Raw genomic sequence first — 72,089 nt, 5'->3', positions numbered from 1 at the left:
CGTTAAGAAGAATTTATTGCAAGCTGGTTTATTTCCAGGTTGTGCTGAAGATTGCGATCTCTGTGTACTCCGACCCAATGATTGTTTGAAGTTGAAGAACGGCATTCAACGGCTGATGGATGATCGTACAATTCTATTTGAAAGGGTTCCTAAGGTGGACAACTCTATTGAAGAGGTATCTGTGATTGCTAGGTCCAAAGCTCCAGTGAAGATTACCGCTACTAGAGTGCCTGTGAAGATTACCGCTGAGCCCAAAGTGGCTCCCCTGATTATTACCGCACCTGGCCCCGTGCCATATTCCTCCAGCAAAGCTATTCCGTGGAACTATGGAGGCGACGTTTACATCCATGGCATAAAGCAAGTTGGTAGTTCTGCTAATCCTAATGATATTGTGGGGACTAGTAAAGTTACTCGAAGTGGAAGGATCTACTCCCCAGAAATCTCACCTCCCGCTCCCGAAATTCGAGGAAAAAGACCAGTCAATCCTCCTCAGTCAGAGACATCGGTCGAAGTTACTTCTGAAGATGTTGCCAAACAGGAAATGGAAGAGATGCTGAAAATCATCCGTAAGAGCGATTTTGATGTAGTGGAACAATTGGGGCATACTCCGTCTAAAATCTCAATGTTGTCCTTGTTATTATCCTCTGAATCCCATGCCAATGCATTGATGAAATTCTTGAAGACCGCTCATGTGCCTCAAGAAACATCCGTCGATCAATTCGAACATTATGTTGCTAATTTGACTGTTGACAATGGCCTAGGCTTTTCCGATGCTGACCTGACGCCAGCAGGAAAGAATCACAATAAAGCTCTGCATATCTCCATCGAGTGTGAGGGGATCACCCTGGCTCACGTGTTGATCGACAACGGCTCTTCCTTGAATGTGCTCCCGAAAGCTGTACTCGATAAATTTGACTACAAAGGCATTGAACTGAAACCTAGTGATGTTGTGGTGCGTGCTTACGATGGTGCGAAGAGTGTTGTCTATGGTGAAGTGGTTCTCCCTATCAAGATAGGACCTCAAGTCTTCAACACTACCTTTCACGTGATGGACATTCGTCCCGCCTACTCCTGCTTGTTGGGGCGCCCTTGGATCCATGGGGCAGGTGCGGTAGCTTCGTCGCTTCATCAAAAGCTGAAGTATCCAATAGCAGGCATGGTTGTCACTGTATGTGGAGAAGAAGAGTATATTGTCAGTAGTGTGCAAGCCTTCAAATACGTCGAGATGGATGGTGAATTCTTTGAGACTCCTTCTCAGTCATTTGAAGTGGTTCCTCCACCCAGTCCTGTCCTTAAGCCAACTCCCCTTGTGCCCAAGGTTGTTCGTGCTCCCCCTGTCATGATCTCTCTGAAAGATGCTCAAGCCGCGATTGAAAATGGTGATCGTGCTGGTTGGGGTCAACTGATCAATGTACCGTACAAGTCTGATAAAGCTGGCCTGGGGTTTAACTCTGGAAAGATAGTCAAAAATCAGATTAATGCTATGGAAGATGCTGATAGTGATTGCGACTTGGATAGCTGGATTTTCCCAACAATTGGTGACGGACTCAACAATTGGAAGACTGAAGACATTATCCCGATTTCCTTTAGTCAGGAGTAATTGTTATTGTTTATTCTAGAATTGCAAATTTTAATTTTCTTTTACAATCAAACTTCTTAAAGCATTGTGTCTATGCCCGAGGCACAATGGCTAATTTGTTAGGGGTTTGTCATTTTCATAAGCATATTCATATTCAATAGATCAATGGACTTTTTGCATTCAAATATTGCGCTCTTTATCTTTCCTGTCATTTTTCAAACAAGCTATGTTTCTTGCACACACTCACGTAACAATTTGCCGATCCATATCCACTCTGGATCCTGTTGGTAATGACTCTGCTACTGTTCATTATGACTTTGAAAATCCGATCTACCAAGCCGAGGATGGAAGCGAGGAAGATTGTGAAGTCCCTGGAGAACTTGCCCGACTACTGCAAGAAGAAAAGACTATACAGCCGCATGAGGAATCAATTGAAATTGTAAATCTGGGTACTGAAATAAACAAGAAAGAAGTCAGAGGTTTCTTGGGGCACTCGAATTACATTGCCCGATTCATTCCACACTTGACTGCTACCTGCAAACCCATCTTCAAATTACTGAGACAAAATCAAGAGATGGTATGGAATGATGAATGCCAAGAAGCTTATGACAAAATCAGGAAATATCGCCAAGAACCTCCAGTTCCGATGCCACCAGTTGAAGGAAGACCTTTAATTACGTATTTGACCGTGTTAGAAAATTCAATGAGGTGTGTTGGGGCAACATGACGAGTCTGGTCGAAAAGAGCATGCCATATACTGCCTTAGCAAAAGGTACCGACTGTGAAACAAGATACTCACAGCCCGAGAAAGCTTGCTGTGCTTTGGCCTGGGCTGCTCGCCGACTAAGACAGTATATGTTGAATCATACCACCTTATTGACTTCTAAGATGGATTCTATCAAATACCTATTTGAGAAACCTGCTGTCTCCTGAAAGAGTTATCACTGACAATGGTACTAATTTGAACAACAAGATGATTACTGAACTCTGCACGCAGTTCAAAATAAAACACCATAACTCTTCTCCGTACCGGCCAAAGATGAACGGCGCCGTGGGGACTGCTAACAATATCAAGAAGGTCATGCAAGAAATGACAGTAACATACAAAGACTGGCATGAGATGTTACCCTTTACTCTTTACGGTTATCGCACTTCAGTGCGCACTACGACATCCGTTTCTCTTTAGTCTATGGAATGGAAGCCATCTTACTAGTGGAAGTTCAGATTCCCTCTCTAAGAATCATGAAAGAGGCGGGCTTAGATGAAGATGAATGGATTCAGACTCGACTCGATCAGATAAATCTGATTGATGAGAAGAGACTTGCGGCTGTTTGTCATGGGCAGATATATCAGAAATGCATGACCCAGGCATTTAACAAAAGAGTTAAGAGACAGGTGTACCAACTTGGCGACTTGGTGATCAAGCGTATCATTCTACCACAAGGTGATCCCAGAGGCAAATGGACTCCCACATACGAAGGGCCATTTGTGGTTAAGAAGGTATTCTCTGGTGGAGCCATGATACTCGCTACAATGGATGGTGAAGACTTCCCACATCCCGTGAACGCGGACATAGTTAAAAAATACTACGCATAAAAGAGACCCGCTAGATCGACATATCTAGGCAAAAGTAAGGGCATCCCGGCGAACCAAAAGGGTTCGGGCAAAAATTAGGGATATATAAAAAAAATGTACACCCGGCAAGTCGAAAACCTAGAAAAGGCGTCTTGGGCAAAAAAGGGTATCCTGGTGGACTGAAAACCTGAAAAGGCGGTCCAGGCAAAAATTAGGGATTAAAGCGTATGACTATGTCCCGTTCTCAGTCAACTTTCATCCAAGTTCGAGGGACTGACCAAGCCAATCACTTCTATCCGACAGCAAGGGATGAGATGCTCGAAGACATAATGACAGTAGTAGGCTTAAAATCAATAGGACTTCTTCCACATAGCTTTCTCTTTGTTTTCGACAATTTCCTCTTACTAGGATTTCTGTCTCCTTGTACACAAATTGCCTGTTTATAGGCCTCCTTTCAAAATCAATACAACCCTCTTTCAAAAAAAAAGATGCTTTTGTTTTTACTTTTCTGTTTTGGTTGCGTAAATGTCCATTGATTTAATTTGAATTAATATGTGCATTTGAATATGATAAATGTTTACCAAAATACATGCATAGAATAGCAATAGCAATTACTACCCGACTTCAGGATCGAGGAGAAGGTCTAACCATGCTTCCAATGAATCCGCTACCAATTCTATTCCCCCAGCAAGTCTGTTATTCCTCAGAAGAAATTAGCAGTATTCCCCGGCACAGCCAGTTACTCCCCAACAGAGGTCGGCATCATCAGACAGATTGATCATCTCATCCATCCTCAGCCAAGATCTGTGGAATATTTCTACCATCAGACAGAATCAAGAACCCCCTGCCGAGAAAGGGTCATCGTTACAAATATCTCCAATCAGTAGAGGGGGATTTATTTTCCCCAGTAGAGTCCCCAAGCAGAACTTCTCATACGCATAACTCATTCATTACATCATTTCACAGCATACGCATGCATACAACATTCGCATTTATTTTAGCATAACACGAAACATCTCATACATCATGACATAGCATGAAGCTAACTTTTCTTTGCAGGTTATTTATCCTCCTGATATAGTCAAAATAAAAGGTTCATTCAGACAGACACCTTTATCAATCACATTCAAGATTCAGATACATATTTCAAATACAGTTCATGGGAACATTCATTCTGACAACACTTCGATATCCTCCTAACGATGGCATCTTTAAGCCCATCCCAGACATTTATTGCAAGTACAACATATACAGGTTATCAGATACAGCCTAACGTACGGTTCATTCTGATTCAACCCAACATATGACTTCTTCAGCAACTCCAATGCGGTCTAACGTACGACCCATTTGGACCTTCAAATCCTCAGATGCTGCCTAGCGTACGGTACATTCAGGGGTGTAGTCTAGCGTACGACTACTTTCTTTTTCAGATGCAGCCTAACGGACGGCTCATTCTACAACTCGGATACGATCTAACGTACGATCCATTCTGAACTTCAACAACCCCAACGCGGTCTAACGTACGACCCGTTTGGATCTTACAACCCTCAGATGCTACCTAACGTACGGTACATTTCTGAAGTGTAGTCTGGCGTACGACTACCGCTTTCATCATCAGATGCGGCCTAACAGACGACTCATTCTGCGACGGTCTAACGTACGACCCGTTCGGATGTCCATCCCCTCAGATGCTACCTAACATACGGTACATTTCTGAAGTGTAGTCTAACGTACGACTACCCCTTTCGTCATCAGATTCAGCCTAACGTACGGCTCATTCTGCAACTCAGATACGATCTAGCGTATGGTCCATTCTGACCCTTTATCCCCAACAACATATGACACACTCCGACTCCCCAGCGAAGTCGGCAGCCTAATGGATGACTCATTATACGGTCTAACGTACGACCCAGTGTGGCACCCATGTCTTCAAATTGGCCTAATATACGGCGCGATCTGAAGCTTTCGTCATCAAACCTCCCGGATGGCATCTTTAAGCCCATCTCCATCAAGACCAACTGTCGATTCTCAAGTGCAAATTTTTGGGGCATTCTAGTGTTCAATAATCTTCCACCTCCAGACCACGAATGGCATACACGCCATCCTAACTCTCTCGGTTCAAGAATATTGAACAGGGGCAGCTGTCATACCCCAAAAATTACCCATCATTTTTCCTAAAAAAAAAAAATAAAATAAAAAAAATTAATTAAATAATTAAAATAAATAAATAAATAAAATATAACAAATTATTTTGGACTTGGGTCTCCCTCATTCCAAGCCCATTACCCACGAAATTAGTCTATAAATACTGAAGTTTCAGTAGGGGAGTGACACTTGGAGTTTACACTGGGAGATTTACTGGAGAAAGAAGGAAGAGAAGCAAAACACTCTGAGGTTTCCTTGGAACAAAACCTTGAGGAAAAAGAAAGAGAGAGAACAGAGAAGGACGGATAGAAACTTTGGCATAGGAACCCTGCCTACCCGGAGAATTCAGAGTAAAGAAACCCTGAAGGCAGCCCATCTGCACCGAAGCCATCGCCGTCCAATTCCCGCTGCCTAACTTATTCCGATACTACAAGTGGTCAATCCCTTCAACCTTGAATTGGCAAACAGGTTTGCGTATCTCTATTGTTTATACTTTCAATTGGCCATATCTACATATATAATGCATCATGATTAAATGTTGATATATAATTTGCTTTCGTATGGGAATTTAAATATGCCTGAATACCCTGAATGTTTGACCATGTTATTCCTGTGATAAAATGCCATAAAATTCAAAGTTCCTAACATGGGGCTGTTTTCAAATTCAAAATTCGTGGCCTTCGCTAGGCGAGGCAGAGGCGAACGAGACAGTACCTGATTCTTCTAGTCTGTTTTTTTATGTTTTTATCATAGCCATGCATTATTTATCCTATCCTATTTATTGTTGTGATATTTCTCCGGTGTAATCTTCGATTGCACCCTGATTTGGTGTTCTGACATGTTTCTTTTTTTTGAGTTTCGTAAAGGTTCACATATCCCAGGAAAAGGTTATTGGCTAGGTATTCCACTTTATTTGTGGGATACCCTTGTGGAGTTTCACCCTAAATTAATTTTTTAATGTATTAATTTCTAATGTATTAATTTTTTAATATATTATTTTTAATAATTTTAATGTGGAGTTTCATCCTAATTATATAATTAATTGTAAAACTTTGCCTTTGAATAAGTGATCTTGGATCTCTCTTTGTTGCCTTACGATTACGATATTACGGTCATGTCCCGCGAACGTGGGGATACCCTTAGCAAAGACCCTTCGGTTAAATCATCATAAAATAAATTATAGTCCCTCGGATGTTGCCTTCGAATATACAACTTTGTCCCTCGATGACCCTCCGATGTTGCCTACGGTTAAATGATGATAGTCCCTTCGAATGCTAAGGTATCCTCATAACGGTTGCCTTCAATGACCAATCGATGACCCTACAATGACCCTTTTACATCCAAAGGATAAAACTACTTATTTCTCAATAATAAGGACAGTTTTACCCTCATAAGGATCGGAAATGCCCGTAAAGACCTTGGGTCGGTATAACTCTTAATTGCTGGCTCACAACTTAAAACATTTTTTTTGCACCTCACACCTTTCAAAATGCCTTTAGAAAATCACCACTTGGTATACATTCATACTAGAATCATTACCAAGTTATATTTTTCTAAACAATTTTCAAAACTAAAACGGGATAACCACTTTGTATACATTCATACAAGAATCATTACAAAGTTAAATTCTCTTTTCAAAACAATTTTCCAAACAATTCACAAACACTTTTTTAGACAAAAATAATATAAGTGATCGAGCAATTAAGAGCCCATGGATAACCATGGATACAAAGGGTGCTAACACCTTCCCTTTGTATAATGTACCTCCCGAACCCAAAATCTAAATTAAGGTCTTTCCTGTTCTTTTCCACCTTTCCTTATTGGATAAAAGAAAAGTCGGTGGCGACTCTTGCTAACCGCGACATTGCGATAAAAAACAAAAAAAGTCCAGTTCACCGTATGACAGTTGCGTTTTAGATCGCCCTTCTCCTTCACCTACTAAGGTCTCTGAGTCTCCCAACCCTTATAGGGGGAACACACAAGCCTGTACTTTTTGACCGATACAATGATGCCCACCGTGGGGGCCCAATAAAAATAACCCGGACCATACCATCTTCTTCATCATCACCCTACATGTTGTTATAATCCACTCATAAACGTAACCACTTTCAGCCATGGTCAACATGAGATCTCCATCCCTTACGTCGGAAGGTACCAACGGCAGCGGTGATGCATACACCTTGGTGGAGATGTGTGTCTTCATGGACAAATTACACTGTCATAACCAGACACTAGAGGATGACATCCATAACATCAGACAACACCAACAAGAGTCTAACCCCTCGTTGGAGATGGAACTGTTGAACACCTAGTTACTCTTAGACGATATATGAGGGTGTCTATCCCCGAGGGCTTCATACCTCTCTCCTTGGCCAAGTTTGATGGGTGCAGCGATTCCTACGGTCAATTCGCCTCCATCAATACACAAATGACCATCATAGGAGCATTTGACTCTCTGGAGTGCAAGTTACTATCTAGCATTTTTAGGAACGTCGCCCTTCTATGGTATGTGGGTTTACCCCATACCTCCATCAACAACTATTAGGAACGGGCAAAGAAGCTAGTACCCAAATTTGTTGTCGGCCGCCACATGAAGATGTCCACAACCAACCTGTTTAACATACACCATGGTTCATCAGAATCACTTTTGGACTATCTCATCCACTTTAAGGAAGCCACCATCAAGGTCATCCCACAAAATTAAGAGATGTTTGTGGGGGCGTTCCAAAATGGACTCAAGATGAAACACTTTAACGAGACCTTTGTCGAGAAGTGCTCACAAGAGAATAATGTTACATAAAGCGCGAGGAGAGCAACGCTGAAAAGAAGTCTCACAATGTCAAGGAGCGTGTTCCCAATGTTGATGGCTCACATCACCAGAGGAAGCGCAGTTATTCCTTGACCATAAAGATAATATTACGTTCAAAATGGTATGTAAGGCGGCATACAACTTCATGCCCATGAATACTCGTCGTGAGCAGATCTGTCGTGAGTTTCTCTACCTGCAAACATCCCTACGCCACCTGCTCCTAAGGCAGATATGAAAGGTTATGAATCGGGAAGGTGGTGCAAGTTTCACAGAGACAAGGGACACCATACTAAAGATTGCTACCAACTCAAAAAGAAAATCGAGAGACTAAACATGAGGGACACCTCAAGAAATATGTGAAAGGTGACTCCTCCCATTCGTCAGACATGTCAAACCGCAAGAGCGAGATGGTGCTGAATATAACACCCTAACTATAATGCCACAAAATTTTATTATTTGTTTTCTTAATATAATTATGCAATTTATGTGTGTTGTGATGTTATGTTATGTTAAAGGAGATCCTTGAGTGTAGTACACCAACCTTAAAAATTAGAATTTAAGGTGTTGGGGTGTGTGAGCAAAAAGGTAGAGATATGGGGGTGGTGGAAAAAATAGTGGTTTTTACTATTATTTAATTAGAATGATTTATATAAATAATAATAATAATTAATATTTAAATATTTATTTTAATTATTATTATTACAGTGATATATTAACATAAATATTTGATTTGAATTCATTAAAATAAATATTTAGTTTAGATTTAATAAAATAATCGTATTAGATAAAAATAGAAAATTGGTTGTTATAAGGGAATTGGAAGTGAGGAGAGCGGAAGTTGCAGAATACGTGAAAACTTGTTTAAAAGAGAGCTATGAAGAGAAGAGGAAAAGTTAGGAGGATCAAGAAAATCACCATTGTCAATAATTAGAGCTTAATAGTCTAAGGTAAGGGGGATAAAATCCATTCTTATAATGGTGCGTATCCATGAGAGGGTAGTGAGGGGTCCTTCCCTCTTAGGTTTACTCTTTACCATGTTTTTTATTGAAATTATTGGTGGTTTGTAATGTTTGTATAATGAGATGATTAAATTGTGATTGTTATATATAAATCCTTGATTGTTGTATGAACTTGATGTGATGATGCTCTCCGAATTTTCATGTCACGATCATGGAATAAGGGTTTTGGGGATATGAACATGATGAAAAAATTATGGGAAATTATAAAGTGATGATGTGTTAATGTTTGGTGAATGGATTGTTGAAATATGTACATGGTTGATGATGAAAATCCTTGAAAATATTGTGAGGGATGTTTATATGATGGAAATTGGGGTTTGGGATGTGTTGGATTCATTCTATTTTAGTCCTTCCAAACAACATCATTTTTATAAAAAAATGTAAGGTTTTGGTCATAATGTTTGACTCGTGTCACGTTATAAGGTGGAGTTTGGTGTGTTGGTTAGTTGAGAGGGAATACTATAATTTTGATTCAGGAGAAAAACCATTTTAATGGATTTATCAGAGGGTAGAAAGAAGTGTAAAAATATGATGGGTATGAATGAAGTTTGTATTGCTAATTTAATCGTTGTGTCACAAATGATTGGTATGTGTGTTAATAACGTTAGTGGTAGTCCATAAGGGTGGACTACGTATTAGATAAGTGTATTGAGTGATCAATGGTGGACCACGATGTATTATAATATTTACGTGTGTTAGAATGAATCATAACGAAGTTCGTATCGGTAAATTGTTGTGACATGGTGAATCATTTGAATTGTTTGTTCACTTGTGATTGTGATAATCCAGAAGGGTGTATTATGTTGTGCATGGTTGTAGTTGTGTGATCGATTGTGGATCACGATATGAATAATGACAAGTGAGTTAGTTGCATTTTTTGCCATGCCATGCATTCATACATTATTGAGTTGGTGAAGATAATTTAAGTTCAAAGGAGAATGTTAAACTTATCCGGAACTTCGAAGGGAAAGTTTGGTATTCCGAAGGGGGAATCGGATTCATATGATGAACCTTTGATAAACAATTGGTACAACATGCATTGGATCGAGTTATAAAGTCGTTGCATTTTCATTATATTATGTTGTGTTTAATTATGGTGAGAATGTGGATTGTGAATGATTGTGGTGCATTACGCATAAATAATACCCTTAGCATGTTATGCACCTATTAATTATATTAATGTATTTCTCATCCCCTTTTTGTTTGTTGTATCTGTACTCCTTTGCAGTATAGAAAATCAGGTATCTGAGCAGTTGACGGTGCATAATATGTTCCTATCGATCGAGTCTTCTAGTGGAATCACTCTTATATGTAACATCGTGGTTGTTTTATCTATGTGGCTATTTTACCTGTGTGTTTTTCATGTTACGTATCTTTAAATAATAAGGATTATTGTTTTAAACTACTATTGTTTGGATGTTTGGGTGAGGGTTTGGATGTTGAACAAAAATTGTTTTTAATTTCGTTGTAACAATATGATTTATATGAGCTGAAGTAAACTTTCAAACTTCAAATTATATGGATGTGACATCCTACTTGATTTAATTATTTATATTTTATTTATTTATCTGAATCAGGAAGTAGGGTGTTACGAAGTGGTATCAGAGTAAGTTGGTCCGTCCGGCTAGGTGTATATTGTCTTATAAGTTTTTAGTATGTGAATAATGTGTGAACATTATTGATATAAGTTTCTTTTAACCATGTTGTTGATATGTTTAGAATATGGATGGAAGGAATGATGGTTCTATAGTTGTCGCCTTACAAGCAGTGGCTTAAGCTATGTAGAACAACCAATAGGGAGGAAATTATGAGTTTCGCAACTTGAGAAAGTTTCAGAGGAACAACCCGCCTACCTTCAAAGGCATGTATGATCCAGGGGGAGCATAAGCATGGCTTAAGCACATTGAGAATATTTCCAGGGTAATGGTGTGTACTGAGGCAGAAACGTGCAGTTCGGTACACATATGCTGACTGAGGAAGCTGATGATTTGTGGGGTAACACTCGCTAGAGATCGAAAGTTGCGGATAATGAAATTACATGGGTTGTGTTCAAAGGAGAGTTTATGGAGTGTTGTTTTCCATAAGATGTATGTGGTAAGAAAGAGATTGAGTTTCTGGAATTGAAACAAGGGAACTCAACTGTTGCTAAATATGCTGCTAAGTTCGAGGAACTTGTGAAATTATGTCCACACTACAATGATGCAGCTGCACAGGTTTCCAAATGTATCAAGTTTGAGAATGGGTTGCGTCCTGAGATCAAGCAGGGCATCGGGTATCAACAGATTCTTCAGTTTCTTGAACTGGTGAACAGATGCAGAATATATGATGAGGACAATATGGCTCGGTCTGCTCATTATAAAAGTTTGAGTGAGAAAATGGGAAACCAGTTGAATCATGGAAAGTTGCATAATGTTTCAGCGAATAAATGGAAATAGAGAATTTTAGATGGTTGAAGGCCAAGTGTGTGAGGGGCTTCTGCTCCTATCAAGTGCTAGAGGTGTGGTGGTGCAGGACATCACGCCAATGAATGTAAAAGTTATGAAAAGAAATGTTACGTGGGAAGTCTGGACATCTGATCGTTGATTGCAAAAATAATGTGCCTACTTGTTACAATTGTATGGAACCTGGTCACATCATCACCACTTGTCAGAAACCAAATAAAGCCTAGACTAAAGGGAAGGTGTTTGCGTTGACTGGATCTCAGCCTAACAGTTCTGACAGGTTGATTAGAGGTACATGTTATATTCACGATATTCGTTTGATTGCTATTATTGATACGGGTGTAACACACTCGTTTACTTTTTTTAATTGTGTACGAAAAATGGGTCTTATTTTGTCTACTCTGAATAGTGGACTAGTTATTGACACTCCAACTAACGGGTCGTTGACTACTTCTTTGGTATGTCTGAATTGTCCTTTGTCCATCTATGGAAAGGACTTTGGTATTGAATTAATTTTTTTACCGCTGGAAGCTATGAATGTAATTATGGGAATGAACTGGTTGGAGTTCAACCATGTTTATATCAATTGTTACAACAAAAATCTTCGGTTTCTTGCTCCTGAAGATAAACAAGAAGATGACTATATATCTGCTAAATAATTGAAGGAATGGTTGAAAGATGAAGCTAAAGCATTTGCAATATTTGCCTCTCTATCTATGGAGAGTCAGACGATTATTGAATGGTTACAAGTGACGTGTGAATTTCATAGGTGTTTCCAGATGACATGTTTGAATTGTCGCCCAAGAGAGATGTGGAGTTTACTATTGATCTTGTACCTGGTACTAGGTCGATTTCTATGGAACCATATAGAATGTCTACGTTAGAGTTGGGAGAATTGAAGAATCAGTTAGAAGACTTACTTGAAAAGAGATTTATCAGACCAAGTGTATTGTCTTGGGGAGCTCTAGTATTGTTGGTGAAGAAGAAAGATGGTAGTATGTGATTATGTGTTGATTACCAACAATTGGATAAAGTGACGATCAAAAATAAATATCCACTTCCGATAATCGATGACTTAATGGGTCAGCTAGTAGGAGCATGTGTATTTAGCAAAATTGATTTGACGTCAGGTTACCGTCAGATCTGAGTTAAAGACGAGGATATTCAGAAGACGACTTTTAGAACCCGACACAGCCATTAAGAATATTATGTGATGCCTTTCAGAGTGTCTAATGCACAAGGGGTGTTCATGGAATATATGAACCATATTTTTCATTCGTATCTTGATAAGTTTGTTGTAGTCTTTATTGACGACGTACTGATTTACTCTAAGTCGAACGAGGAGCATGCAAAACATTTGAGAGTTATACTTCAGGTACTTAAAGAAAACAAGTTGTTTGCGAAATTGTCGAAGTGTGAGTTCTGGCTACCTGAAGTGAGTTTTCTAGGGCATGTGAATTCTGGTGATTGCATAACAATGGATCTGTCCAAGGTAGATGCAGTACTACAGTGGGAAACTCCTAAATCAGTTATAAAGATCATAAGCTTTTTAGGGTTGACTGGTTACTATCATATGTTTATTGAAAGGTTTTTTAATTTGGCCCTTCTGTTGACTCAATTGACTCGGAAGGATCAGACCTATGTTTGGGATATCCATTATGAAGAAAGCATTAGAGAACTCAAAAAGAAGTTTACTACAACTCTAGTTTTAATTTTACCAATTCCCTTTGAATTGTTTGAGGTATACTATGATGCATCTAAAATGAGTTTAGGCGGTATGTTGATGCAAGATGGTAAGGTGGTGGTGTATGCTTCACGACAACTCAAAGTACACAAGAGGAATTATCCCACTCACAATCTAGAACTAGCAGCAGTGGTATTTGTGTTAAAAATTTGGAGAGATTATCTTTATGGTTTAAGGTTTTAGGTATATAGTGACCATAAGAGTTTAAAATACTTATTTGATCAAAAGGAGCTGAACATGAGGCGGGGGAGGTGGTTGGAATTTTTGAAGGATTATGACTTTGGTTTAAATTATCATTCAGGTAAAGCTAACATTGTGGTTGAAGCTTTAAGTCGAAAGTCTATTCATATGTTGGCATTGATGGTTAGGGAATTTGAGTTAATTGATTAGTTTAGATATATGAGTATGGTTTGTGAAATGACATTGGAAAGTGTGATGTTGGATATGTTAAAAGTAAACAATGAATTCCTTAATGAAATTAGGGAGAATAAAAAATTGGATGTTAAGCCGGTGGATTTATTGCCTTTAGAGAACACAAGTGCATATGGTGATTTTAAGGTAGATGAAAATAAAGTACTGAGGTTTCGAGGTAGAGTATGTGTGCTGACAATCCTAAACTGAAGAAATTGATTCTTAAGGAAAGTCATAGGATTAGTTTGAGTATTTACCCTAGGGATACAAATATGTATCAGGATCTCAAGAAAATATTTTAGTGGTCAGGAATAAAGCGAGATGTAGTGCAGTTTGTGTACGCTTGTCTAACTTGCCAGAAGTCAAAAGTAGAACACCAAAAACCTTCGGGTTTGATGCAACCTTTGGACATTCCAGAGTGGAAGTGGGATAGTATTTCCATGGACTTTGTTAATGGATTACAGAATACTCCTAGAGGGCATGATATTATATGGGTGATTGATAATAGATTGACGAAATCAACACACTTCATCCTAATTAACATCAGTTTCTCTTTACATAAGTTAGTTAAGATTTATATCCTTGTGATAGTGAAGTTACATGAAGTTCCTTTAAGTATAATTTATGACAGAGACCATCAATCTACATCCAGATTTTGGGAAAGTTTGCAAGATGCTTTGGGTACTAAACTGAAGTTGAATTCTGCTTACCATCCTTATACTGATGGGCAGACCGAGAGAACTATTTAGTTATTGAAGGACTTGTTAATGGCCTATATACTCGAGCAATGAGGTACTTGGGATGGTCATATGTCTCTGATCGAGTTTACTTATAATAATAGTAAACTCGATCAGAATGAAAACTATTATTATAAGTAAACTCGATCAGAGACATATGACCATCCCAAGTACCTCATTGCTCGAGTATATAGGCCATTAACAAGTCCTTCAATAACTAAATAGTTCTCTCGGTCTGCCCATCAGTATAAGGATGGTAAGTAGAATTCAACTTCAGTTTAGTACCCAAAGCATCTTGCAAACTTTCCCAAAATCTGGATGTAGATTGATGGTCTCTGTCATAAATTATACTTAAAGGAACTTCATGTAACTTCACTATCACAAGGATATAAATCTTAACTAACTTCTGTAAAGAGAAACTGATGTTAATTAGGATGAAGTGTGTTGATTTCGTCAATCTATTATCAATCACTTATATAATATCATGCCCTCTAGGAGTATTCTGTAATCCATTAACAAAGTCCATGGAAATACTATCCCACTTCCACTCTGGAATGTCCAAAGGTTGCATCAAACCCGAAGGTTTTTGGTGTTCTACTTTTGACTTCTGGCAAGTTAGACAAGCGTACACAAACTGCGCTACATCTCGCTTTATTCCTGACCACTAAAATATTTTCTTGAGATCCTGATACATCTTTGTATCCCTAGGGTAAATACTCAAACTAATCCTATGACTTTCCTTAAGAATCAATTTCTTCAGTTCAGGATTGTCAGCACACATACTCTACCTCGAAACCTCAGTACTTTATTTTCATCTACCTTAAAATCACCATATGCACTTGTGTTCTCTAAAGGCAATAAATCCACCGGCTTAACATCCAATTTTTTATTCTCCCTAATTTCATTAAGGAATTCATTGTTTACTTTTAACATATCCAACATCACACTTTCCAATGTCATTTCACAAACCATACTCATATATCCAAACTAATCAATTAACTCAAATTCCCTAACCATCAATGCCAACATATGAATAGACTTTCGACTTAAAGCTTCAACCACAGGACTTAACTCAAATTCCCTACTCATATATCTTTTGTGAAAATAGCACGGTTGTGGAGGATTTCACAGGACTTAAACGTGAGGATGCTGAAAACCCCTTTTGTTTCTCCTCTTCTACCAAATCTTTCAACTCAGGTGTCGAGGAGCCTGAACCAATATGTGTATTAGAAAAAATTGTAGACAGCTTGGAAAATCTTTCTCATGCTTCTGCAGTTCACTTGCAAGCAAAGTTGGCATCTTCCTCCTTGTAATTAAAACTTGAGTGCCATTTTTGTAAATCATGTATTTTTTGGACAATTATTGATTTGTAATGAATATGACATTGATATAAATGAAAGAAAAAAAATGGTGTTTCTTGTTAGCAAGTCAAAAAAAATATTTCTTTGCATTTTAGAGACCTTATGTATGATGAATTAGTCATATGCTATGTAAATGGTGGACCATGATTGAATAAATGAATGAAATAAACAAAACATGAATGAGGATGTGGAAATTCTTGGATATGAATGAAAAACTTCCGATGTAATGAAGAAATATGAATGAGAATTATGAAAATGAGATGTAGAACCTTGAATGTGAAAAATGGAGAATATAAATGTGAATGAAGAAATATGTATGGAATTCCTTTGAATTATGAATGAATGAGAAAATGAATATGGATGATGACTTAATGTAATGTTTTGTACTTTACATAGGAAATCATTGGGTGAGAACTAAAAATATGCCAATGAAAAATGAATGATCATGGATGAATAATCGTAATAAAAAATGAATAATATTTTATGAGGGAGACAAAATATGGATTGAAATTGGACATGAGAATGAAAGTCATGACATTCCCACTGATTTTGTCAAAACATAACAAACATCTAAAGTCCAAATAGAGAAGTAAAACTCTAATAGTCATGGAATGACAAGTAGTGGCAATATCTAAACAAACAGTGTAGGCGGATAGATTCGTGACCAAATGAAATGGTCATAAGGAGAAAAGAAAATGAATGATTGATGGAAAATTTTCAGGACCAAAATCGGGGTATGACAGTTGCCCCTATTTAAGTATCTTCAACTAGAGAATATGAAGCAGGACACTCTTCATATGATCATGGTTGGAGATAGTTAAATACTAAGACCCGGATTTTGATCCTGAATCCCTATGACATGATGTGATATGATATGATATGATATGATATGATATGCATGGATACATGATTCTTTTTTTTTGTAATTTTTATCTGCTTGGGATATAGTGAACCCTTAACAGGAGATGCCACTAGACAGACCAATCTGTGGGGAATGCTGATGACCCACAGGGAGACAGACAAATGGTAAAAAATAACTTTGCTGGGGAAAACAGTCCTGCTGGAGAATCAGACACACACTGGGGAGTAATCGAAATGGAATTTGATGAGCAGTACTTAGAATACAAGAGATTTCGGTAGTAAGTTCATATATGACCTACTAAACCCGAACAAGGAAAAGAAAAAAATGCTACAACAGGTTCATATATGACCTGGCAATACTGGAATAGAACACAACAAACAGGTTCATATATGACCTGACAATGCTGGAATAGAACACAACAAACAGGTTCATATATGACCTGACAAAGCTGGGGAATATCAAGAAGTTCTGACAGCAGGTTCAGATATGACCTAACAAACTCAAAAGAATTCAAGAAGAGTGTATCAACAGGTTCATATATGACCTGGTAATACTGGAATGAAAGCTCAACATCAGGTTCATATATGACCTAACAACACTGAAACAATCATAGAGAAAGACTCTTCAGAACAGGTTCATATATGACCTGACACTGGAATAAGGCTCAACAACAGGTTCATATATGACCTGACAAATGGATTAAAGCTCAACAACAGGTTCATATATGACCTGACAAATGGATTAAAGTTCAATAACAGGTTCATATATGACCTGAATAGCACTTGAACAACAGGTTCATATATGACCTGATAATGGATTAAAGTTCAATGACAGGTTCATATATGACCTGAATAGCACTTGAACCACAGGTTCATATATGACCTATCAATGGATTAAAGTTCAATAACAGGTTCATATATGACCTGAATAGCACTTGAACAACAGGTTCATATATGACCTGATAATGGATAAAATCTCAACAACAGGTTCATATATGACATGAATAGTATTGAACAACAGGTTCATATATGACCTGACAATGGATAAAAGCTCAACAACAGGTTCATATATGACCTAAATAGTATTGAACAACAGGTTCATATATGACCTGATAATGGAATAAAGTTCAACAACAGGTTCATATATGACCTGAATAGCACTGAACAACAGGTTCATATATGACCTGATAATGGAATAACAACAATTGGACTCTGACCGTAAGCAATGGACTACACCAGCTTTTAACAGATTGGTGCCAATCAACAAGAGGACTTGAAAATGACTGCGAAAACCGGATGTTGGTTCAAAGGCACCAAGGACAAACTGGAATTAGAGGTCAATGGACATAGGATCAATCAACAAGACCTGGATCAATGCAAAATGAGCACGAAGTACATCTCGGCTATGCATGATTTGAATTTTTTTGCATGATATATGAATGATCATGATATGAGAATGCTGACACTTGGCAGACTGGGAGTTTGTAGGGACTGTTTACAGAGATTCTGATTCCTCAACACCAATAACTCATACCCGTGCGATTAACAAGCGCATCCAGAGGAGAATCTATCATGATTGACAATTATAAATAACCAAAGGTCCATCCTTCTAGAGGATTAATAAGTTATATTCCATGGGGACTTTTGTTGGTGATCCAGGAATATTTATCACTACGCCAAAAAGGTTTTTTAACAGCGCATCTTAGACAGCGCTTTTAAAAGAAAGCACTGTCTAAGGTTAAAATAAAAATAAAATACGGAAAATGTTCTAAAAAAATAATGAAAGCGCTTTTAAATATAGACCTTAGTCAGCGCTTTTGAGAAAACGCTGTTTAAAGTCTTTCAATTAAAAAAAAATTAAAACCAAAAGCGCTGTCTAAGGTGGGGGTTTAGAAAGCGCTTTTGGAAAGCGCTGTCTAAGGCATATCTTAGAAAGCGCTTTCCACAAAAGCGCTGTCTAAGGTCTAATTAAAATTAAATTTCAGACTTCTATTTTCGTTCTCAGTTCTTTTTGTTTTCCCTCCAGAGAACCCACACACAAGCCGATTCACCGTCATCCAGCTCTGCCAAAATCAGCAGCACCGCTGCATCTTTCTCGTTCTCTCTCCCTCTTCCTTTAGCTTCCTGTGTCAGGTAAACCTCATACACTCTCTTTCATTTTTTTAATTTCTATTCATTTCTGAATTCCTGTTATCGTAACTCTCTTTCATTTTTTTAATTTCTATTCATTTCTGAATTCCTCATAAACCTCATACAGTTTTTTCACGTGCAACTGATTGTTCTGCTTGAATTGTTTCTCTTGATAGTGTTTCATGTGGTTTTGATGTTTCTTGAGTTAGCTATTCTTTTGGTATATGCTTTGATTTTGCAAACAAGGTGTTTGTTGAAATGTCACAATGAGTTTGGTTGTCTTGGTTTTTAGCTGAACATGTTTCTATTTTTATGACATTCAAGTTTCAACAAGGCTACAAGTTGCTCTGTTTCCTGTACAATTAGATTGAGCCATGATCAATGTTAACATAAATGCTAAACTGGCCTAGAAAGTTGTCTTTGTTTCGCTAATTTTGCTAAGAAAATAATCTCCATCCCCAACATAATACTAATGATGCCAACATTTTTTGTTAAGGGAAACAAGAACACAAGCTGTGGGAATCCTACTACATTAGCTATTGATAGATGATTCCCACAAGAGTGTTCACCAGCTACTTACTCTCACATGTTGATCATTAACCAGTTGTTGATCTTCCCTAAAATCTCTTCCATCCATTTTTTGGGCCTCTTGGTTATGGGGTATGGTTATGGTCTTATGACTTTATTTTTGTTTTTGGGTTGTCTTATTATCTCTTTAACTTCTAAAACCTTCATACAAAGCACAGTTTTGGCAAACTGAGTTAGAGAAAACTGTGTTAGCCCAAAAGCCTTCAATTCCTGGTATCTTTGATTCATTCTTCTTCACTTTCCCTTGACCAAAAAACAAATATAATTTCCTTTTCTCTTCTTGTAAGCTTTAAAACTTAGTTGCCTTGCTACAAAATGTTATCCATTCTAGATAGCGGCCGATCCCAAAATGCCATAGTAGGACATCGGTCATCCTGCTATTATGTTTTTTTATTTTTAAATTAGAATTCAATTTATGTTTATACCATGTACATAAAATCTCAGCAACTGGCCGTAACTGACCAATGAGGAAAGTGAAATCAGAATGGATTTGGAATGCTTTTTTGGTTATAGTCATGTATTTTCGTCTGGATTAATTGTTTGCTTTAATAAGTAGGAAAACCATGGATAAAACATGGATCTGTGCCGATCGAATGACCAAAGAGTACGAGAGTGGGGTTTTGGAATTCGTTAAGTATGCTGTTCAACACGCTGAAAACCCCAGACGAATGCATTGTCCTTGCTTGCGTTGTTGTTATATTGGTAAGGTTGACGCACATGGATTGAAATCGCATTTGCTGAGGCATGGAATTGATCAAAGTTATCAGTGTTGGATATTTCATGGTGAGAAAATTAACGAGAATGTTGAATCGAGTGGAAAAAGTAATACGACCTATGCTTCATACGACAAAGACACAGAAACATACGACTGTGATCGAGTTGAAGAGATTGTAGAAGCACTGGAAGAAGATCTTCATGATTGTCCTGAAATGTTTGAGAGGATGGTAAGCGATGCAGAGAAACCGTTGTACAAAGGTTGCACTAAATTCTCAAGACTTTCTGCGGTATTAAAGTTGTACAACTTAAAGGCGGGCAATGGATGGTCGGATAAAAGTTTCACAGAGTTGTTGGCCCTTATGAGAGAAATGCTACCGGATGATAATGTTCTTCCTAATCGAACCTATGAGGCAAAAAAAATGTTGTGCTCTATTGGCACGAGCTATGATAAGATACATGCTTGTCCTAACGATTGCATTTTGTTTCGTAACGAATATGCAATGTTAACTGAGTGCCCTAAATGCGGTTTGTCTCGATATAAGAAAAGATTATCTCCCGCAAAAGTCTTATGGTATTTTCCGATAATTCTGAGATTTAGGCGCATGTTTCGTAGTGAAACCGATGCAAGACATCTTACTTGGCATGCAGATGAAAGAATTATTGATGGAAAGTATCGGCATCCGGCTGATTCACCACAGTGGTCGAAGATTGATAATGATTATCATGAGTTTGGATCAGAAGCAAGAAACCTTTGATTGGCATTATCTACTGATGGAATGAACCCACATGGTCTTCAAAGTATCTCACATACCACATGGCCTGTGATTCTTATGATTTATAACCTACCTCCGTGGCTATGTATGAAGCGTAAGTACATGATGTTATCTATGTTAATCTCTGGGCCTAAACAACCAGGGAATGACATAGACGTATACTTGACACCTCTGATCGAAGATTTAAAGATTTTGTGGGAGAACGGTGTGGAGGTTTATGATGGATATAGGAAAGAAAGTTTCAATTTGAGGGCGATGTTGTTTGGCACAATTAATGATTTTCCAGCATACGGGAATCTATCTGGGTATAGCATTAAAGGTCAACGTGCGTGTCCTGTTTGTGAAGACGGAACCGATACGATTCGATTGGAACTTTGCCAGAAGAATGTGTTTCTCGGTCATCGTAGATTCTTACATTCTAAACATCACTACCGTGGGTGGAGAAAAGCATTCAATGGAGACACCGAACATCGTAGAGCTCCACCCGCATTGTCAGGTGAACAAGTTTTTGAAAAGGTGAAAGATGTGCGTACTGAGTTTGGCAAGCCTTTTGCACATAAGATTGTGAAAGGTGGGTGGAAGAAAAGGTCGATATTTTTTGAATTGCCATATTGGAAGTCTTTGTACGTGAGACATTTTCTCGATGTTATGCATATTGAAAAAAACGTATTTGAAAGTGTTATCGGTACATTACTCAATATAAAAGGCAAGTCTAAGGATGGCCTTAAAGCAAGGGAGGACATGTTAAAAATGGGAATGAGAACTGAATTAGCACCCGTGAAGAAAGGAAGACGAACATATCTACCACCTGCTGCTTTTACTTTATCTAGAAAGGAGAAAAAAAATTTGTGTAAGTCTCTGAGTGAAGTTAAGGTTCCAGAAGGATACTCATCTGATATCAGAAGACTTGTTTCTATGAAAGACCTCAAGTTGAAGAATTTGAAGACACATGATTGCCATGTTATAATGGAACATTTTCTACCGATAGGTATACGTTCTATTTTGCCAAAAAAAGTAAGAAGTGCCATAACTAAATTGTGTTTTTTCTTTAGGTCAATTTGTAGTAAGGTGATCGATCCCGAGATCTTACCAACACTACAAAAAGAGATTGTAATTACCTTGTGTGAGCTTGAAATGTATTTTCCTCCGTCTTTTTTTGACATAATGGTTCATTTAGTTGTTCATCTTGTGAAAGAGACACAGTTGTGTGGACCAGCTTATATGAGATGGATGTACCCTGCTGAACGGTATATGAAAATATTAAAAGGGTACGTGAAATCCCGAAGTCGACCAGAGGGTTGTATTGTTGAACGATACATTGTTGAAGAAGCTGTTGAGTTTTGTACTGAATATTTGTCTAACGTTCAATCGATTGGACTCCCCAGAGCTCAGATTTTCGACAAAATGGAAGGTAAAAAATTAATTGGGAATAAAATTGTGACAATATCAAGGGATGAACGGGATCAAGTTCATTTGTATGTTCTGCACAATAATAATGAGGTTGAGCCATATGTTGAAATGCACAAGGATGTACTCCGAAGGTTAAATCCGAACAGAAATGAAAATTGGATAGTTATAGAGCACAATCAAATTTGTTCATCATATAAATTGCGATAACAAATTTGTTCATCATATATTAGTTTTATCTGATCAAATTGTATGACTTAATGTGTAGCTGCAGAAGGAGGAAAGTTCAGAAACATCTCTTCCTGCACATGTTTTGTGGAAGGAAGCCCGTGTGGGCAAATCTGGAGTTCCTCAAGAAGAAGTTTTACACGTATACCAGAAATGTGTAAGTATAACATTTTTTCATTAATTGAATAACATTTTTATACACAAATATTTGACAAGTATACGGTATTCATCTGATTTTTCAGGAGGAGCTATCTCAGTCTTTATCTCCCGATGATACTAAGGGCATACTTAGTCGGGCATTAGATGTCCCTGAGTATTCTGGTCGGGTGAGGGGTAAGGGATTTGGAGTCACTTCGACCTCCCTGAGTATTAAAAAAGGAAAGGCTCCTAGTAATCGGGAGCTTCATGCAAGATTGGAAGCCATGCAAGCTGAGCTTGATGCATTGAGGAGAGAAAGAGAGGCTAGCGCCTCAACAGTATACAGAGATGCTTCGGACAAAAACAGTATCAACTGTACCTTTCAGCCGAACATTCCAGAGGTAATTACATATAATTATCTTAAATTGAACTATTTGCTTAAATTATGTATTTGACATATATACACATTAACGATTTCTTGTTATTATTGGTTTTAGGGCATTTCCCATTGTCAGCTGTATTTGTCGTCACCATACTATCGGATGGTTGGCAAGGGAAAAGTGCATAACGTTAGCGGAGTATTACTCCACACTAGAGAGCTCCCTGCTGGATGTTTGAAGGTATCAGTTGATATTGCAGTTGAGCCGAATGCAGCATTACCATATCCTAGCGATGATTCGGATGCAACAACGGTGCACGAAGCAGTAGGTTCGTTTGTTGCATGGCCGACAAACCTCATATGCGTAGGATATGAGGTATGCTTAAAACTTATGTTAACTTTAATGTGTATATTCAAAGTTTAAAATTTATGCTTAAAATTTTACTTACATATTTTCCTTGGTTATGTTAAATAGACTCCCACAAAATCCAAATCAAAAGATAATGCGATTCCACGGCATACCGAGTCCACGGTTTCAAGAAAAGAGGTAATATACAATTATATGACATATATTCATGGAAGTTGTTACATTCTTAATTTGATCTAACTATTTATATGACATGTAGCTTCAAGAAAATGAGGTTAGCAATGCCTCCGCACAACAAAAAAAGGAGGTTAGCAACGCCTCCGCACGGGTAAAAATTTCTGGTGCTAAGAAGACCGTAGCTAGGAAAAAACCTACCACCAAGTATAGGTCGTGCCTCAGGACATTTCTAGAGATGACCGATATACCGACCGGAGGTGTTCGGACTGTACATATGGAGGTAGGGATTTTCGGCTTTGATCACGACCAAATGATTGGTAATGAAGACTTCATGCAAGTTTTTAGTCATGAAGAAATCGGCGTCACCGTTGTCAATACATATATTAGGTAAATCCGGTCTACTTTGTTTTATTAATTAAACAACTTATGTTAATGATGTTTACTTTATGTTAATCCGGTTTACTTTATGTTTCAAAAGAGGTGTTAATGATGTTTTTATATTAGGTTTTTGTATGACAAATTGATGCGCCCCAATGGTTTGGACGTGTCATTCGGATTCTTAGCACCCGCGACCGTCAACTTAGGTTTAATCTTAAGTAGACCGCATACCGTGACGGAGTACGTTCTTCGGATCCTCATGGACAATAAAGATGCGGAGAAGTTGTTTTTTATACCGTTTAATACCGGGTTAGCATTTCATTCTAAATTCATCTATTATAATTATTTTCCAAGTTACCATCTAACATTTGCCTAATCATTACAGTGGACATTGGTTGTTGCTCGCAATCAATCCTATCCGAGAAATTGTGTATTATCTTGACTCGTTAGGAAATGATTGGACAACATACCCGAATATGAAGGTCCTAATTGACACGTAAGTGAGAATGTTCAAAATTTTTCTTAGTTTATGTGAATTGTTCTAATTGCTTCATTTTTATTTTATTAGCGTCCTACAAGCTTTTCGGGCCCAACGAGATATCCAAACCTCAAGGAGGGGCGCCAACTCCATTACATGGATTAAAGTGGCGGTATATTTTTAATTACCACATTTTTTATTATATTAGTGATGACACTTGATAAAACTTAGGATTTATAATCCATTTTTTTTTTTCATATGTAGTGTCCTCAACAACGTAATCAAATAGATTGCGGGTATTTCATGTTGAGGTTTATGCGAGATACTCTTGCTTTGGGCCGATTAATGATTCCCACCGATGTATGTATTTCTAACTTATGAGTTATTTTTATATTTACACATATCTCATATAATTAAATAGTTGGAATTAATTCAAAATATGTTATATTATTATGTAGTACTTTGAGGAATTCAAGTGTGCATTTTATACAAAGGATCAAGTGGACGAAATCAAAGAGGAGTGGTGTCAATTCATGATAGAGCTCAATGTTTTTTCATAAATTTGTGTAATTAATGTGTACATTTGTAGTATATGTAATGACTTGTAAATGTGTACATAAATTTGTATATATTTTGATACATTTAAGACAAAATTGGTTTGAATTGGTATATATATATATATATTTGTTAGCCAAAAATTGGTAGAAAAAAGGCCAAAATGGCATATATAAAATATGATAATTGTCTGTCAAAATCTGGTTGAAAACAGGTAGAAATTCTGGTTTATAAACCTGGAAAAAATGTGGTTTAAAACAAAAGCTTCAAAAAATTTCGTATACCTTAGACAGCGCTTTTGTAAAAAGCGTTGTCTAAGGGGGGGATTAGAAAGCGCTTTAGGCAAAAGCGCTGTCTAAGGGGGGGGCTTAGACAACGCTTTTTGAAAAGCGCTGTCTAAGGTATACCTAAAAAAATTAAAATAGGAGGGTCTTAGAAAGCGCTTTTGGCCAAATTAGACAGCGCTTTTGAAAAGCGCTGTCTAAGGTATACCTAAAAAATTTAAAATAAGAGGGTCTTATAAAGCGCTTTTGGCCAAAGCGCTGTCTAAGGGGGGGGGGGCTTAGACAGCGCTTTTAAGATTTAAAAAAGCGCTGTCTAAACCTTTAGCAGCGGAGGTTTAGACAGCGCTTTAAAGCGCTGTCTAAAGCTAAAAAAAGCGCTGTCTAAGGTCTTGTTTGTTGTAGTGTATGCAACCTTGAGGCTTTCGGGAAAACAAATGATTTTCCTTTGATTTTCACATATGTCAAAGTAATTTTGTTTTTTTTTGGTAAATTTCAAATTCTTTTTCAAGTGTCAAAATTTCATTATTAACAAATAAATGACATTTTGCATAACAAAGAAAAGCATAGATGAACACAACTAACAACGATTGGTAAAACTTGTATTTTATTCAAGAATGGTAGCGCACAAAAGGCGTAGCTCCATAGAGTGTTACAATTTTTTTTTGAAAATGGCAATAAGGAAAGGTCTATGTTGAATTCAGTGACCACTAACATCCCTACTAGATATGATTTCCCAAAACCTTGCTTCTAAGGGGAGTAACTTGGATTGATCTTCCGCCTCAAATTCTTCGGTGTTAATTAGTAACAACTGATGCAGTTTATGCCTTTTTGCCCCTAACTTTTGCCTGGATCGCCCTTTCGGGTTTTCAATCCACCGGGACGCTCCCTTTTGCCTAAATCGCCCTTTCAGGTTTTCGATTTAGCGGGTCTTTATTAGGCATATTATTTTTTAACTGCATCAGAGTTCACGGGGTGTGAGAGCTCTTCATCATTCATAATTGTAAGAATCAAGGCGCCTCCGGAGAAAACTTTCTTCACAACATATGGGCCTTCATAATTGGGAGTCCACTTCCCACGTGAGTCCTTGTGTATTGGCAAGATCTTCTTAAGCACGAGGTCTCCTTCTATGAATTCCCGAACACATACTTTCTTGTCAAAAGCCCTTTTAAGCCGTTTTTGGTATAATTGTCCATGGCACAAAGAAGTCATTTGCTTCTCGTCTATGAGGTTTAACTGATCAAATCTATTTTGAATCCACTCAGCCTCTTCTAGCTTGGTCTCCATCAAGATTCTCATTGAAGGTATCTCCACTTCAATTGGGAGAACCGCTTCCATCCCATATACCAAAGAGAACGGGGTTGCCCCTGTTGAAGTGCGGACGGAAGTCCGGTATCCATGCAGTGCGAAAGGTAGATTTTCGTGCCAATCCTTATAGGTTTTCACCATTTTTTGCAGAATTTTCTTGATGTTTTTATTAGCGGCTTCAACAACGCCATTCATTTTTGGACGATATGGTGAAGAGTTATGGTGTTCAATCTTGAAGCTTTCGCATAATTATTTCATGGTCTTATTGTTCAGATTCGTCCCATTATCTGTGATGATCCGACTTGGAATTCCATAACGGCAAATGATCTCTTTCTTGAGGAATCGTGCAACCACTTGTTTTGTCACATTAGCGTAAGAGGCGGCTTCTACCCATTTGGTAAAGTAATCAATGGCGACCAGGATGAAGCGGTGACCATTGGAAGCTTTAGGCTCGATGGCGCCAATCATGTCGATGCCCCACATTGAGAAAGGCCAAGGTGACGTCAAAACGTTTAGTAGGGTCGGAGGCACATGTACCTTGTCAGCATAGATTTGGCATTTATGACATTTTCTAGCATAATTGAAGCAGTCGGATTCCATGGTCAACCAGTAATAACCAGCTCTCAAAATCTTCTTGGCCATGGCATGCCCATTGGCATGAGTTCCAAAGGATCCTTCATGAATCTCTTTGGTCAACAGGTCCGCTTCACGTCTATCCACGCATCTGAGCAGAATCATGTCGTGGTTCCTCTTGTATAACACACCATTGCTTAAGAAGAATTTGGATGCTAACTTCCTCAATGTTTTCTTGTCAAGGGCTGTTGCATCTGTTGGATATTCTTGATTTTGCAAAAAGCACTTGATGTCGTGAAACCAGGGTTTACCCCCGTCTTCGTCTTCAACCGACTGGTAGTAGGCAGGCTCAACTTTCCGCTCGATCTGAATGAGAGGTGCTTCATTATGGAATCTGACTTGGTACATTGAAGCCAACATAGCCAAAGCATCAGCAATTTGATTCTCAGTTCTCGGGATATGACGGAAAGTGATTTTGTCAAAGTATTTTATTAATTCCATGACATAGGCACGGTATGGGACCAACTTGGTATCACGAGTTTCCCATTCGCCCTTGACTTGGTATATCACTAAGGCTGAGTCTCCACATACTTCGAGGATTTTGATTCGGAGATCAATTGCTGCTTCGATGCCTAGGATGCACGCCTCATATTCTGCTATATTATTTGTGCAATCAAAACACAACCTTGCTGTGAAAGGAGTGTATCCACCATTTGGATTCAACAGGACAGGTCATACGCCATGCCCCATGTAATTGGAGGAACCATCGAACATGACCTTCCACCGAGATCCGGGTTCAGGTCCTTCATCAAGTCCTGGGATTTCACAATCTTTTACTACCATAATGTCTTCATCAGGGAAGTCAAACTTCAACGACTGGTAATCTTCAACGGGCTGGCTTGCCAAGTAATCGGACAACACACTTCCTTTAATGGCTTTCTGAGATACATATTGGATGTCATACTCAGATAGTAACATCTGCCAACGGGCGAGTCTTCCAGTCAAAGCAGGCTTTTCAAAGATATACTTTATTGGATCCATTTTTGAGATCAACAAAGTAGTGTGGCAAATCATGTACTGTCTTAAACGACGAGCGGCCCATGCTAAAGCACAACAAGTTTTCTCCAAGAGTGAATATCGGGATTCATAATCGGTAAATCTCTTACTCAGATAATAGATGGCATGTTCCTTTCGACCGGTTTCGTCATGTTGTCCCAACACACATCCCATTGATTTTTCAAGCACAGTTAAGTACATAAAGAGTGGTTTCCCCTGGACAGGTGGAATTAGAATAGGGGGATCTTGCAGGTATTGTCCAATTTTCTCAAAAGCCATTTGGCAGTCAGAATTCCATTCAACTGCTTGATCTTTTCTGAGCAACTTGAATATAGGTTCACACGTAGCAGTCATATGAGATATAAACCTAGAGATGTAGTTCAAATGCCCCAGGAATCCTCTAACTTCTTTCTTTGTACGTGGAGCAGGCATTTCTTGTATTGCCCTAACCTTGTCTGGATCTACCTCAATTCCTCGTTGACTAACAATGAAACCAAGCAACTTTCCAGACCGGACACCGAAAGTGCATTTAGCAGAATTCAGTCGTAGTCGGAATTTTCGAAGACGCTCGAATAGCTTTTGCAAGTGGTCTATATGAGCCTCTTCACTTTGAGATTTTGCAATCATATCATCCACATAAACCTCAATTTCCTTATGCATCATATCATGGAAAAGGGTGACCATTGCTCTTTGGTAAGTTGCCCCAGCATTTTTGAGACCGAATGGCATTACCTTTTAGCAAAATGTTCCCCAAGGGGTGATGAATGTGATCTTTTCCATGTCTTCTGGATCCATCTTAATTTGATTATAACCCGAGAATCCGTCCATAAAGGAGAAGACTGCGAACTTAGCAGTGTTGTCTACCAGAGTGTCAATATGTGGCAGGGGGAAATCGTCCTTCGGACTAGCTTTGTTTAAATCCCTATAATCAACACACATCCTGACCTTGCCATCCTTTTTGGGTACAGGTACTATGTTAGCTACCCATTGAGGGTACTTTGCAACTGCTAGAAAACCGGCATCAAATTGACGTTTCACCTCGTCACAAATCTTTAAAGCCATGTCGGGTCTCGCTCTTCGGAGCTTCTGCTTCACTGGAGGGTAATCTGGCTGTAGTGGTAGCTTGTGGACCACAATATCAGTATCTAAACCTGGCATATCCTGATACGACCAAGCAAATACATCTACATATTCTTGTAGCAATTTGATCAATCTTTCTTTAATGCTTGCCTCAAGTGTAGTCCCAACTTTGACCTCTTTCTTATCTTCTTCAGTGCCAAGGTTGATTGTTTCCACTGGTTCTTGATGCGGCTGAAGGGCCTTTGACTCATGCTCGAGCATTCTTTCCAATTCTTCAGGGAAATCACAATATTTTCCTCACTATCCTCTTCCGCTTGGTAGATGGGGAGTTCAAAATTATAGCAAGTAGTGGGGTCATCGAATTCAACTGATTTATTGATTATTCTGCATGTTTTTTAATGATGCGTTTTTTTTAGTAAAATGGAAATAAAAAGCAAAAGAAATAATAAAAAATATTTTTGTAGTTTTTGAAAGGATTGCCATTTTAAGGAAAGAAAAACAAAATAAATGAACGACAAAAATTTGAACAAAATGCTCTTTATTTGTCATAATGATTTTTTTTGAAATTCAAAAAGGGCCCTACAAATGATCCATTAGCCTTGGGCAGAGCTAAGGATTTTCAAAAAACACAAAGGAAAACACAATTACTTCGACACGGGAAAAACTTCTGGAATCTCAACCGCTTCCCAATTTGTTAGGGCTGCTTCACATCGGTATATCAGATTTGATGTTTCTCCATCTTCAGTGTCATCTTCCACTGCACCAACTTGATCTCCATGGATAAATCCTTTGCTCAGGAAAACTTCTTGTATGCTCCGCACACGGTCCTTTGCAGGGACCAGGGCTCCTCCATTAGCAGAAAGCTTGTACCCCAAACCAAAACGGTCATTTTTCTCGTTGACGTTGATGACTTGCCCCCAACCTGCAAGGACTCCACTTTCAACTGCTGATCTTGCGCTCTTCAAAGAGGCGAATGAAAAACTGGTTTTCTCAATAGGATCCTTAACCTCTTCAAGTGTGGCATTGGATATTTCAAGTGCTTGAAAAGAGGTTTCTAAGGCATCCTCATCAGCCTCAATATAACGGAAAGAGGAGAGTTGACTGATGATAAAATCTTCTTCACCTGAGACAATAACGAGCTTGCCATCGACAACAAACTTCATCTTTTAATGCAAAGTAGAAGTTACTGCCTCAGCCGCATGTATCCATGGGCGTCCCAAAAGGCAGCTATAAGCGGGATTTATGTCCATGACTTGGAAATTGATGGGGAATACATGCGGTCCGATCTGTATTGGTAGCTCTACCTCCCCAACTACTGTCCTTCGAGAGCCATCAAATGCTTTTACCACAAGGGCACTGGGTTTCAATTCTGAACCTTGGTAAGACAATTTAGCAAGTGCCCTCTTTGGTAGAACATTTAGGGATGATCCAGTGTCAACTAAAACTCTGGCCAGAGCATCTTCTTGGCACTTTATGGATACATGCAAGGCGCGGTTGTGATTCTTCCCCTCCTTGGGTAGCTCTTCATTGCTGAAACTTAGAGTGTTGTAGGCTGTGATATTGGCGACCACTCTATCGAATTGGCTGACCGTTATATCTTGGGTAACATGAGCCTGAGCAAGCACTTTCAGCAGAGCCTCCCTATGAGCTTCGGAATTCAGAAGCAAAGACAAGATAGATATTTTTGATGGTGTTTGATGTAACTGATCAACTATCTTGTAGTCATATTTCTTTATTATTCTTAGAAACTTGCTTGCTTCATCTGTTTGCGCAGCCGGTTGTGCCCCTCCATGCTCTGGGGTAGGATTTACATTTGCAGCTTCCCTTGTTGGTTCTTGAGGGTTCACATTAATATTGGGAGTATAAATCCGACCACTGCGGGTCATCCTGCTTGTCCCTGCGATGTTAGTGATGTCGGTGTCAACACTCTCCAAACCTTCCTTACTTTCAGCAGCTTTGGGTTTTCCATCTACCACTCCATCTACCACTGTTATGTCGTACTTCCAGGGTACCGCCTTGGTGCTTTCTAAAGGAAAGGGGGTAGGCATACAAACTGCCACTGGTGATGGATGAACAACATTTCTTCTGTGATAAGTTACCTCAAACGGTTCTGGTATATTAAAAACGGGTTCAATGACTGAAACTTCCTCGTTTGTTGTTGGACCACAAATTTGTAAAACACCTTGATCCATCAAGTTCTGAATGTCATTTCGTACCACTTTACATCCTCTTGGATGAACGACACATTCCTCACAGTCGTCGTGACATGTATTAATCAATCTATCCCTCACCAATCCTGCATGAAGCGCTAGCAACTGAGTTTTAACATCTTCCACGTTTTTGATTATACACACATCAGAAGCATCCTCGACGGCATTAACATCACCATGCACTGGCAAAGGGTTACTTTTGACATTGGGTCCGACGTCTCGAAATGAAAGGATCTTCTTCTTAACCAGGTCTCGCACAACATGCTTTAAAGCATAACATCCTTCTAAATCATGTCCAGGGGCACCCCCATGGAAAGGACAATGGGCATCTGGATTGTACCATGGAGGTAAAGGATTTGGTGGAGGACCCAAAGGTCTGGGCGTCACCAACCCTTTTTGTAGTAACGATGGGTACAATTCAGTGTACGTCATAGGGATTGAAGCAAACGGAAGTCTACCTCTCTGTACCCTATTTTGATTTGGAGGATTTTATGGACGAGGAGCCTGTGCCCTTGGCTGTTGATAAGCAGGTGGCGCAGGCGTTTGCTGGTATACTGGTGCTTGTTGAATAGGTTGATAAACAGAAGCTTGTGATTGGTTGAAATTTGGTGTGACAGCTGCCACATATGGTTGTTGAACATTTTGTACTGGATAAGTTGGTTGTTGCTGAGCAAATTGGTGTTGTTTCTTCCATGAATGACTCCTCCTTTGACTGGTTGACACTGCATTTGTATCACCCTCCTTCTTTCTTTGAAATCCTCCAGGAAACTTTTTGGCATTACTACCAGATGTTTCAGAGGTAGTCATCATCTTTCCATTCTTCAATCCCAGCTCGACCTTTATGCCCACGGCGACCAGGTCAGAGAAGCTCACAGATACACTACTCATCATTCTTTCATAGAACATAGGTTTGATTGTATCCATGAACCAATCCGCTAACTCCTTCTCAGCCAGAGGTGGTTCGACTTGCGAGGCCACTTCCCTCCATCGTTGCGCGTATTCCTTAAAAGACTCCTTATCTTTCTGGGACATGCTGAGCAATTGCCTCCTATCTGGGGCCATATCCATGTTATACTTATAATGTTGGATGAAAGCATCAGATAAGTCTTGGAAACAACGAATCCTACTCTGATCAAGGCTTAAGTACCATTTAGAGGGAGCACCCCTCAAGCTGTCTTGGAAGCAATGTATCATAAGTTTGTCATCCTCTACATGCACAGCCATTTTTCGATAGTATATAATAAGGTGACTCTTAGGACACGAGTGGCCCTCATACCTATCAAAATCTGGGGTCTTGAACTTCGCAGGAATCACAAGACCTGACACTAAGCACATCTCCTTAGCAGTAGCACCAAAAACTTGGTCACCTTCCATAGCCCTCAATCTTTTCTCAAGCATCTGGTAATTCTCCTTCATCCCTCTTATGTCTTCCTGCCTTTCCTCATCTTCGTCTGAAAAGTCCGGAGCATGTTGTTGATCCTCAAAGTAAGGTTGCACATGTGCACGAACGAGAGGAGGTGCGAACGTGTGGACCACTGGATGATTTTCATTGATGGTCGGTAGAGGAGCCGTCTGCTGAGCGGATTGTGCAAAACCAGGGGCGCCTTCAACTGGAGGTGTGAAACCGGGAGGTAAACCATAGGTTGGCCAAGTGGTTGGTACTGTCCTTGCAGGTTGGGGTTCAATTGTGGGACCGACGATTTCTGAAACGACCGTCTTTTGGGCATCCAACTTTGCCCTGATGACCTGTAGTATTTCCATAACTTGACCCATGTTTCCACGTAGGTCTTCGAGTTCTGAGCTCACTCGCTCCAATTCTTGTTCTTGGTCAGCCATTCTCTGTCTTGCTCTGGCACGAGTATTATACTAGTGTTGAAAATTCAGCGTGAAACTGGAGGAAGAAAGGACAAAATGAGACTCTGTTTTGAAAATGCATGAATGCATGTATGGATGCATTTTGTTTGCAAAACTCTTGGTTAGTTTCAATCATTCATTTCAAAAATGTCACAATACTTGTTCGCAAATATTTAAAATAATAAGGAAATGAAACACAATAAAATGAATCTCAAAAGCGATTTTTTCATTAATCTCATATCAAAGTTCAAATACAAACAACGTGCTCATGGCTTATGGGCTTTCCGAACCGTAGCAAGGTCGGTAGTTAACCCTTCTAGCATTGCCTTATAAAACTTAATGAAATTAAAGACTTGATGCGGGGTGTTCTCTGGACACATGCACCAATCAGCTTCTTGCAACTTCTCAGGTAGCTCTCGCATGATGGAACTCGCAAATCCGGACAGCCTCCGAAATTTGCCCTTCCACTCAGTGTAAAGCCCTTGGAAATCTTGGATGATGCGCGAGTCTTCAGCCTTGGTCACCTCTATGTCCCTATAGAGGTTTCTCCAATATCTGCATTCACCTAGCAACACCATATAGGCAGCATCCTGATCCCCACCTTCAAGTGCCTGGATTCTAGCATCGGCTCGTTCCAAATGATATTTCAGCCGTGTGCAAACTCTTTTTGACTCTTCAGTCTTCTTCTTCTCGCGTTCCAGAGTATCCTTGTATTTCTGAATGGTATTCTCTAGTTCACGAGTACAAATCTCAGAAATCAGCCGTGCTTCCCTTTTCATTTCAAGGGTCAGTTCCAGAGTCTTGTTGAGTTTTTGAATCCGGAGTAAAGCTCTATCCAACTCCTCTTCCTTTGATTTGAACACAGATTTAGTGTTGTAGAGCGCTTGTCCAAACTTTTCTCTCCTTGCTTCAGACTCTCTAGCTCTTTTGTTGGAGATTTCAAGCTCTTTGTCCTTCTTTTGTTGACCATCTTTCAAGTTCCCATTCTCTATCGAGACTCGGCCAAGCTTGATTCTCAAATCAGCATTTTCCAACTCCAACTCCTTGATACGGTCATTGAGTTTCTCTACATCTTCAAGTAATATGGGTTCTGACTCAGGAACCAATGGATAGATAGAAGGATCAAATGGAAAAGGGAGTTTAATCATCTGAACCCTCTCTCTAACCCAACAAGTGTAAGGCTCTTGGGCAATGACATTTCTCTTACCCAACTCCTTACCTTTTCTGATAACTGCTTGCCAAGACCTCTTGATCTTTTTCACCATGGGATGATCCACTTCAGCACTATGTAAGATGAAAGGCTCTAGAGCTTCAACTTTTGGAGGGCCATTCATAGGGTACCCATGCTGCCTCAGAGACAACACAGGGTTATAGTTGATGCAACCCTTGGTTCCTATCAAAGGCACATTGGGGAAGTCTCCAATGCTGACAATCACATTCTCGGTTTCCCAATCCCTGATATACCACTTAACATGACTGGAGGTAAGGGAAGCTAACTTCTGGAAGGGCTTGAGTTCCTTTGAGACAAAAGGACCTTCTTCGGGCATATGGGATCTAAACCAGGCATGCAACAACTGCGCACAACATAAGACGATTCCTCCCTTCTTCTCATGACGATCATGGAGAGTGTAGTAGAGATCTGCCAAGAGGAACGGTACAGGGTTACCAGAGAGGAAAATTCTCACCGCCAGGTGGTCCACAAAATGGTCAATATTTGGGAAGAGAACTATCCCATATACCAACACGGCTAACACAGCATAAAAGGCTTCCCAATTCCCTTCTTTTTCCATCTTCTTGGCCTGATATTCCAAGAACTTCCTAGAAAAACCACTGAAAGGTCCTTTCACATCCCAATTGTCCACGACTTCAGAAACTTTCAGACCCAAAGCTGAAGCTATCCTCTTGGGAGGAATATCTTCATCGAGCTTAGGAAATGGATTATGATCTTTCAAATTCCGGCCTATGATCCTCTCAACCTCCTCCAAGGTAGGATCCAACTGGAAGTCAGAAAACGTGAAACAACGTAGAGGTGGATCATAGAACTGAGCAATAGTCACTGCGGTCATCATGTCCATCTTCTCATTTAGGATGTCCAGAATTCTTCCATAGTTTTGTACAAAGCTGTTGAGTTTGATTGGTGTTATTTTGGCACTCAACTTCTGCAGGCTGGTAAGGTCCACGTTCTTGTATTTGAACTGAGAAGTGCCTCTTCTCTTAGGGTTCATCTTGCTAACAAGTCTTGGATTCCTGAAATAATGCGAAACAAACTAAGAGTTTTGCTTTTTATGCATATGCAATGAATGGATGGATGCAATGTTTTTTTTTCTTTTTTTTTGGTACGGGTTCAAAGGTATGAGGTATGGATAAATTTGATTGCTTTCCAAAACGGGGTTCTCACCGGGTATGATCTAGGGCTTTGTTACAAAGGATCCCTAGAGTCATTGATTCACAAGAATGTTTGACGCTTACGGGAAATACTTTCCGGTCGTCAACTCCATCAAGGGAATCTATTCTGGGTGAGGTTCTCGTACCGACTCTTATGAAGTATTCACCTCGGGAGTCCGTACTACGCAACCATCGACTGGGTTCTAGACAGGGTACTCAGAGTCATGGATTCAAAAGACTGTTTGACGCTTACGGAAAATACTTTCCGGTCATCAACTCCATCTAGGGAATCTATTCTGAGCGAGGTTCTCGTATCGATTCTTACGAAGTATTCACCTCGGGAATCCATACTACGCAACCATCATTTCTAGTTGGCCAAAGGTTCAATGTTCTAAAAGGTTCTTAGAGTCATGGACCCCTTTGAAACATCGAAGCTTACGAGGTATACGCCTCGGGCGACAATATTTGCAAAATTTATATCCTTGTGATAGTGAAGTTACATGAAGTTCCTTTAAGTATAATTTATGACAGAGACCATCAATCTACATCCAGATTTTGGGAAAGTTTGCAAGATGCTTTGGGTACTAAACTGAAGTTGAATTTTGCTTACCATCCTTATACTGATGGGCAGACCGAGAGAACTATTTAGTTATTGAAGGACTTGTTAAAGGCCTATATACTCGAGCAATGAGGTACTTGGGATGGTCATATGTCTCTGATCGAGTTTACTTATAATAATAGTTTTCATTCTAGTACCAAAATGGCGTCGTTTGAAGCATTATATGGTCAGAGGTGTAGGACACCTCTGTGATGGTATGAATCGGGCAAGAATGTTATACTTGGACCAGAGATTATCTAATAGACTACTGAAAAGGTGAAGTTGATCCGAGATAAAATGAAAATAGCACAGAGTAGGCAAAAGAGTTATCATAGTGCGAGAAGAAATGATTTGGAATTTATGGAACATGATCATGTGTTCCTTAAAGTTAATCTTGTGACGGGTGTTGGACGTACACTGAAATCGAAGAAGCTAACTCCTAAACTTATTGCTCCATATCAAATTTCTCAGAGAATTGGGGTTGTTGCTTATGGAGTGGCCTTACCACCCGATCTTTCGAATTTACATGATATGTTCCATGTATCACAACTTCGGAAGTATAATCACGATCCATCTCATATGATTTGGATGAATGATATGCAAGTGAGGGACAACCTTACGGTAGAAACATTGTCGATTAGAATTGAGGATCGAAAATTGAAGAAGCTAGGAGGTAAAGAGATTGCTCTAGTGAAAGTTGTTTGGGAATGAGTAGTTGGAGGAAATATGACTTGGGAGCTGGAGATCCAGATGCGGGAAACATACCCCGAATTATTCTCGTCAAATAAATTTTCGAGGACAGAAATATTCTAAGTGGGGGAGAGTTGTAACACCCCAAAATTTTATTATTTGTTTTCTTAATATAATTGTGCAAGTTGTATGTGTTTCAATGTTATTTTGTTTTAAAGGATATCCTTGAGTGTAGTATACCAACCTTAGAAATTAGAATTTAAGGTGTTGGGAATGTGTGAGCAAAGAGGTAGAGATGTGGAGGTGGTGGGAGAAGTGGTGGTTGTTACTATTATTTAATTAGGATGATTTATATAAATAATATTAATAGTTAATATTAAAATGTTTATTTTAATTATTATTGTTACAATGATGTATTAAAATAGATATTTGATTTGGGTTTATTAAAATAAATATTTAGTTTAGATTTAATAAAAAATAATATTATATTTTAAATAAAAAATAAAAAATTGGTTGTTGTAAGGGAATTGGAAGTGAGAAGAGGGAAAGTTACATAATACGTGAAAACTTCGGAAAAGGAGAGTGTCATACCCCGATTTTGGTCTTGAAAATTTTCCATCAATCATTCATTTTCTTTCCTCCTTATGACCATTTCATTTGATCACGAATCTATCCGCCTACACTGTTTGTTTAGATATTGCCACTACTTGCCATTCCATGACTATTAGAGTTTTACCTCTCTATTTGGACTTTAGATGTTTGTTATGTTTTGACAGAATCAGTGGGAATGTCATGACTTTCATTCTCATGTCCAATTTCAATCCATATTTTGTCTCCCTCATAAAATATTATTCATTTTTTATTACGATTATTCATCCATGATCATTCATTTTTCATTGGCATATTTTTAGTTCTCACCCAATGATTTCCTATGTAAAGTACAAAACATTACATTAAGTCATCATCCATATTCATTTTCTCATTCATTCATAATTCAAAGGAATTCCATACATATTTCTTCATTCACATTTATATTCTCCATTTTTCACATTCAAGGTTCTACATCTCATATTCATAATTCTCATTCATATTTCTTCATTACATCGGAAGTTTTTCATTCATATTCAAGAATTTCCACATCCTCATTCATGTTTTATTTATTTCATTCATTTATTCAATCATGGTCCACCATTTACATAGCATATGACTAATTCATCATACATAAGGTCTCTAAAATGCAAAGAAAGATTTTTTTTGACTTGCTAACAAGAAACACCATTTTTTTTTCTTTCATTTATATCAATGTCATATTCATTACAAATCAATAATTGTCCAAAACATACATGATTTACAAAAATGGCACTCAAGTTTTAATTACAAGGAGGAAGATGCCAACTTTGCTTGCAAGTGAACTGCAGAAGCATGAGAAAGATTTTCCAAGCTGTCTACATTTTTTTCTAATACACATATTGGTTCAGGCTCCTCGACACCTGAGTTGAAAGATTTGGTAGAAGAGGAGAAACAAAAGGGTTTTCAGCATCCTCACGTTTAAGTCCTGTGAAATCCTCCACAACCGTGCTATTTTCACAAAAGAAACCTGATTCCTGCTTGAGATTTGCATAAAGGACCTTACGTTGCTCATGAAATCGCTATATCTCAAAAGAACCCTGGTTCTTTGGAAAGACAGAGTCCCATTATATTGTAACCTGTAACAGAACTGTTGTTCCCAAAATTCAGTGGCGTTTTCACAAGACACTCTACCAAACTAAAGATGTGCCTCAGGACATGGTTGGACGCAGTACCGAAATTGTCATTCGACTCAAGTCTTTTGAAGACGCTGCTGCTCTTCTTATTGCGTTTCTTCAGAATGTTGGCGTCGTTCAAGAATTGGAAGCTGATAAACAAGATAATCTTCAGAGGCTTAATGATAAATACCAGATCGTTCCTGCACAAATGGAGGCTTTATTACCAATATGGAAAATTTCAGTTTGAATGTGGAAAGCCGATTATCTTTATCAATACAGAACATTATGCAGTAATAGTGAAAGGAGTTTGAGTGCATTATGGGGAAGCTAACAGTTGAAGTATTGGTGCGAAACTTGGATGTCGCTCTTGAAAAGCGGAATCGCTTGAAGGAAATAATTGGCTTAAAAATAAATAAATTATGTTCATCACCTAAAATCAGCCGTTGTTGTACCAGCCGATAGAGCAACTCCAGCAAGCTCTGCTCTCTTTCTCTACATCCTTCTAGGCCTTGGACAACCGACGAACGAGTGATGAAATCTGCAGTGTTTAGCTTACCAGGTTCTATCGCCGGCATATTCCGCAGCCAATACTTTGAGAGGAGCAGTAAGACGGTTAGCATATCATTGTCTTTTTCAACTGAGTTGCCCGCGAGTATGTTTGTGAACCTACAAAACAAATTACGCAATAGCAAAGAGTTACCAATGTAATGATTAAAAGTGGTAAAAGAAAGGAACAATCCCTGAGTAAATTTTGAGCTATAAAAATTTGACTGTGACTTGATTTTAAGGCAAATGATCTTTCTGGGTTTATTCCATCAAATATTGACATCATTTCCAAATTGGAATTTTTGAGTCTTTCCTCTGATAAACTAATTGGCAAGATCATAATGACAATTGTGAACATCATATCTCTTGGAAGATTTGCGGCTAATCAAAATCAGTTTACCGGTCCGGTTCCTTTTGGAGTTACAGAATATCTTAGTTCATTGAATCTTACTGATAATCATTCATCCGAGCCCCTTTCCCGGAGGCCTTTTATCTCCACCACAATTAGCGCTTGTCGATTTGTCCTATAACAGGTTGCAAGGGCCTATACCTGTAAACATTTCACACAGTTTAGTCAAGTTAAGCCCAGGTGGAAATTCCTTGACAGGAGAAGTTTCCTTCGAGTACCTGCATTGATGCCGGACATAATTTGACATACATCAAGCTGGATAATAATCAGTTGACAGATTTGATTATCTCCTGGATCAGGTTCTGGAAGGAAATTGGCCTTGATGAATTTGGTTGAGAACCAATCAACTGGTGTGGTGCCAACAAAGTAGATCAAAACGAGAATTCTCAAAGGAAAGCCAACCATTACGCTCACACCTCGTAACGCATTTCCTACAGCAAAACAACATCGAATCGTGAGAGAAAATTCCATTCTTGACGGAAGTGATTTGCACAGCCCAAAGTTACCCGGTCAGGGAAATCAAAGGCCTTGTTTCAGTTCACTCAACCCAAAATCACGATAAAAAATCCTTGTGATAACTGAAGTTGTAACTTCCTCCAAATTTCACTGCAGTAAAAACACATCAATTAAGCAAGGCAGTTAAAATTTCAAAAATCCCAAAATGGAATGGAGACAAAATTCAAAGAGAAAGCATAGGTTCAAATTACCTTTTCCAAGTCCAAGCATCAAAGAAGGCAATCCAATTCTGAGCACCTAAAAGCACTTCCAGGAAGTCTCTTCTTTTGAAATCTCTGTATACCAATCTGAAACCCTAGGTAGTAGATATAAAAGGAGAGAAGAGAATTAGAAGGGAGGACGAAAAAAAATTCGGAGGCGGATCGGAAATTGAAAAACCCTAATATCGAAAAACACCACAAAACCCTAATCCCACAATCAAAACAAACCTAGATTGAAGAGGCGAAGGAGTGAGGTTTAAGCTTCATCATCGCCGTCGTCACCGCCGAAGGTGAGCTCTTTTTTTGTTTCAGCCATGGATTCTTGCATGTTTCAGAGTGATTGAGTGAGACGTGAGCGATTGGGAACGACGATGAGAGATTGAGAGAGGAAGAGTTCTATCTTCGAGAGGAAGACAAACGAATCCTCTGGATTTGTCGTGTCCCCAATTCATTTTTATTTTTATTTATTTTAAGAGTATTTAAAATCCTTTTAAAAAGATTTAAGTGACCGTTTAGTGTTCCAAGTGGTCATTAACTTTGGTGTATAGTAATGATTTGCTTTTTGTTATTCCCAATCCATTAGTTCTAGAACCCAACAGCCAGGCGACTGGGTTTAATTTCCTGTTTTTTTTCTTGGTAGTCCAACAGACTGTTTTTTATCTTAGTTTTTATTTTTAATTCTAATTTTTAATCTATCTTGGTTTACTTATCCAAATTAGCATTAAGATAGCAATTAATCATGAATGGTCTAGTGGAGAGAGGGCAGTTTCATGGTCTTTAGTGGAGCGGGTTTGATACTTGGGGATAGCCAATTTTTTGTGTTTATATTTGTTATGTTTATTATTTTATTTAATTTCTTTTTCTATATATTACCTTGCTATTTATTTTAATTTTAGGTTATTAATACCCATTTCCATACCATTGTAAGTCGATTGCTTTTTAAGCATCGCCACCAACCTCACATAGCTTACTCTTGGGCTTTCTTACAATGAGCCAGTTCTCTTGCACTTACACTCATACATTGCATTATTTGTTGTTTGGGCCCGATTTAATTATTTCATGATTTTGAATCCCCATTTGACAAAATGTACCCCACTCCCCCGATGTGTAATAATTTTGTACTGTTTTATTTCTTTATTTGTTTGACTGTTTAGTTAGATACTAACACAAGAATAAAATCAACCATTTCCAAAAGATCAAAAATAATGACTCGATCCAACGTCGAGTATTTTCTCAATAAACAAATCAATTCATTTCTCCCTCCTATTCTATTCCATTTCTTTCAAACTTTCATCAAACGCTTGATTCAACGTCAAGCCATTTTTTCTAATAAAAACTCAAAAAATATTAATTCACAGTTAAGACCTTTTCAATAAGATGGAAGTGGAACGTGGTGTATACCGCGCACTCCTGAGACTAGGATTCGAGATGTATATCTCGCCAATCCTAGCTCTCGCCATCATCCAAATTTATCCACTTTGTTTTCTCTCAAACACTCATTCAAATTTCTCTTAAACGTCCATCAATACTTGATCTAGGGTCAAGTCATTTTCACAACAAAACTCAAAATACCTAACTCTTATTTAACACTTTTTCAATAAAGGTGGAAATGGAACATGGTGTATACCGTGCACTCCTGAGATTAAGATTCGAGACGTATGCCTCGCCTATCTTAGCTCTCGCCATCATCTAAAATTGTCAATATGGTTTCTTCAAACCCTTTCTCAATCAACCCTAAAAATACTTGATCTTTATTAAACACTTTTGCCAATAAATATGGAAATGGAATATGGTGTATACCGTGCACTCCTGAGACTAGGATTCGAGATGGATATCTCGCTCATCCAAGTTCTCGCCATTACTTAAAACACATCCAACCAATCAAACTCTTTTTTGCCGCCGTGCGACTAATCAAAGAACCTTTTTCATAAATGGAAGATATATCATTTTAAGATGATGCAAAACAATGTTTCGGCCACGATTGTTGAGTCGAGATAAGTGACGCTTTTCCGAATGTAGATTTATAAATCCGTTCGATGTGTGGTATGCGTCCACTCCTCATCTGTTTTGGGTAAAACAATGTTTTCGTCGATTAATACAATATAGCTTTCGCTAAAATCGACCAACAAACAAACATTTTTCTACCCAGAACTACGTAAGCCTTGATTTCTCTTTTGAGATACGTAGGAGCAGGATTCGTAAATCTTGTCAGGCCCACTAATAAAAAACTTAGGTTTAGTCCTTCGTCAAAAAAATCCAAAAAACATTCTCTTCTCATACTTTCTTTCTTTCCCACTTAATAATTCGAAAAGCCTAATATTTCAACTAACACTAACGCACACAACTAACCTAATGGTTCCTTTTGAGTACAACGGACGTGAGGGGTGCTAATACCTTCCCCTTGCGTAATCGACTCCCGAACCCTGATATTGGTTGCGATGACCATATCTTATTCTTTCTTTTAGGGGTTTTATCGATATTTTCCCTTTCCCATTTTGGGAATAAATAAAGTTCGGTGGCGACTCTGTTCAGTCCATCATTGCGAGCGTGCGATCGCGCTTCGCTTTGAAGTCGTATCCCCATTTTTCGAGGTGCGACAGAGAGCTAGGAAGAAAAGAGAAAAAGCTAAGAGGATCAAGAAAATCATCATTGTCAAGAATTAGAGTTTAACAATCTAAGGTAAGGGGAGAGAAAAAACATTCTTATAAGGATGTATATCCATGAGAGGATAGTGAGGGGTTTTTCCCTCTTAGGTTTACTCTTTACCATATTTTTGATTGAAATTCTTGGTGGTTTGCAATGTTTCTATGATAAGATGATTAGATTGTGATTGTTGTATATAAATCTTTGATTGTTGTAAATTTAATGTGATGATGCTTGCCGATTTTTTATGTCATGATCATGGAATAAGGGTTTTGGGGATATGAACATGATGAGCAAATAATGGGAAATTATAAAGTGATGACGTGTTAGTGTTTGGTGAATGAATTGTTGATATATATACATGGTTGATGATGAAAATCCTGGAAAATATTGTGAGGGAGATTTATAGGATGGAAATTGGGGTTTGGGATGTGTTAGGTTCGTACTGTTTTGGTTCTTCCAAACATCATTTTTTAAAAATCCTTTGTACGATTTTAGTCATAACTTTGGACTTATGTCCGTTTTAAGGTGGGGTTTAGTGCATTGGTTATTTGAGAGGGAGTACTAAAATTTTGATTCAGGGGGAAATCATTTTAATGGATTTATCAGAGGGTTACAGTAGGTGGAAGGAAGTGTAAAAATATGATGGATATGAATGAAGTATGTATCGGTAATTTAATTATTGTGTCACGAATGATTGATATGCGTGTTAATGATGTTAATGGTAGTCCATAAGGGTGAACTACATATTAGATAAGTGTTTTGAGTGATCAATGATGAACCACGATGTATTATAATATTTTTGTGTGTTAAAATGAATCATAGCGAAGTTTGTATCGGTAAATTATTTTGACATGATGAATCATTTGAATTGTTTGTTCACTTGTGATTGTGATAATTCAGAAGGGTGGATAATATTGGGCATGGCTGTAGTTGTGTAATCAATTGTGGATCACGACATAAATAATGAAAAGTGTGTCAGTTGCATTTTTTCCATGCCATGCATTCATACATTTTTGAGTTTGTGGAGATAAGTTTAAGTTCAAAAGGGAATGTTAAACTTTCTGGAACTTCGACGGGGAAGTTCGGGATTCTGAAGGGGGAATCAGATTCGTATGATGAACTGTTGATAGACAATTGGTACCACATGTATTGGGTCAAGTTAGGGAGTCTCATTGCATTTTTATTATATCGTGTGGTGTTTAATTGTGGTGAGAATGTGGGTTGTGAATGATTGTGGTGCATTATGCGTGAATATTATCCTTAAAATGCTATGCACCGATTAATTATATTAATGTATTTCTCACTCCCTTTTGTTTGTTGTGTATGTACTCCTTTGGAGTACATAAAATCAAGTACTTGAGTAGTTAACGGTACACGATATGTTGTTATCGGTCGGGTCTTCTAGCGGAGTCGCTCTTATACGTAACACCAAAGTTGTTTTGTTTATGAGGTTGTTTTACCTATGTGTTTTTCATGTAATGTATCTTTAAATAATAAGTATTTTTGTTTTAAACTACTATTGTTTGGATGTTTGGGTGAGGTTTTCCCATGTCGGACAAAAATTGTCTTTAGTTTTGCTATAACAATGTGATTTATATGAGTTGAAGTAAACTTTTAAACTTTAAATTATGTGGATGTGACATCCTACTTGATTTAATTATTTTTATTCTATTTAATTATTTGAATCGAAAGTAGGGTGTTACACTAACCCTGAAACTTATATAACAAGCATTATACGTTGATTAAAGTGTTACCAACTTTAAAACGTCTCAACTTTATTCAAATAGCAGCGGAAAATTAAACTAAAATACTCGACATAATCACGTTTATTCCTAAATTCAAAATAATATCATAAAACTCCTCAAAACATTAATTCGAATTCAACAACTAAAATAAGCGTCCCAACACTGATGTTAGATGACCAGAGCATAACCACTAATAAATAACAAAACTAAAACGGAAATAACTTTGAAAGCTATCTTCCACTCACAACAACAAACTCTACTCCTGAGCATCTGCAAGATTTCCATGGTGGACAACATCAAAGCAAGGGGGTGAGAATTCACATAAATAAATTAGGGATTAACTCCACTCTTTATCCATGAGTATCTATTTGATCAACTTGAAGGCATTGAGGGAACTTGCCCCTTTGCAGCCTGTCTGCCCCAGTGTGTAGGGTATTCAAAGGAAATCTCCTTGAAAAGATGCTTTGGGAACGATTACACCATGATATTGTATGAGATGATTTGTCCTAGTGTCTGAATCTTGTAGTGGTTTTCCCTTAATTAACTAATGTTTGGAAATTTGTCTTTGACTTACCAATTCTTAGGTCAACATAGTCGTTAGATGCAATGCCTCTGATCCATAGGCTTATGAGGTGGTTACTTCTTTGCTATAATTTCCTTGATGTCAAGTAATTACTTGCAGTTAAAATTGTTCATTCATAAATGGTAATTTTAATGCGATTTTTATGCAAGTTTTGAAAAATCATTAATTGGAATGATGTGATAGTGTGTAACGAGTGAACCATTAGCCCAAACGCAGTGGTGATTTATCTAGTGTGTGAAAGATACAACGAGAATATGATACTAATCCAGAAGATTAACAAATCTCTAGGAGTCAGTTTGCACAACCTTGATGTAGTATGCTTTCAGAATAAACTCTGCTTTAATTAGGTATTTTGAGGGTTGTGACGTGGTTTAGTTCATGGTTCTTGAAACAAAGGATGTAAGACTCAAATTTGTTTTAACCCACCGCTTCTTCGTGGTTATCTCCATTCCTACGTTCAGTTAATTTAACACATGCATTCGTCTTCCAAGAGAGTTCGACGGTTTAAGAATGAAGATTCAAGATTTGCTTGAAATGATAGTAACCTTATTTTGTTTTTGTCGTGGATGTTAATGACCCTTTAATTATGATATGGTGGTCACCGAATCTTGTTTTTTTTTTGTTGAGGATTACGACCTCTTTCGATTGATTCTTTTTTTTGTTTGCTTTTTAATTTTTTTCTTGGACTGCTTTTTTAAGCTTTTAGTCCATCGGGATTGCCCTAAGTTTTTCCTAAGTCGCCTCTTTGGGTGTTCGACTTATAGGGCTTTTTCTCTTTCTATTTCTGCTTAAGGGTTGTGACTGCCAAGTCATTGGTCATTGAAGAACCACCGACATAATTTTTGAAATTTGCATGGTTCCTTCGACACTTAAGGATGTGTGTGAAGAATATCATATGGTTGATCCACATACGGGATGTTTCATCCTCTCATTTGAATGCGTAGTCAGGTTAACTGAACACTACCCTGCCATGGGTTAACCGTAAGGGTTTTTAGATCCGAAAGAAACACCTACTTTTAGGCTCGAAGTGGTTAACTAAAGATTAACTCATTATCTCTCAAGTATTTGGGGATTTGAGAAATGATTGTACATCATCAACAAGATTTTATCTGAAAGCATACCGTTAGTAATTATGGGCATCTCGTTTTCGTCATCCACTCTTCAATTTTTCTAAAAACAACAGATCGATAAAGAAAATGGAGTGGAGGAATATTTTTGTGCTTTTGAAATAAATGGAAAATGAGTGAATACGAAAGGATTTGTTCAAAACATGTGTTCTCATTTGATTAATAATACCATTATTAAACAATAATGTCCAATAACAAGTAGCATTTAACAACAAAAATTACACAAGCAAAGTAATTGTATGGGCTAAAGATTGTCGACATTGAGGAATTAAGCTTTCCTTTTTTTGATTTGCTATTGGGCTAGCCTTCTCCATAATTGCTCATCGAGACCAGTATAATAATCATCTTCACACTTATTCTCGTCACTTTCTTCCATATCATGGACTGATGGACCTGTATGACAAGGTGAACGATTATTGTTGATATGAAGGCATTGCGGCACAAACGAAATCATCTTGGAATCAATCAGATCATGCACCTTGTTCTTGAGTGCTTTACAATCCTCGACTGAATATCCTGGTGCACCGGCGTGAAAGTTACATTGAGCATTGATCAAATATGACACTATGCAATTGTATGGCATTGGCAAAGGGTCAAACTGCCTCTCTGGCCTTTGAGTCTGTTGGCATTGTCGTTGCATAACATGCTGCCATTGGTATAGTTGTTGTTGTGGAATCTGTGGTCGATACTGAGGAGAACTTAGATTTGCAGGAGGATACTGACCATGTGGAGGGAATGGCATCTGATATGGAGACTCATAAGGTTGCTAGTTCTAAATAATTAATATGCACAAATACTGATGGTAAGGCACCAGAGGTGGAGCTTGGAAGATTCCCATATTGCATTAACTTCTTAGTCTTCGTCTTGGGAAGTGACAAGGGATTCACTCTTAATGTTTTGTCTATTCGAAGCGCCTTGGATTCTTCCGCTTTTGAGGTCGCTCTCAATGCATTCTCCAATTGACACTAAGTGAGTGAAGTCTAATGATGCACTGCTTATCATCCTCTTGAGGTAAATGCCTTGCAAGTTATCCCTAAATAAGTCAACTAATTCTTTCTCTAAGAGTGGTGGTTCAACGCGAGTCGCCAACTTTCTCCATCTTTGGGGGTACCCTTTGAAGGATCCATTGCTCTCCTGAGATAAGCCTTGTAACTGCATGCCATCGGGAGCCATGTCCAAATTGTATTTGTACTGCTTCAAAAAGGCGTTAGATAAGTCCAACCATGACTAAATATGGCTCCTTTCTAACTTTGCGTACTAACTCAACACTGCCCCAGTCAAACTGTCTTGAAAACAATGAATCAATAGCTTATCATCGTGAGCATAAAAGGTCATTTTTTGGCAGATCATCACCAAATGGTGCTTTGGACAACTATCCCATTTGTACTTATCAAATTCTGGTACCTTTAATTTTGTAGCTATAACTAGGCCAGGTACCAAACACATGTTTAAAGCACCGAGGTCAAAAGTATCTCGCCCTTATATGGCTTTAAGTCTTTTTTCCAACACGCAACATATTTCAGTAATCTCATTATCTTGTGGTCGTTCAGTATTCACCATCAGGATTGTCCCTTGGGAATTTGGTGCGGAGAATGAAAAGTTATGATACTCAACAACATCATGATATGAGGCACGCCCATCTCGGATAGTGTGGCACTCTTGTACAACAGAATTCTCAATTGGGATCCGCACTGGATGAGGATTATTTACTTGAGATGGACTGACATTCTCAGTGAATGCAGTCTATTGAACATTGTCATTTCTATTTGCTAAAGCTTTCATGGTCTCCACAAGTTGGTTTATCTGGTTTTTCATTGAGTCAACATCTTCTCTTAACGCAACATGGCTTTGCTCCAATGGATCCATGGTCTTACGGGAGTTGCTTCAAGTCCGATATAGGTGTCGGCAAATCAGTTACGGGTTATGGACAAAGGATGAATGAGTTTCATTTTGTATTTTTTTGAAATGATATGTGTGCATGCTGATGAAACGCAAATGCATAATTTTTTGGTATTTCGGTATGCAAAGAAAATGCAATGCAGGTATAATTAGGATTTGGGATAACATGAGTAACTCATAACAACCTATCTGGTAGGTTCTATAACAGATGGTTCTAAACTTTCTACCCATAAACCGCTCACAGGGTTCGCTCTAAGGTTCTGGATAAGGTTCCCAGAGTCGTGGACGCTAATCGTATCAACGTCTTGCAATATGCTAGCTATTTTATGACGAGAGTGATGAAAATGTCTATTTTGGATGGGGTGTTTGTATTAGGCACACAAAGAGTGGTCCTTTGAGACTAACACTATTCAACCACCAAGACAAAACTGGTTCTAAGAGTGGTTCCCAGGGTTATTGACCCTTCATGAATCAAGTTATGCGACAAGCTAGTTGTCTTATAACGAGATTTACGAAAAGGTCTACTCTATAGGAAGTCTTCATGCTAGACACACGAGGAGTGGTCCTCGAAGACTAACAATACACAACTTCCAATTCTAACTTAGGTGTTGTCTCTTCTTTTTCCAAAGCTTGGGTGTAGAGCTTTACTCATTATGTCATCCTATGATCCATAAATAAGCAATATGATAAACATATAATATGAAAAAAAGAAAGCAGAAAGAAAACAAATAAGCAAGCAAACATATACAACATGAAAGAAACAATTAAGAAAAGCCAATACTTATCACAAGGTTAACTAAGTTAGGCTTGAATTTCTCTTGCATGGAACAATTATAATCCCCAGTAGAGTCGTCAACTGGCACATCTCGAAAAATACGATCTTTCATGATGGTCACGGAAAATGTGTTCGAACAGAGTCGCCGGTGAACTTTATTTATTCCAAAAGATTAAAGGGGAAATATCAATAAAACCCTTAAAAAAAGAAAATGGTCGTCACGACCAAATTCAGGTTCAGGAGTCGATTATGCAAGGGAAAAATATTAATACCCCTCACGTTTGTTGTACTCAACGAGAACCTTTTAGTTAAATTTGCGATTGAATTTTAGCTTATGTTAATTGTTTTCTTTGAATTATTGAAAGAGAAAAGAGAAAAAGAAAAGGGTCACAAAAGGTTTTTTATTAGGGTGCTTGACGAGATTGTGGGTCTCGCTCTTACGTATTGTCATACCCCAAAATTCACCCAACTCCGATACAACTTTCATCTGATCCATGGCCCTATCGCACATGCATGCTTTCATTATTTCATCATCATAATTTCATTGAACATTCATAACCAAAGATATATTGCATGGGCTCAACGCATGAATTTAAAAAATAAAAAAATAAAAAATAAATAAAAAAATAAAAAATTAGGTAAATCGATTTACCCAATTAGGTAAATCGATTTACCCTGCGCAGACACCAAAAATAAGCCTTTTCTTTGCACAAATGGTATTTGGTTCCCCGCACTTTCCCACTTGTTTTCCCTATAAATAGATGCATTATTCCCCTTCATTTTTCATGCTTTCTAGCCCCCACAAATTCTGAAAAAATATCATTCAACCCCTCTTCTCCAAACCTAAATCAAAACCCAAAAAAATCTTTCCCTCCCAAAAGTCACCACTACCAACTTTTTTCCCATTTCACATTTTCTTTCTCAAAGTTTCTCACTCTCTAACACTCATAACCCAACCCCTTTACTAAGCTTTCACCACAAATATTTTCATCCCAAACTCCTTGCTTCATATTCAAGCTCAACACCATTTCTACCAAGCTTTTTTTCATATTTTGTGGGTAATGATTTTAACTTAAACTTTTTAACTTTTTGTTTCTTTTTTTGATTAAAAATGGTTGCTTGTTCTTGGTTGGTCTTTTGAGATGATTTAGATTCAAGCTTGCAAAAAATGATTGACTTTGGTTTACTCACCCTTTTTTAAAGATTTTTTACTCTTACTATCTTTTTTCACCTTTTTGTGGTTGCTTTGTGTGTGTTATCATTTTCTTTTATTATGGACTTGTTGTTGTATTTGTTTGGTTGATGAGGTCTATTAGATCATGATCATGGTTGTTTAGAGTTGATTAAATCTTCAATGTTTCAAACCTATCTATGGTTGATCAATAGATCATTCATGATACTTTGAGGCATTGATAGATTGTCTCTATTTTAACCATATTTGGGTCATTTGATGCATAGATGAAACTATGTATTTACATTAACTTGCTATTCCATTTGTTTATTGTTACTAACTACTAATTACTAACTCCTAACATTTATATTATTGCACTTTATTTTATTTTATTTTGCAATTTATTTTATTGTTCATTTTATTTTATTTACTTTATGTTTATGTTTATTATTATCTAACTATATCATTTACATTATGTTAATTTATTTACTACCTTATTATCTTGTTAAATGAAAGAGGAATAAAAATAAAAGAAAGAGAACAAATCACTTTTTTTTAAAATATTAATAGATGGACTTAAGGTTGCATAACTTTCTTTGTTACAAATCTATTGTTAGTTGGTTTTATAATCATCTTCAATACTTTGCATCAATGATAAGCTATCCCTTAATATGTCATATTTTAAGTCTTCTTGGCCTAAGAAAATAGTCTTAAAAGATATTCATTTTTGTACATATTACTAACCACTAATTATACTTCATTAATTATGTTTGTCATTAACCTTTGTTATTGTGATTTTGGTATTATTGACTTATATGTGTTTTATATCATTTATATTCACTAACCATTGTTATTGTGATATTGTTTCTTTTTCTTGTAATTTACTTTTATGTCATTACCTTATAATTTATATTAAAGTACTCATCATCATCATCATTGTACAAATTCATCATGCATGTTTATTTACTTGTTATTTATTTTATTATCATCAAACATTAAAAACAACAAAAACATGATAAAATGATAAGACAAAAATATTCATTCCACTCTTAATCAACTTGGACTTAGAGGATTTCATTTTAGGACCCTTGCTTGGAGGCCTTTCCCTTATCTTTGTGATACTTTGTAAATGTTGGATTTTATTTGTAACTTACATTCATGTTGTAAGAATGGCATCATGGCACCACCTTAGGGGGACATGTTTGTAAGACCATTATCCTTTGTTTAGCTTAGGTCACTTTTACACACAAAAGGTTTTCTCTTGGGCTACCTTACAATGAGACTTTTTAATTTCTTGTTGGTTACTTTGCATTCATGTTGCATAAGCCAAATTTCATAATCAAAATAAAATAAACCCTTGATTCAACGTCAAGTGGCATTTTCTTAGCCAAATTCAAAAATACTTAATAATTACGATTATTATTGTGCGCCATGAGCCTTAAGTGATGGAGAATGAGTGAGAATGGAGCATTCCTACCCTTACTCTGATTATTTTGGACGCAAGACGCTTGACTTGTTGTCTAGAATAATCACCTCCGCCCATAGACTTTAGTACAATATAATCACAAACATTCTTTCATAAAACCCTTATTCAAGGTAAAAACAAAATAACTCATCAAACTCTTTTTTTGTGCCTTAGGGCATCATCCCCAAAACCCTTTTTTTCAAAGGTAAAATCAACCAACACACAAATATTTTCTACTCCGAACTACGGAGCTCTGATTCCTCATCCTCAAATGAGTGATACGTAGGCACAAGGGCCACAATCCTTGGCGAGCGCTATAAGAACAAAAACACCCCCCTTCTTTTCACACATTCTTTTGAAAATAAAACAATAATAGATAAATCTCATGTATGTAAAACAACCCAAATGGTTCCCATGGAGTACCATGGACGTAAGGGGTGCTAACACCTTCCCCTTACGTAACCGACTTCCGAACCCAAATCTCGGTTGCGAGACCGATTCCTTATTCTCTTTTAAGCGCTTCTCGTACGCGCCTCTTTTCTGAGGGTTTTATCGACTATTTCCCCTCTCCTCTCCGATAGAGGTAAACTAAATAAAATTCGATGGCGACTCTTCTGACTTTGCCTCTCTTTGGCATCTCTTTAGTCCCGGTTTCGTTATCGTGAAATCCCGGTAGCGACAGCTGGCGACTCTGTTGGGGACCAAAAAATCCCTAAGCAAGTCTAGCCTAGTTTGGGTTGTTTCCTCTTTTACGTACGTGGAGATTTATCTGTTATCTATTTTTCTGTATGTATTACTTTCTTTGCTAACTCGTGCATATTTTCTTTGTTTACCTGTTGGTCCGAAACTCTGACTCTGTGACGAAGAATTTTTGGAAGCAATAATGATTGCAAAGAAAAAACCTTGTGTGAAGGACTCCCCACCCGAGTCTGAGAGTTTTCTTGAGATAGGAGAGGTTGAGTAGTATTGATCCGTGAGGTTCCTTCCTCGTTAGGGTCGTACGAGAACCTCACTTAGTGGTAGATTCTCTTAAGGGGATTGATGACCATCGTGCTTTCGGCGTAAGCATCTTTTCTTTTACTAGAGTCAATGACCCTAAGACCCCTTTTAGAACCTTTAAAACTATGGCTAGCCTAGACCGATGGTCGCGTAGTATAGGCCACCGAGGTGCCTTCCTCGTAAGGGTCGATACGAAGATCTCACTTAGAGTAGATGACTTTGATGGAGCAGTCGCCTGGCAAGTAAATTGACATAAGCGGCTGACAGTCAAAGAAGTCCATGACTCTAGGGGCAGTGTCTTAAACCCAATTTTCCAAAAGCCTTAGATCACACAAAGCGAGAACCTTGGTTTACTAAGCAGTCATTATTAACTCCATGCTTCGTCACGATGGTCCAAAACCACGAACCCATGCCTAAAAACCTGTGAAAATAATAAACCAATCATTCATTCATACATTCATTCATCATCAAAATAATAAGCAAAGCTCTTAAAATCTTTTGTTTGTTCAAACGCAGAATTACAAGACTATTTTCCGACACAATCATGGATACTTCAACAAAGAAAAGCACTTCTTCTTTCCACTTCAAGAGTCCCGACATCAGGTCATTAAAGGTCCTTTGTTCAAAGGCCGTAACTCTCAAAGACAACAAGTTTAGAGCCAATTTTGGGAACATCGTAGATCTTCTAACCGAGAAGATTGACTATTGTGATATCACTACAATGTCCCAATACTATGACGTTCCTTTAAGATGCTTCACTTTCCCCGACTTCCAAATCTCTCCAACCTTGGAAGACCTCGAGAGACTCCTCAATCGACCATTCAAGGAATACAACCCTTTCCCGAAATTGGAAGACGGATTCTGTTTGACCGAGCTCTCACTCATCTTGGGTATCAACACCAACAAGTTAGTGGACAATTGGGGCGTTAAAGGATCCCTAAAAGGTTTAACTCAAAAGTTCCTAGAAGTCCATGCTTGGGAAATGATTAAAGAAGGAAGACCCGACTTTTGCAGTGCAACTTTGGCACTTTTGATTCATCGAATTGCCCTCTTCCCAAATCTGGACAAGTTCGTGGATCAATTAGCAGTTGAAGTCTTTTTAACAAAAAATCCGGTGCCATTTTTACTTGCCGATTTCTACCATACCTTCCATACAAGGCATGAGAAGAAGGGAGGTACTTACCTTTGTTGCGCTCCTATGTTACATCTTTGGATGAGGGCCCGCATGCCTCAAAGTGGACCTTTCGCCGAAAACAAACTGACATGGCCGTAAAGGTTCGCATCTCTCTCTGCCATCTCAATTCTATGGTACAAGAGGGAATGGGATATAAAGAATGCCATCACAAGATGTGGAGAGTTCTCTAACGTACCCTTGATAAGAACACAAGGTTGCATCAACTACAACCCTGTTATACTCAAGAGACAACTAGGGTATGCCATGACAAGTCCCCCCGAGGAAAGAGATTTCATTCCATTTGTCATCAATATCGTGGATCCGCTTGATTCGAACGTGAAAAGAGTGAGAAAAGCTTGGATAAGCATAGTCCGTATTAGCCATGAATGGGGCAAGAAAAATATCCTAGCCAAGGAACCCTACTATGTGTGGGTAAAGGAGAGGGCTAGGGTGGTTAAGATGCCATTTCTGTTTGATCCTTCTTCATTCCCGTTGATGTCTGAGCCCGAGCCTATCCTACAAGAGGACATGGACAAACTTACCAGCCAAATCAAAGAGCTCGAGTTGGAAAACACTCAACTACGAGTCGAACTCAATCGCGCCAAGGAACGTAACCACGTCTTGGAGGATAAGGGTAAGCAAGTCTGTGAAAAATTTGAAGATAGCAAGAAAAGGCTCCGATTAGCCGAGGGACAAAGAGTTTGGGTTGGTGGAGCTTTACAAGGAGCTAATTCTGAGCTAGATTTCCGTAACGAGGAGTTAGATCGAGCATCCCGAATCATCAAGGACCTTGAAAATACTGTCGAGAGGTCTAATGCCATGAAGAAAGAAACGAGGGAAGATTACGAGGCCCAGATTCTCGAACTAAGGACCACTCTAAAAGAGTATAAGGATTTGCTAGCCAAGGAGCAACTAGAGAAAGAAAAGATTCATCGAAGCTTCATGCGTGAGCAGTTCAACCTTGGACGAGCTTGCGAGCAAATGTTATGAATTCGAAGCTGCCATTATTCAAAGGGACGAAATCATCCATAATCTCCAAGTATTTTATGAAGAATGGAGGGACAAGTACACCAACATGACAGTATTAACCAACTATGCCCTTCAAGACTTTCTCGACAAGTTGAAGGAGGTAGATCTGATCATGTGCCCAGATAATACCCCCAAAGAGGTCTACCACTTCGTCAAGTTCTGCAAAAGAACAATGGCCGAACTCATCACCGACATTGAGGCTCTCCGCAAGTCTCAAGGGTTCACTTTTAGGGTGGATATCTAGTTGGTTTATTTTGCTTTCATTACTTGTATTTTGCAACTTCTATGTATTGCTGTCTATTTTCCCTTCAAAGGATGAATGAAAGTTGCAATTTTTTCTCTATTGTGTTTTCCTATTTCATGATTGTAAACGAGAATCGTCAAGTAGTTTTTTGCAATGAATAAATATGAATAACTAAAAAGAGCTTTGCTTTAACAAGAAAAAATTCATGCATCATATGCATCTTTCGAAACACAAAAAAACATAAAAAAACTCATCCATCCACCCTTTTTTCCTTCCAGAACCACTCTCCAAAGCTGACTTTTCAGTACGATACACGAGGACGTCGACAAGCTGTCATGGAGCAACTTCAAGAGAACCAAGTTGTCCTTCAGGAAGAAGTATCCCAAATGCGGTCCCAAATGCGGCAATTGATGAAGACTATTCAAGCAGTCGCAAGAGGCCAGGAGGTTATGGCAAAAATGCAAGAAGAAATGAATCAACGTGCTAGTACTACCAATCCTCCTACCCCTCAAACGGTCGAGAATCCGACTCCAGTTCCTCAAGTTGATCCTCCAATTAACATTAATGCACCCGGCGGTGTTCCAAACAACAATCCTCGTCCTCATGCTCCTGAGACAGACGACCAACTTTATGCATTCTTCAGCCCAAGGGACGTTTCCCAGGATGACGCCTTCGGTTCCGCAACCAACAAGGTGGAGAGGAAGGTAAAGGCTATCGAGGAAAATCTCAAGGCAATGGGGAGCACTGACATTTTGGGCCTCGATGCGGTAGAAATGTGCTTAGTACCTGGGGTCATCATTCTGGCCAAGTTCAAAGTTCCGGACTTTGAAAAATATAAGGGAAATAGTGACCCTAGGACACACATTAGGGCATACTGCCGAAAGATGGCTGCCTATTCCAGCGATGATCAACTTTTATTGCATTTTTTCCAGGATTCCCTCAGTGGGGCATCTTTGGATTGGTACATGCAACTCGAGAGCAATCATGTTCACACCTGGAGGGAAATGGCCGAGGCATTCCTCAAGCACTATCAGTACAACATTGATATGGCACCTAATCGCACGCAGTTGCAAAGTCTGACTCAGAGGTCTGAGGAGTCCTTCAAAGAGTATGCCCAGCGGTGGAGGGAATTAGCTGCTAGGGTACAACCCCTATTACTAGAAAGAGAACTGGTAGACATGTTTATGGGAAACTTGCAAGGTCCATACCTTGATAGAATGGTAGGGAGCACCTCTTCAGGCTTTTCTGACATGGTCTTAGCCGGTGAAAGGATAGAAAATATGATTAAAATGGGAAAGATCCAGAACTCTGCCAGTACTTCTAGTGCATCAAAGAAACCTTTTGTTCCCTATGGTTAAAAAACGAGAAGGCGAGACCAATGCTGCCTCCATCATTCGAACAAGAAATCCCACTTATCCACAAGTAGTTGCCATAGTTCTCGTCCAACCAAGTCAACAACAACAATTTGGAATTCCTGTTCAAACTCAACAACAACAACAACGGTATCAACAACAACCGCAACGTCAGCAACCACAATATCAACAACAACAACAAAGGATGCGAAGGCCCGAGAGAAGATTTGACCCAGTTCCCATGCCTTATAGCCACATTCTACCATATTTATTGAGGAGATCACTTGTGCAACTAAGGGAGTTAGGACCCCCACCAGCGGTTCTTCCTCCCGGTTATGATGCAAATGCCCGTTGTGAATTTCATTCTGGCGCTCCTGGGCATTCGATCGAGAATTGTAAAGCATTAAAGTACAAGGTTCAAGATCTTATTGACTCTAAGGAAATCACGTTCGCCCCCAAGAGGCCGAATGTGAATAATAACATGATGCCCCCTCACAATAATGCATCGGTGAATATGATGGAAGCTGACAATGGAAGGAAATTGATGTCCTGTGTGGACGAGTTAAAAACACCACTCATCGAGATCAAGAATGCTTTAATGAAGAATAATGTCTTTCCCATATGTGGTAATTACTGTGAACACTGTCTGATTAACCCGCAACAATGTAGAACATTGAAGTCTGTCATACAACAATTAATGAACCAAGGAATCTTGGTGGTAGATTGCCCGTCAACAAAGGAAGATGCGTCTACCCTCGAGATACCATACGATGAAGTCCCTCCTCTGCAAATTCCATATGACTTCTCTCAGTTAACTCTGTCGACAAATCTTGTTACTCCAATCATAATAAAAGTTCCCACACCATTCCCATATGTTGACACCAAGGCAGTCCCATGGATGTATGACACCCAGTCTACATTCATGGTCAGAAGGTGCAAGAAGAACCATTGAAGTCTAATGACCCAATGATCAATATCACCGGCACTAGCGAAGTCACGAGAAGTGGAAGGATATTTGCGCCGACACCCACTCCAATTGGAACTATCAATCCTTCAACTTCAGACAAAGGCAAACAAATTGATGGCGCTCAGCAAAGACAAGACCCCGCACCTTCAAGTGAAGTAGACGAGTTCTTACGCATTATCAAGAAGAGCGATTATCGAGTAGTTGATCAACTTAACCAGACACCCTCGAAGATCTCAATGTTGTCTTTATTAATGTGCTCGGAGGCCCATAGGGAGGCTTTGGTAAAGTTTCTGAGGACAGCTCACGTACCGTAAGAGATATTTGTTTGTCAGTTTGAAGGAGTAGTTAACAATATTGCTACTAGCTTAAGCTTGGGTTTCAGTGATGAAAAGCTTCCCGTCGAGGGGAGGAATCATAACAAGGCTCTCCATATTTCTATCGAGTGTGTGGACACAGTCCTATCAAGAGTTTTAGTAGACATTGGGTTCTCCCTCAATGTGATGCCCAGGAGCTCCTTTACTAAACTAACTATTGAAGGACTCGTAATGAAGCCGAGTGAGCTTATAGTAAGAGCATTTGATGGGACTAGAAGGACGGTAATCGGTGAGGTGAATTTGCCTATGAAGATTGGTCCCCATATTTTCCTTATCACTTTTCTTCGTAATGGATATCTATCCAGCCTACAGTTGTCTACTTGGGAGGCCTTGGATCCATTCAGCTGGTGCAGTCACTTCAACGCTCCACCAAAAATTGAAATTCTTAGCTGATGATAAGATAGTTGTTGTCGAGGGTGAGGAGGACATTGTGGTAAGTCACCTCGCATCTTTCCGATACGTTGAGGGAGAAGGGGAGATAAGGGAAGTCCCATTCCAATCATTTGAAGTTATCAATGTTGAAATGGTTTGCCCAGCAAGGGATGAATCAAAAGATACCGAATCTCCCATGGCATCTCTTAAAGACGCCCTGACAATCATAAAGGATGGACACCCCCAAGGATGGGGAAGATTGCTCGAACTTCCTGCCAACAAGGACCGCACCGGTTTGGGATACAACTCCCAGAATTTGAAGAAGCCCGCGCCGATAGCTACAAGGGGATCAGTGATCCCGCTGTCCGACAACTTCTCAAGTGCTGGTTACCTGGATGACATCCGTATTTGTGTCGTGGAAGAAGAAGAAGAAGAAGAAGATGATGATGGCTTGATCTTCACAACGACTAATGGAAATGGTGCCACCAAATGGACCGAGTTTGAAATACCTAAAGTGACCTTGATTGAAATGTAATTCCCAATGTTGTTTTCCTTCCTTTTATCAAAAGAACCCATGTCAAGCCCAAGGCATGGGGGAATCATTTGTAGGGCCTCATCAAATTTCCTTATTAATCATTAATGAAAAAGGGTTCATGTTCGCAATCAATTTTGAGATCCTTGTCTTTCATTTATTCATTTCACTTTTTTTTAAATGACATTTTTCTTTTTAAAAAAAAATATATAAAAAAAAAAAATTCTTTTCAAATCATCCTTTCTTTCATACCAATAAAAGCGTGAACCTTAAATCATGCAGATCATCCTCGACAACCACCAATGACAATTCTGCTACGGTCTCATACGACTTTGACAACCCGATTAATCAAGCTGATGAAGAGTGTGAGGAAGAGGCCGAACTCCCAGAAGAATTGGCAAGGCTGCTCAAGCAAGAGGAAAAAGTCATCCAGCCGCACGAAGAATCAGTGGAAGTGATTAACCTTGGGACAAATGAGGAAGCGAAAGAAGTCCGAGTCGGCTCCGTTCTACAAGACGAGGTGAAGACAAAATTGATTGAGCTCTTGAAGGAATACAAAGAGGTGTTTGCATGGTCATACCAAGATATGCCCAGCCTCGATACTGACATTGTGGTCCATCATCTACCCCTTAAAGAAGAATGCCCTCCAGTAAAGCAAAAACTACGAAGGACCCGTCCCGACATGGCTATGAAAATCAAGGAGGAGGTACAAAAGCAGCTCAACGCCGGCTTCCTAGCGGTCTCCAATTATCCTCAATGGATAACTAACATTGTGCCTGTACCTAAGAAGGATGACAAAGTAAGAATGTGCATAGATTATAGAAATCTAAATAGAGCAAGTCCCAAAGATGACTTTCCACTGCCATACATTGATGTGCTAGTAGATAATACCGCTCAGTTCTCTGTTTTCTCCTTTATGGATGGTTTCTCCGGTTATAACCAGATCCGCATGGCTCAAGAAGATATGGAGAAAACCACTTTCATAACACCATGGGGCATCTTCTGCTACAAGGTGATGCCTTTTGGATTGAAGAACGTCGGCGCCACATACCAACGAGCCATGATCACTCTCTTTCACGATATGATCCATAAAGAGATTGAGGTCTACGTCGACGACATGATAGCTAAGTCTCAAACCGAAGAAGAACACCTTATCAATCTAGAAAAGCTGTTTGAGAGGTTGAGGAAGTTCAAATTGAGGCTTAATCCAAACAAATGCACATTTGGGGTAAGATCCGGCAAATTGTTAGGTTTTATCGTCAGTCAACGTGGCATCGAAGTAGATCCCGAGAAAGTAAAAGCAATACAAGCTATGCCTGCACCCAAAACCAAGAAGGAGGTCCGAGGATTCCTAGGTAGATTGAATTACATTGCTAGGTTCATATCTCACCTCACTGCCACTTGTGATCCAATCTTCAAACTTCTTCGAAAGGATCAAGCCATCATTTGGAACGATGACTGCCAAGACGCATTTGAGAAAATAAAGGAATATTTGCAAGAGCCTCTTGTGTTGATGCCTCATGTACCTGGTAGACCATTAATCATGTATCTCACCGTTCTCGAAGGATCAATGGGTTGTGTTCTCGGCCAACATGACGAGACTGGTAGAAAAGAGCATGCAATATACTATTTGAGCAAGAAGTTCACTGATTGCGAGAGTAGGTATTCGATGCTTGAAAAGACTTGTTGCGCACTAGCATGGGCTGCCAAACGTTTAAGACAATACATGCTCACTCATACGACATTGTTGATCTCTAAGATGGATCCTGTTAAATACATCTTTGAGAAGCCGGCTCTAACTGGTAGAGTAGCCCGATGGCAAATGGCTCTAACCGAATACGATATCCAACATGACACTCAAAAGGCCATCAAAGGGAGTGTATTGTCTGATTATCTTGTACAACAACCCTTTGAGGACTATTAGTCTATGCATTTCGAATTCCCCGAAGAGGATATCATGTTGATTAGGGATTGCAACATCCCCGGTCCCGAGGAAGGACCCGAGCCTGGATCCCGATGGACCATGGTTTTTTATGGAGCTTCTAACGCTCATGGCAATGGCATTGGGGCAGTAATCACTTCTCCAACTAATTTACACCTCCCCTTCACCGCCCGATTATGTTTTGAATGTACAAACAATATGGCCGAATACGAGGCTTGTATCTTTGGTATTGAAGCTACTATCGATCTTAGAATCAAAATCCTGGAAGTCTATGGGGACTCAGCCTTGGTAATCAACCAAGTCAAAGGAGATTGGGATACTAGAGACCATAAGCTCATTCCTTACAAAGAGCATGTCTTGAAACTAGTCCCCTACTTCGATGAAATTACATTCCATCACATCCCTCGAGAAGAGAATCAGCTAGCTGACGCTTTGGCAACTTTGGCATCCATGTTTAAAGTTAAATGGAAGAACGAAGCACCGTCCTTTCACCTGAACCACCTGGACGAACCTGCTTACTGTCTGGCAACAGAAGACGAAGCTGACGGTCATCCTTGGTTCCATGACATCATGAAATTCTTAGAGAACCAAGAGTATCCTGCGGACGCGTCTATCACCGACAAGAAGTATCTTCGAAAATTGTCATCCAAATTTTTCTTAAGTGGAGGGGTATTATACAAGAGAAATTATGATTCTGTTTTGCTTAAATGTGTGAACAATCAAGAAGCAAACCAGATTATAATGGAAATTCATGAAGAATCCTTTGGGACGCATGCCAGTGGGAGCACTATGGTGAAGAAAATCTTAAGGGCCGGATATTACTGGATGACTATGGAGATTGACTGTCATCGCCACGTCCAAACCTGCCACAAGTGCCAGATCTATGCTGATAAGATCCATGTGTCGCCAACGCCTCTCAACGTCCTAACATCACCTTGGCCTTTCGCCATGTGGGGCATTGACGTGATCGGACGCATAGAGCCAACTGCCTCGAACAGACACCGCTTCATCCTTGTAGCCATTGACTATTTCACAAAATGGGTAGAAGCAACCTCGTACGCCAACGTTACCAGACAAGTGGTGGCCTGATTCCTCAGGAAAGAAATCATCTGCCGTTATGGGGTCCCCAACAAGATCATTACTGATAATGGATCTAACCTCAATAATAAAATGATGAAAGAGTTATGCCAAAATTTTAAGATCGACCACCATAACTCATCGCCTTATAGGCCTAAGATGAATGACGTTGTTGAGGCAGCTAACAAAAATATCAAGAAGATCGTGCAAAAGATGGTGGAAACCTACAAAGATTGGCACGAAATGCTCCCATTCGTATTACACGACTATCGTACTTCTGTGCGCACTTCCACTAGGGCAACACCCTTCTCCCCTGTGTACGGCATGTATGCAGTCTTACCAGTCGAAGTAGAGATTCCTTCCTTAAGGATTTTGACAGATGTTAAGCTTGATGAGTCTGAGTGGGTACAAGCTCGACTTGACCAACTAAACCTCATTGATGAGAAGCGCTTAGCAGCCATCTGCCATGGCCAACTTTATCAAAAGCGCATCAAGAGGGCACATGACAAAAAGGTTTTCCCCCGCAGCCTAAAGGCCGGAGACCTCGTATTGAAGAAGATTCTTCCAATCCATACTGACCCAAGGGGAAAATGGACGCCAAACTACGAAGGTCCGTATGTTGTAAGAAAGGTCTTCTCTAGAGGAGCCTTGATCCTTGCAACTATGGATGGTGAAGATCTTCCATCCCCGGTGAATGCGGATGCAGTCAAAAAATACTATGCTTAAAAAATAAAATATATAGCCCGATATGTTGAAAACCCGAAAGGGCAACTTATGCAAAAATGGGTATCCCGGTAGACTGAAAACCTGAAAGGGCGGTCTAGGCAAAAATTAGGGATTTAATAAGAGCAAGAGGCTGCATCCCGTAAGGAATCCTTCTTCATTCCTTGGCATGTCAATTATGTGGGTCCCCAGCAAGTCAATCATATCACCCTCCTTCAAAAAAGCAAGATCAAAGGGCGACCAAAGGCATGAAGACTATAGCAGAGTTAGAATTTGGTGGAAACTCGAGATGTTTCATTGCCATTACAATTATCATTTTCTTTTCGCAATCACCTCTTTTAGGAATTGCTTTCCTTTGTACAAAATTCCCTACTTGTGGAATCACTTGTCAATAAAAATCAAGTTCCCTCACATATGTTCCATATTTTCACTTTTCCTGCTTTGTCTGCGAAATATGACCTTTCTTTAAATAAAATTACATGGGAAATTTTCGATTAAAAGACCTTTTTTCAAAAAAAAAACTATAAGGAAGACAATATCGAATTATATTCTCTTTAGAATTTTGCTAAAGGTAGTCAAAACACATTTCCAACTCAAGGGTGCCACACAGTTCTTTGGACTAAGCAGATCATTTCTCCCCCCAATGGGAATTCTCAAACATTACATTCAGTGCCTGCTTGGACGTCGAACTTCAATTCCTCAAGTATCGAAAAGTCAGTACGATTCACCCAATCACCCTTTTTAAGCCCAATCACCATTGACATTCCCTAAATGCACTCCTCCACAAAGCCCAAACATGTTTGGCATAACTTGCAGACCATGCATTTCATATATTCCCCATGAAAGCCCAAACATGCATTGGCATACATAACATCACATCATGAGTATCTCCTTAACTTACTCAGACTAACTCGTCAGACTTCAGAATTTTCCAACCGTTGTTAGGAATTTTCCCCAATAAAAATCAATGTTCATCTTCAAAACATTTCCCAAGCACAAATCACACATTCCAGCTGTTGCTGGGAATCGTCGTTAAGTTATTTCATTTCATTGTCGAATTTCCCTAGAGGAGTCAATGCTGAGAAACATCATTGTACTTCTTCTATCCCTAGAAAGTCAATACATTTTTCCTTTTCCCCGCAGAGTCAGGTATTCTTAACCATTATTAAGAATCGTCACTGAATTCTCATTTTTTAGACTAGAGGCATTTTGGGTTCATTCCCAAAGACGAGTCAGACATTCATAGCCGAGAACCATCCTGGAGCTCATTTTTTCACTAGTAGATGTCAGGAATTCTAGCCATTGTTAGGAACCGTCACTTGACATCCGTATTCTCCTCAGCAGAGTCAGGTATTCTTAGTCGTTACTAAGAATCATCACTGAGTTGTTTGATCTTCCCGGAGGATTTCAGGTATTCTAGCCTTCGCTACGAATCGTCACTGTACCTACGCAAAAAAAATGTGTACTCTCCTCAGCAGAGTCAGGTATTCTTAGCTGTTGCAAAGAATCATCACTGAGTTGTTTGATCTTCCCGGAGGATTTCAGGTACTCTAGCCTTCGCTACGAATCGTCACTGTACCTTCGCAAAAAAAAATCTGTATTCTCCTCAGCAGAGTCGGGTATTCTTAGCCGTTGCTAAGAATCATCATTGAGTTGTTTGATCTTCCCGAAGGATTTCAGGTATTCTAGCCTTCGCTACGAATCGTCATTGTACCTTAGCAAATTTTTTATCTCCAGTCGAGTCAGGTATTCTAGCCATCGCTAAGAATCGTCACTGATTTCATTTTGTTTGACCCCTAATAGATGTTTTGTATTTCATCCGTTGTTTAGGAATGTTGTCTTGTTTTTTCCCAACCGTGACTATGAGTGATCACCCTTCTTTTTTTCATTCCCTAAAGAAGCTTTTGTCCCTCAACTTTCTTGGGCCCTTTTGACATCAAACTTTCATTGTTAAGAAGATACTTATGATGCATACATCACATTGCATGCATAATCATCATAACCATGCATAATCCCTAAACAAATATTCACATTATCATCCTCCGGCAGGGCGAATTTCTTGTTACTCTCATTAGTATTTAATCCTCTCTTACCTTGAATACATTCAAAGTCATCACTATCTATGTATTCAGGTCCGAGAAAATTAAATAGGGGTAACTGTCATACCCCAAAATTCACCCAACTCCGATACAACTTTCATCTGATCCATGGCCCTACCGCACATGCATGCTTTCATTATTTCATCATCATAATTTCATTGAACATTCATAACCAAAGACATATTGCATGGGCTCAAGGCATGAATTTTAAATTAAAAAAAAAATTAAATAAATAAAAAAATTTAGGTAAATCGATTTACCCAATTAGGTAAATCGATTTACCCTGCGCAGACACCAAAAATAAGCCTTTTCTTTGCACAAAGGGTATTTGGTTCCCCCCACTTTCCCACTTGTTTTCCTTATAAATAGATGCATTATTCCCCTTCATTTTTCATGCTTTCTAGCCCCCAAAAATTCTGAAAAAATATCATTCAACCCCTCTTCTCCAAACCTAAATCAAAACCCAAAAAAACCTTTCCCTCCCAAAAGTCACCACTACCAACTTTTTTCCCATTTCACATTTTTTTCTCAAAGTTTCTCACTCTCTAACACTCATAACCCAACCCCTTTACTAAGCTTTCACCACAAATATTTTCATCTCAAACTCCTTGCTTCATATTCAAGCTCAACACCATTTCTACCAAGCTTTTTTTTCATATTTTGTGGGTAATAATTTTAATTTAAACTTTTTAACTTTTTGTTTCTTTTTTTGATTAAAAATGGTTGCTTGTTCTTGGTTGGTATTTTGAGATGATTTAGATTCAAGCTTGCAAAAAATGATTGACTTTGGTTTACTCACCCTTTTTTAAAGATTTTTTACTCTTACTATCTTTTTTCACCTTTTTGTGGTTGCTTTGTGTGTGTTATCATTTTATTTTATTATGGACTTGTTGTTGTATTTGTTTGGTTGATGAGATCTATTAGATCATGACCATGGTTGTTTAGAGTTGATTAAATCTTCAATGTTTCAAACATATCTATGGTTGATCAATAGATCATTCATGATACTTTGAGGCATTGATATATTACCTTTATTTTAACCATATTTGGGTCATTTGATGCATAGATGAAACCATGTATTTACATTAACTTGCTATTCCATTTGCTTATTGTTACTAACTACTAATTACTAACTCCTAACATTTATATTATTACACTTTATTTTATTTTATTTTGCAATTTATTTTATTGTTCATTTTATTTTATTTACTTTATGTTTATGTTTATTATTATCTAACTATATCATTTACATTATGTTAATTTATTTACTACCTTATTATCTTGTTAAATAAAAGAGGAATAAAAACAAAAGAAAGAGAACAAATCACTTTTTTAAAAATATCAATAGATGGACTTAAGGTTGCATAACTTTCTTTGTTACAAATCTATTGTTAGTTGGTTTTATAATCATCTTCAATACTTTGCATCAATGATAAGCTATCCCTTAATATGTCATATTTTAAGTCTTCTTGGCCTAAGAAAATAGTCTTAAAAGATATTCATTTTTGTACATATTACTAACCATTAATTATACTTCATTAATTATGTTTGTCATTAACCTTTATTATTGTGATTTTGGTATTATTGACTTATATTTGTTTTATATCATTTATATTCACTAACCATTATTATTGTGATATTGTTTCTTTTTCTTGTAATTTACTTTTATGTCATTACCTTGTAATTTACATTAAAGTACTCATCATCATCATCATTGTACAAATTCATCATGCATGTTTATTTACTTGTTATTTATTTTATTATCATCAAACATTAAAAACAACAAAAACATGATAAAATGATAAGACAAAAATATTCATTCCACTCTTAATCAACTTGGACTTAGAGGATTTCATTTTAGGACCCTTGCTTAGAGGCATTTCCCTTATCTTTGTGATACTTTGTAAATGTTGGATTTTATTTGTAACTTACATTCATGTTGTAAGAATGACATCATGGCACCACCTTAGGGGGACATGTTTGTAAGATCTTTATCCTTTGTTTAGCTTAGGTCACTTTTGCACACAAAAGGCTTTCTCTTGGGCTACCTTACAATGAGACTTTTTAATTTCTTGTTGGTTACTTTGCATTCATGTTGCATAAGCCAAATTTCATAATCAAAATAAAATAAACCCTTGATTCAACGTCAAGTGGCATTTTCTTAGTCAAATTCAAAAATACTTAATAATTATGATTATTATTGTGCGCCATGAGCCTTAAGTGGTTGAGAGTGAGTGAGAATGGAGCATTCTTACCATTACTCTGATTATTTTGGGCGCAAGACGCTTGACTTGTTGTCTAGAATAATCACCTCCGCCCATAGACTTTAGTACAATATAATCACAAACATTCTTTCATAAAACCCTTATTCAAGGTAAAAACAAAATAATTCATCAAACTCTTTTGTTGTGCCTTAGGGCATCATCCCAAAAACCCTTTTTTTCAAAGGTAAAATCAACCAACACACAAATATTTTCTACTCCGAACTACGGAGCTCTGATTCCTCATCCCCGAATGAGTGATACGTAGGCACAAGGGCCACAATCCTTGGCGAGCGCTATAAAAACAAAAACACCCCCCTTCTTTTCACACATTCTTTTGAAAATAAAACAATAATAGATAAATCCCATGTATGTAAAACAACACAAATGGCTCGCATGGAGTACCATGGACGTAAGGGGTGCTAACACCTTCCCCTTATGTAACCGACTTCCGAACCCAAATCTCGGTTGCGAGACCGATTCCTTATTCTCTTTTAAGCACTTCTCGTGCGCGTCTCTTTTCTGAGGGTTTTATCGACTATTTCCCCTCTCCTCTCCGATAGAGGTAAACTAAATAAAATTCGGTGGCGACTCTTCTGACTTTGCCTCTCTTTGGCATCTCTTTAGTCCCGGTTTCGTTATCGTGAAATCCCGGTAGCGACACGTATCTCCTAGTACAATGAAGAACTCAAAACTTCGTACTTCGGGACAAGACAAACAATATTTTTGGTGATTTTTGTTATAGTGTTTGACGAGACGTGAATCTCGCTCCTACATATCTCCAAGTGCAATTGAAAATTCAAAGCTACGTAGTTCTTGGTAGCCAAGAGTGTTGGTTGATTGATTTTAGATGACAAATGTTTAGGTCGTATTCTAACGGTTAAACATTTTCTTGTGTGCTCACGGGGGAGGCTTAAGCGCTAATTTGTATACGCATTATAAAGGACTAAACAATGTCCATTTTTTAAAAGGTTCCAATCACACGGGGGTGAAAAAAATAGGTTTGATTTATTGAGTGTGCTTTAATGAACAGATTTTAGATCACGTTCTAACAGTTAACCGTTGGCTTGCGAGCTCGCGAGGGAGACTTAAGTGTTAATTTTTATACGCATTAGAAAGGATTAAAAAATGTTCTTTTGAAAAAAGAGTTGTTGATCGCACGTGGGCGAGAAATTAGGTTTGATTAAAGTTTGCCATGGTGAACACGTGTTTAGATCGTATTCTAATGGTTACACATTGATTTGTATGCTTGCGGGAAAGACTTAAGCGCTAGTTTGTATACGCATTAGAAAGAATTAGACAGATGTTCTATAGTGAAAGAGTTTTCGATCGCATGGGGGAGAGAGAATAAGTTTGATGTGTTTGAGTTTTTTTAAGGGAATGACGAATATTCAGTGAGAATGAGACGTGAGCCTCGAGGCTAAGTTTTTGGGGTATTACCGGAATGTTAGGCTCCAACGATACCTTTTTTCATTCAATGTATTCATAAAATTGCTTGATGGACAACAAACATTCAAAAAGATTATTCAAAGATTCTACCAGAATGCTAGACTCCAACGATCTCTCTCTTTGTCCAAGTTTGTGTTGAGTGTTTTGGAAACGAAAGGATGAACAAACGACACTCCCAAGACGTGTGCCTAAAGACTGATCATTCGAGGATTCAGGAAATGTGAGACTCCCATGATCCTCTTCCTTCGTATCTGTTAAGATTTTTTTTTTAATGTTACGCTTTGAGTAATCAGAAAAGGAAACTCGATGTTGATCGAGGGTTTATCTCGTTAGTGGAAAATGATATGTGAAATGGATTGAAATGATTGATAATTTGATTTTGCAAATGTGGTGAAAAGAGTTTGAAATTGAAAATGTTAGTGAAATCGAATAAAATGTTAGTCAAATTGATTATGATTATTTACATGTATGAAATGAAGATGGATAAATATTAATCGACTAAATATATCATAATCGACTAAACAAATAATCAAATTAATCCATTTAACAAAAATCAAATAATTAATTAAAATATAATCAACTAATTAAATAAATAAATAAAAATTTAATTGATTACTAATTTAAATAATTAAGCTAATAAAAATAAAAGAAATAACACAAAAGGAGTTCATACTTAGTATGGGGGTTTAAAAGAGTGAAACAAATAACATGGGCTTAAGACCCAACAAAATAACACATACAAGAATGCAAAAGCAAAAAGGGTGTAATTAAGAATTCTCTCTAACTAAACTTGAACACCAATTACCAAGTGACACATGATATATTTAGTTTAAATAAAAATAAATCAAAAAATTTTAAAAAATATTGACTATCTCTCTCTCCCTAATTTGCAAATCCACTACCAATGACTAGTTGACATGTGGCGGCCCTTTACTCCACTTATTATTCTCTTTGACTTTTCAAACCTCCCCTGAGAACCAATAAAGAAGGGCCACATGTCATGCATTATTAGAATTAAAATAATAATAATAATAATCTTTTTTCTCGTTCCCTCTTTTCATTTTTTCAAAAATCGTGAAAAGGACAACAATCTCTAGGGGTGTACGCGGGTTAAGTTGGACCGGGTTTGACCTAACCTGTTACCCAACCCGTTCAAACTTCAATGGATTGGGTCAGTTATCCAACCCGTAATTTTATTGTCAAAACCGACACAACCCGACCCGTTCATTAATGGGTTGGATTCGCGGATTATGTATCAAATAAAAAATATAATTTTTATGATACTTTTTGTCGGGTTTTAAAAAATGTAACACAACTCAAGACAATCATACTCATTTATAACACTCAAATTTAATGAAACACATAATAGAATATCTAATAAAATTCATCAACACCACATAACACTTTATTATATTTTAAAATTCAACCAGACACATTATTTTCATAAAATACATAAATTGAAAATGATACAAAAGAAAATAAGAAACAATATTTAATCTTAGAATTAGATAAACCCATTGGTCTAGTAATATTATTGGTGAAGAATATATTTTTTTAAATAATTATGGTTATTAGTGAGATATTAATTTTCATTTTCATTTAAAATAATAATAAAAATAATAAGAAATTAATAAAAGCACATCAATGGGTCGGGTCAATGGGTCTGCGGGTTACAAAACTCAAACCCGATACCCAAACTAAAACTATACGGGTTGCTATGAGTTGGATTGGGTATACCCGTAAATGAATGGGTTCGGGTAATTTATGAGTTGGGTTGGTTTGAGACTGTGGGTTCGTGGGTCGACCCGCACCCATAAACACCCCTAACAATCTCAACCCTCTCATCAAGCTCTCTCAATTCACGATTTCTTCCTCTCTCTTAAAACAACAAACAAAAACAAACAAATATTAAAAACTTCCATAGCTCCATAAATAAAAACAACAAAACCCCAACAAACTCAACACAAATGGTATAAGGGATTAACAGATAAATACCAAACAGAGCCGCCGAAGGGGTGGACGGGAACAAGCATTATTTTTGGCGAGTGTGTGTGGTGAAGTTCGTCATCACCGGAGTTGGTGCAGAGGTGATGGGAACGGTGTTGCAGCGGTTGTTCCGACGGTTGTGTAAAGTTGACAATTCAGTATAGTTTTTGCAGTGTGAGATTATGTTTGTGGTGAAGTTGCAGATGGTCACTGTTTTCTTTCTTCCACTTCTGTTTTAATCTGCTTCTTGTATTGATATTGTTGTAATAATGATGATGGATGTTGAATTTTATTTTATATGGGTTGAGAAGTTGATGAAAATCCTGCACACCGAGTGTTTGTGATAATGTTTCTACTTAAGGTTTTGTTGTTGTTATTTATAATTACTAGGATCTCTTTGTGTTGTTGAAGGAGAGGGAGAATGAAGAAGGGTTATAATTTATGGAAGAATAATGAAGGTGGTATTATGATGAAGTAAGTGAGAGAGGTGTGGTGAGTGAGCAAGAATTTTGGTGGAGGAAGAAGTTTTGTTATGTGTGAGTGAAGAATGGAAAACTTTTTCGTGTGCTTTTTTCATTTTTTTCTTGCTGATATTTTCTTTGATTTATGTAAAATGTATGTGAGCCTTGTGAGATCCATTTTTTTATGGAAGAGATATGTGATTGGAATGTGAGTGTGAGTGTGTGAGAGTTTCTTATGATAAGAATGGGTGATTTGTCATGATGGTAAAATCGTGTGATGAGAGTGAATGGAATTGTGAAGTTAGAATTTGGAATATTTTTGTGTATGGTTATGTCGTGATATGCGTAACTTTATGATGTAATGATATGTGTATGAATAAAAATGGTAAAGTCCATATGTAGTAATTCTTTTTGTCTTATCTTTTGTGTCATTTTAGATGTGTGTATCATGATGCATGATATGAATGCAATTGATATAGTGGAAATATAATGAAGATATTTTGATTTTTTTTATCTTTTATGCAAAAGGTGGTTTAGTGAAAAAGAAATACATAATTATATTTTTTTCAAAACTAGTAAAACGTGACATTTAAACTGATATGTGAAACTTGAAATTAAAACATGAGGAAATGGGAAATTATTTTTAAACTAAAAATGGAAAAATATGAAATACAATGAATTAGTTCAAGTTAAAAAAAATGAAAATGTGCAAGTATAATTAAATGAAATGACATGTCCGGACAAAATTGAAGTATGACAACAATCCCATGCCCTCATCCAACTCTAAAGCAGCTACTCATTTACCTGCTTATCTGTACCCCGAAGAGGAGCATAAATCACCACCACAACAAATGAGTGAGAAATCACAAAAAATTATAATAAGCATATACTGCAAGGTAGGATATCAAACACAACATGTTATACACAATACCATTCATAATATATCACAATACATTATCTCACCCATACTCATCAACCAATCACAAGTCAACAAATATGCATATAACTCATTATACAATCCAACTCGACTAATGCAAATCCATGCAGATGCATGTGGTACCAAATCAACATTTTGTTCTTCATACAAACCGAATTCCAATCTCTGCGAACCCCAAGCCCCCTCTATGAGCTCCAAGCCCCCCTATGAGCTTGGTACAAGTCAGTAGTCCTCTCTCTGAACTAGCAGACA

At 38.2% G+C, this 72,089-nt stretch overlaps 2 protein-coding genes across 2 annotated transcripts; both read left to right on the top strand.

The window, feature by feature from the left end:
• The first annotated feature begins 53,402 nt into the window (after window positions 1-53,402).
• On the top strand, window positions 53,403-54,131 carry LOC127136216 (uncharacterized). Its single transcript, XM_051062806.1, has one exon. It carries the CDS (start codon window positions 53,403-53,405, stop codon window positions 54,129-54,131), a length of 729 nt encoding a protein of 242 aa, XP_050918763.1.
• Window positions 54,132-55,640: 1,509 nt separating this feature from the next.
• On the top strand, window positions 55,641-56,663 carry LOC127136214 (uncharacterized). Its single transcript, XM_051062805.1, has one exon. It carries the CDS (start codon window positions 55,641-55,643, stop codon window positions 56,661-56,663), a length of 1,023 nt encoding a protein of 340 aa, XP_050918762.1.
• Window positions 56,664-72,089: the final 15,426 nt, after the last annotated feature.

Source organism: Lathyrus oleraceus, chromosome 4 (assembly GCF_024323335.1).
Source record: "Lathyrus oleraceus cultivar Zhongwan6 chromosome 4, CAAS_Psat_ZW6_1.0, whole genome shotgun sequence".
Lineage (NCBI taxonomy): Eukaryota > Viridiplantae > Streptophyta > Magnoliopsida > Fabales > Fabaceae > Lathyrus > Lathyrus oleraceus.
The sequence above is the reverse complement of the archived record's forward strand: the minus strand, read 5'-3'. Positions and strand labels throughout refer to the sequence as shown.

Bases quoted from the DNA above. Each gene is read 5' to 3' on its own strand.
- LOC127136216 (XM_051062806.1), top strand. From the start codon at position 53,403: ATGGATACTTCAACAAAGAAAAGCACTTCTTCTTTCCACTTCAAGAGT.
- LOC127136214 (XM_051062805.1), top strand. From the start codon at position 55,641: ATGGAGCAACTTCAAGAGAACCAAGTTGTCCTTCAGGAAGAAGTATCC.